The sequence below is a fragment of the Phyllostomus discolor genome, chromosome 4 (genome assembly GCF_004126475.2).
Source record: "Phyllostomus discolor isolate MPI-MPIP mPhyDis1 chromosome 4, mPhyDis1.pri.v3, whole genome shotgun sequence".
Classification (NCBI taxonomy): Eukaryota; Metazoa; Chordata; class Mammalia; order Chiroptera; family Phyllostomidae; genus Phyllostomus; species Phyllostomus discolor.
In genome coordinates this window covers 161,350,847-161,422,935 of record NC_040906.2, presented here as the reverse complement: position 1 = coordinate 161,422,935, position 72,089 = coordinate 161,350,847, and positions in this window count along the sequence as shown.

Below are 72,089 nucleotides of genomic sequence, written 5' to 3'. Positions count from 1 at the left end.
AATGAGTTTAATACAGAGGCACTATGTCAAAATTAATTTTATACAAGCATTGAATATTGAAAATATAGAGAAAAAAGGAGGAATAAAATGGAATATGTGTAAACATCCCAGATTAACCCAGAGTGGATGCTGATTTTGATAATATCTCTAAATAACTTTTGCCTGTACTACTTGCTTTCAGTGTTTGAAATGAAAGGAAATTCATGATTAATGCACAAGATAGTCACATATGTTAGAAAATAAAAGCATGTGAAATTGTGAAGCCAATGTACCTCCTTCTGAACAAAAGACCATTAGTCAGCAACATCAATATTTTAAATGTTATTGTTTAAATAGTTGCTAAAACAGTACAAAGATATACATGTGATGTTGTTTAAGTATATCTAGGAATACTGCCAATAAATTAATTTTGTCCTGACCTCTGTCTCAGGCAAGGTACTTAATAGTCTTTGCTAATAAGGCAAAATTATACACACTAATATATATTGGCAAAGCCATCACTTAAACATAATAGATCACATTTAAAATTATGTGGTACAATAAATCACCTGGATGTTCTTTTTTCACTCTAAACTATACTTTAGGTACACATTTTTAAATATAAATATTTTATCATGTTGCCATCAACTGAAATGACTCTTGATGTTGAAATAACTATTTAATGGCTATGTAGAAATTTTTTGTCTTGGAGGAAACTCCTCTATGCCTTTCAAGCAACTAGGTAAAGTAGATAAAAATGTTTTATATCATAAAGTAAGAATTGATTTTAATATTATTTTGTTTTGTTCCTGCATACATACAAACCATTTTCTTTGTTCTTTTTAAAATCAGACCAACTATCAGGTATATTGTAAATAGTTCATATTTAGATCAAATCTTGATGTTTAAACTTCTTTGATTATACAAACTTTATTTTATAAAACTTCCTTACTTTATGGTTGCCTATTAAAGACTACCTGTACTAAAGTGTAAAGATGGGAATAAAATGCACAAATTATACCATTGATCAGAGAAGAACAGAATTTAAAAGATGAATATGATGTCAATTATCAGAGAAATCCACTTCATGACAGAGCATGTGTGTTACAGCCTGTCAAAGCCAAACAGGTTCACCGGAGACTCAGGCCAATGGAAGAAAATGCCAGGCATGCCTATATTCAAGGATGGACTAGCCACACACACAGCAAGCCATATGTCACACAGACAGGGAATCTCAACTCCTTCATACACTAAATGCACACAAAGCGAGCAGGATGCCAAGGTATTGTATAACAGAGTGTGATTCTGTGCATGCGGGCCCACTCAAGTTTATGGGAATACAGCTTATCAGGCCCATTCTCAAGGCTATGAGGATGTTGTTTATCTTGGTTGTCCAGCCATCTGGGTGGGAGAGCCTGACTGTTTACCCTACAGCAGGACATTTTAATCAGTTGTCACTGTATCCTGTAAACCTACAGGGGAACATATGAGAATTCACAATTGACTCTATTATGTTTGCATGATCCATTGCCCTAGAACACTAAAACTCTACTCTCAAACTCTAGTGAGAGCTCACTTGGAGGGAATATTAAAACATAAATTTTGGTCCACCACCTGGGTTCTGTTTCAGTAGCTTTGTGAGGACTCTTAGAATTTACATTTCTGCAGATGTCTAAGGTGCTGTTGATCAGGTGCTATTCCTGGACCCACAGTTTGAGAACTACTGCCCTAGAAGGTCTAGTTTCTCCAAAGCACAGACCTTGTTAGGGATGAAGGAGGGTATTCTCTGCATGAATGATTCTACTGAGAGGACCTTCAACTGATTTTAGACACACAGGCCTGCTTTTTTGTAGATTAGATATATAAAGCACTGACAATTTTTACATTGTTTTACTTAGTATCTATGATATAATGGACAAGAGGATACTAAAGTTAAGAAACTGTAGGATTCTTCCTAAACTAGTACAACCTAGTTCAAACTAGTGGGGTTATAAGGAGATAAAACTCCCAGCTGGTGTGGCTCAGTGGATTGATTGCAGACCTGTGAACCAAGGGGTCACCAGTTGGATTCCCAGTCATGGCACACGCTGGGTTGTGGGCCAGGTCACCAATGGGGGGCACATAAGTGGCAACCACACATTGATGCTTCTCTCTCTCTTTCTCCTTCCCTTCCCCTCTCTTTAAAAAAATAAATTGAATCCTAAAAAGAAACAAAAATCATATAAAAATAAAGAGATAATGCTTGTTAAAGAAATGTTCAAGATATACAGAACACAGAGGACAGACTACCAATGCAGCATGGGATCTGATGCAGAAAAGTCTTTCATAATGAGGTGACTCAAGGGTTATTTCCTAAAAGATAAATGGAAGTTAGTCAGGTGCCATAGGGAAATATTTATATTTTTATCATCATCCAAGGATGTGTCTATTGATTTTAGAGAGAGGGGAAGGGAAACAGAGAGAGAGAGAGAAAGAGAAACATCAATGTGAGAGAGAAACATTAATCAGTTGCTTCTCCTACATATCCAGTTGGGGACAAAAACCACAACCCAGGCATGTTTCCTGACCAGGAATCAAACACATGACCTTTTGGTTTACAGGACAAAGCTCCAACAGAGTGAGTCACACTTTTTAGGAAAGACTGAAATATTTTGAATAATGGAATGTTGTGATATAATTTATTCATCTTTCTGATATATGTAAGGTAAGTAAGACAAAAAGAAGTATTCTATGACAATCTACTCACAAAATGATTGACCCTAGACTATGCCCTGTTCTTTATGATCTTACCCCATTCTGAAGAGAAAATTTGTTTGTTTTTTTACTTGTACTTCTAGACTGATTTCGATTTCACAGAAATGTTTAAGGTTCAATGACTGACACTGGGAAAAATTGCACCTTAAAAAATTTCAGATAGGTTTCTTCCAGCACTTGGCTATCGTAAATTGTGCTGCTATGAAGCAACCTAAGTGCCCATCAGTAACTGAGTGGATCAAAAAACTAAGGTACATTTACACAATTGAATACTATTCAGCAGAAAGAAAGAAGGAACTCCTACCCTTAGTAACAACATGGATGGAACTGGAGAGAATTATGCTGAGTGAAATAAGCCAGGCGGTGGAAGACAAATATCATATGATCTCACCTATAGTGGAATCTAATCAGCAAAGCAAACAAGTAAGCAAAATATAGCCAGAGATATTGAAATACAGAACAAACTGACAGTGGCCAGAGGGGAGTGGGGAAAGGGATAGCGGGAAAGAAGCAGAAGGCTCCTCAAAGAACATGTATAAAGGATCCATGGACAAAGCCAAATGGGAGTAAGATTGAGGGTGGGAGGTGAGAGTGAGAGGGTTGGAGGAGAGTGGTGGGGGAAAATGGAGACAACTGTACTTGAATAACAATAAAAAATGAATATTAAAAATGTTCAGATAAATTTCTAGATGTTGTTTTAAAAATCTAAAAAGAAATATGTAATTATAAACACAGAAATGGTCACTTATACCTTGTACTACAAGAATGGTGCATCAGAGGGAGGATGCACATGAATCTGGTTTCTTGTTGCAATTTGTTTGTGCACTAAGGGTGTGAGTTTAAGAGCAACGCTGTAGCCTTTGTAGAGAAAAGTCTTACTGCAAGATTATTCTTTGCCCATTTTGTCTCTCCCTGACCTTCTCAGGAGCCTGCTGGAATTGTTTTGTGTGGGGGGAAATGATAGCATAAATATTTACTAACAAGGAATAATTGTTTGTGAGATATTTAGTGGAGCCATACTTATTTCAGCCAAATCAGTTTGTAATTAAACATAACTCCTTTTTATATATTTAATTATATGAAGTCCCAAAAATGACAGAAAAAGAAAATCATTCCAGGCAAAGGAATTAACATTTAAGCATATATCTGAATATGAAAAACTCAAGCAATTATTTTTCCTGGAATATAAAACCAAGATAGAAGTAAAACCGGAGTAAAATAAAAATAACAAATTATATAGAGGCTTTGTTTCATGCATTGACACATTAATGAATTTCTCTATGTGTTCATTCTGTGTTTGCTTGTCTTTGTGTATTATAAATTCATATAGTGCTATAGTACAGTTATTAAAGATATTGTTTTAAATAAGATAAGAAAACTTCTGTTAGAATAAAACCATTTAGTTCGCAAAATTATACATACGATTTATTCATCAAATATTTACTAAGAATTCTATCATGGACCAGGTGGTGTTTCATACCACTAAGGTTATAGCATAATTTCTGGTCCTCATCAAGATTATATTCTATATGAAAAAGACAGAAAATAAATTGGGAAAAAAACATGTGGTGAAAAGTGACATATAGAGAAACGATGTCAAATAATTGCAAAAAAAAAAAAAGTATAAATTTAGATAGGGAGGTCAAGAAGGTAAATGTATTAGGAATGGAGTGCATTAGTTATCTATTACTAAATGATGAACAACTAAAAGTTTAGTGGCTTAAAACACAAACATTTATTTTCTTAGTTTACATTGTTTAGGATTTGGGAATGACTTAGTGAGTTGCCTTTGGCTCCAAGTCTCTTAGGACATGTAGTAAGATCATTCCTAAGTTGAAAGCCACAGTCTTTCTTATGGGTTTGGCATTTATTTCGTTGAGGTATATGTTCTCTCTATTCTCACTTTACTGAGGGTTTTTATCATAAGTGAGTGCAGGATTTTATCAAATTATTTTTCTGCATTTATTAATATGATCATGTGATTTTCATCCTTTGTTTGGTTTTTGTGGTGTATCACATTTAATGATTTGCAAATATTGTACCAAACTTGCAACCCTGGAATAAATCTCACTTGATCATGATGCATGATATTTTTAATGTATCGTTGCATCTGTTTTACTAATATTTGTTGAGGATTTCAGCATCTATGTTTATTAGGATTGTTGGCCTATACTTTTTTCTTGATAGTGTCTTTAACTAGTTTTGGACATAGAATAACGATGGTCTCATAAATTGAGCTTGAGTGGCTTCCCTTCTCTTGGATTTTTTGGAATAATTTGAGAAGGATAGGTGTTGGTTCTTCTTTGAAAGTTTGGTAAAATTCCCTGTGAAGCCCACTGGTTCAGGACTTTTATTTGCTGGGAGTTTTTGTTTATTTGTTTGTTTTGTTTGTTTGGTTTTTGTTTGCTTGTTTTTAAATAACTGCTTCAATTTCACTAGCTGTATTTGGTGTATTCAAATTTTCTAATTCATCCTGATTCAGTTTTGAAAGTTTACATGTTTCTAGGAATGTATCCATTTCATTCAGGTTGTCTAATGTTTAGTATACAGTTGTTCCTAATTTTTTATTACACTCCTTTGTTTTTTCTGTTGTTACTTCTCTTTCAGTTCTAGTTTTATTTACTTGGGCCCTCCTTTTTTTCTGGAAGTGTCTGTTAAAAGCTTTATAAATTTTTTTTATCTTTTCAAACAAAAACTGTGCCTTAGTTTTCATGATCTTTTTTTGATATTTTTCTGTTTATTTCTGATCTAATCTGTATTATTATCTTCCTTCTTTTTACTCTGTAGTTTGTTAGTTGTTGTTTCTTTCCTAGTTCTTTGAAGTCTAGGGTTATGTTCTTTGAGGGTTTTTTTTTTTTTGCTCCTGAGGTAAGCTTATAGTACTTTGAATTTCCCTCTTAGAACTGCTTTTGCTGTGTCCCATAGGTTTTGTGTTGTTATTTTTTTGTTTTTATATGTCAAGGTAATGTTTGATTTCTTCCTTGATCTCTTTGTTGATTCATTCATTGTTTAGTAACATATTATTTAGTTTCTATGTATTTGTATGTCTTTCAGGATTTTTTTGTAACTGATTTCTAGTTTTATAACACTGTGGTCAGAGAAGAAGTTTCATATGATCTCAATCTCCTTGAGTTTATTAAGCCTTTTTTTGCATCTTAACATATTGTCTACTCTAGGAAATATTCCAGGTGCACTTGAGAAGAATGTATATTCTGCTTTGGGATGAAATTTTCTTCTGTAAATATCAATTAAATCTGCCTGATCCAATATTCCATTTAGGCAAGCTGCTTCCTTGTTGATTTTTTTTCCCCTCTGGACAATCTTGTCATTGATGTTAATGGGGTGATAAAATTTCCTGCTATGACTTATTTTGCTCAAAATCTTTCTTTATGTTCACCATATATTTCTTTATATATTAGGTGTTTTTATGTCGGATGCATATATGTTTACAAAGGTACTATTATGTCCTTCTTTGTCATTTGTTTCGGTGTTTGTTCTGAAGTCTATTTTGTCTTACCTAACTATTGTTATCTCTGGTTTTCTTGTTTGTTTGTCTCCATTTGCATGAAATATCTTTTGCCATCCTTTTACTTTTTTTTAAAGATTTTATTTATTTATTTTTAGAGAGGGAAGGCAGGGAGAAAGAGAGAAGAGAGAAACATCAACGTGCAATTGCTGGGGGCCGTGGCCTGCAACCCAGGCATGTGCCCTGACTGGGAATCGAACCTGCGACACTTTGGTTCACAGCCCGTGCTCAATCCACTGTGCTACGCCAGCCAGGGCCTGTTATTTTATTCTTTATACCTCTAATCTTTCTCTTTTCTTTTATTCTTCTTAAAGAATATCATTTTACATTTTCATAATACTGATTTATGGTAACGAATACCTTGAGTTTTTTTTTTTTCACCTTCAATTCTATTTTGTTTTTTCCCATTACCATTTATTTTTCTTATATCCATTTCCCACCCCATGGCCTGGAATCAGCACACTGTTGTCCATATCCATAAGTCCTTTTTCCTTTTTGCTCAATCCCTCCAACCCTTAATCTCTCCCCCACCAGAGATGTCAGCCTACTCTCTATTGTCTGTCTCTATTTGCTTGTTAGTTCAGCCTGTTAATTAGATTCCAAACATGAGTGAAATCACATGGTAGTTGCCTTTCTCTGACTGCCTTATTTCACTTAGCATAATGTTGTCCAGATCCATACATGCTATTGCAAATGGTAAGATTTTTTTTTTACATTCTAGTAGTGTTTCATTGTGTAAATGTTCCATAGTTGTTTTATACATTCATCTACTGATGGATATTTGAGCTACTGCCATATCTTGGTGATTGTAAATAATGCTAAAATAAACATAGAGTGCTTCTGTTCTTTCAAATTAGGGTTTTGGGTTTCCTCAGATAAATTCAAAAGTGGAATCACTGGGTGATGGGGTGGTTCCATTTTTTTAAAGGTATTTCCATACTTCTTTCCATACCTTCTAAAGGTATTTCCACAGTGGCTGTACCTACCTGCATTCCCACCAACAGTGACAAATGGTTCCCCTCTCTTCACATACTTGCTGGCACTTGTTGTTTGATGATTTATGGATGCTAGCCATTATGACAGGTGTAATGTGATATTTCATTGTGGTTTTAATTTGCATTCTCTGATGGTTAGTGATGCTGAGCATCTTTTCATATGTCTGTTGGCTATGTGTATATCTTCTTTGGAGAAGTGCCTATTTGGGTTCTCTGCCCATTTTTTAATTGAATTTTTTGATGTTGAGTTTTTATAAGTTCTTCATAAATTTTGGATATTAACCCCTTATCAGATGTATCAATGAATAAGTTCTCAGATTCAGTAGATTGTCTTTTGATCTTGTTACTGGTTTTCTTTGTTGTGTAAAATCTTTTCAGCTTAGAAATAACTTACATTTTTATATGCCAATAATGAATTATCAGAAAGAGAAATTAAGAAAACAATCCCATCACAATTGCTTCAGAAAGAATAAAATACCTAGGAATAAATCTAATCAAGGTTGTAAAAGACTTGTATTTGAAAGATTATAAGACACTCAGTAAAGAAATTGAAGAAGATACAAATAAGCGGGAGCACATATTGTGTTCATAGATAGGAACAATTAACATAATTAAAAGTGCCCATATTACTCAAAGAAATCCATAGATTTAACAGAATTTCTATCAAGGTATCAATGATTTATTTCACAGAACTAAAACAAATATTCCAAAAATTTATGTGGAACCACAAAAGACCCTGAATAACAACAGTGATCTTGAAAAAGAAGAACAAAGTTGAAAGAATCATGCTACCCAAAATCAAACTATAAGGCCACAGTAATCAAGATGGCATGGACCTGGTATAAAAACAGACACATAGATCAATGGAACAGAAAAGAGAGCCCAGAAATAAATTTACACTTTTATAGTCAATTAATATATGATAGTGGAAGCAAGCATATATAATTGGCTAAGATAGTTTACTCAACAAATGTCTTCTTCATTCACCAGGTTAAGAAAGTTTTCAGCCACTATTTCTGCAAAGAAGTTATCAATCTTTTTTCTTTCTGGTACCCCATGAGGTAGATGCTGTATGTTTGTGTTGTCCCAAAGATCCTGCATACTTTCCTCATTTTTTAAAAAATTCTTTTTATTTTTTGATGCTTTGCTTGGGTGTTTTCTGTTATTTCATTCCTCTAAATTACTGATTCAATCCTTTACTCCATCTAACTTGCTGTTTATTCCTTCTTGTGTATTCATTTCAGATATTGTATTCTTCACTTCTAACTAGTTCTTGTTTTATGTTTCCATGTCCTTTTTCGTGCTTACTATCTTTTTGTTTAAATCCTCACTCAGATCATGCATTCTTCCTCTTAGGTCCTTGAGCATCCTTATAACTACTGTTTTAAATTCTGAATCTGGTATCTTTTTTGCTTCTATTTCATTTAATTATTTTTCTGGAGATTGTTCTTATTCTTTCATTCAGGGCATGGTTCTTTGTCTCTGCATTTTGTCTGCATATCTGTGTTTATCTCTGTATATTAGGTAGTTCTACTATGACTCCCAAACTTTTTATGTTGGTTTTATATTTTAGGTATACTCTGGGGCTCAGTGGTGTGATATTTAAGATATCTTGAGCTTGGTGCTCCTAGAATGTCTCTAGTGTGGGTTATGTGTGTCCTCCTCATGTAGTTGGGCCTAGAGTGCCATTGATCCGTCCATGGGTGGTGTTAACCATCATGTTGGCTGGCTATAAGGATAAACCTTGATTACAGTGTATGAGGGACTGTATGGGGACTGCTCCCTGGGCTACAGTTGTTTGCAGCAGGGTCTGGTGCCTGCTACAATCTCTTTTTGGGTGTGCCAGTTGTGTGGTTAGTTGGGTCAAACTCTGGTGAAGTTTTAAACACACCATTGGTTACACTTTTTCTGGGTCCACTTGGTGGGATTCCAGTGCAGGTCAACGTCAGACACTGCCTGTTACCAGCTTTGATCTACCTGTCTGGAGCTACCACAGAATCCACTATTTGTGGCTGCCTCTAGTGGATCTTGGTGTGCATGGGAGGGGCCACAATGTATACATCAGTTGGCTTCCTCTAACTCTGAGCCAGGGGTAGATCAGTAAAAGGTCCAAGGCATGCTGAGGTCTGCCTCCTCCTGTTGGTTGAGGTCTGGCTCCTCCCTAAGGTTGCCTGGTTTTCCTGGAGAGCCTTCTGTCGAAAGGCAGTAGAGTGCGCCCAGACTGGATGCAACCCATAGGCTCTTCCACAGGGCATGAGCTGAATAGGGCAGAGCAGCTAGGGTCAGGAGGTTGGGCTAGTGGGCCTCCTGCTTGGTGGCAGCATGGTTAGGAATTCAATGGGCAGAAAGTGGCCCTCTACTCCAGAGCCATACCACTCAGTCTCCTGCCCTAGCTCCTCCAGAAAGAGTGTAACACAATTTCAGTTTGAGTATCCAGTCAGTCCCCCTGCAAAAGCAAGCTCATTAGGGCAGGGACTTCAAATTTCAGAAAATTATCAAATGAGTCTTCTGTTGAGGAAGTTGCACAGGCTGAGCTCACAGTAAGGATAATAATATTACCCCTCCATCCCAAGCTGTAGTTGCACAACCAGGACTGGTCTGAATCCCAGATGACAGGCTCCCAAGGAGACACACTTTGAAGGGTCCAGCTCTGCATTACAACCCAATCCCCCTGTAGGACTGAGCTCAGCAGAGCAGGGCCACTGGTAAGACAGAAGTGATTCTTAACATCAGCGTAAATATTTTCATTCGATTATAAAAAATAATTATGTTGACAAGCAATTAATTAGAAAATAAATGGATCTTAAGAAAGATTAATGTCATTAATGAATATGATGGCTCTTAAAAATGTGATAATAAAATGAAATATATAAGTCACTTTGGCATAACTTTTTAAAAGCTTTATATTATTTCTTATAACCAGATACCAATGAAGTCTTTCTTGAAATTTTTTATTTGCCACATTGCAGTTAATTACTTCAAACTAAAGACCAGCCATGAGCTGGGTAAATGGTATTAGAAGAAAATATTGTGAGACCACATAGTCATGGCAAGAATTTTTTTTAGTTATTAAAAAAATTAATGCAGCCTATTCTCAATGAGCTAATGGAGATTCAAAGGATCTCCATTTGAGTGATAAACACTTATATGCTTGGGAATTTTGAAAGATGATGAAGAAAGATGTGGTGTACAATATTATATTCATAGGTCAAAATGTTATTATATGATAACAGAGTGTTTGATAATTAAGCAGCTACAGTTTTCTAGATAACACAAGCACATTTTCTACATGATGAAAGTGTATACAACTATATGCTTTAAATAAGAATTCTAATAAATTAATATACTCTAACTGTTTAAAGGTATATTTATGTAAAGTGGCTTAATGATTTTATACTCTAAAATAAAAACACAAAGCATCAGGTGAACTGGATGGTGCTCTCTGAAAATTATAGCTTTATCTTATGTAATATGAAAAAAACACAACAACAACCAAAAATCGTATGCTTGCTTTTTGTGATAGTTGAAACATACAGGTAAGAAAGAGCTTATTGCCCATACCTAAGTTTAGAGCTGGATAATGGGCAAAGCTGAGATCAGATGTCAGGGGTTTAAAAAATAAAGTAAAAAGACTGGACAGATAATTTATTCTGAGAAAATGTTAAAGCTCTTGGAGGACCTTTATAGCTCAGAATCAGCAACTAAGTTATGTGATATCTTTATCTGAGCTGCTATGTGAGTATAAGAAAAAAACAATGGCCATAGAAGTAAATGGAATGTGAGTTTTATCATAGGTAGCAGAGGGGATGAATACTACAAAAACAAGCAATAAAAAGATGTAAGAGATATGGTTAATACTATAGTCCCTCAATTTCAAATTAGACTTGTGTTTCTTTAAATATTTACTCTAACACCTTTCTTTGTTTTAAAAGGAAACAACCTGGGAGACATTACCTAAAGAAAGAGTACTATTTTTCTGTATTAAAAAGTGCAATTAAATAAGCTAATTATCTAAGTAAATTAAACTGCTAGTTTCTACTTCTACCATGGTGGATATATATCATTTTATTCATTTCAAATATTTGTTTTTAATACCACCATTTGACTGATGGCAAACTACATGAACTATAGGGAGAAACAAAAAGAACCTATTTGTAACTTTTGGCAACACAATATAGTATGTGTTTTGTAAATCTTATTTATCCTATTTCTAAATGCATTGCTAGTTCTGTTATTTACATTGACTCTACCATACAATGATAATAAATCACTGTTTATCACATTTATAGCACAGCTTACTTTTATATAACATCCTCTAGAGCTGGGAAGGAAAAAAAGATAAAGCAATAAGTTTCATGAACTAGTCTTAATAAATCTATAATTTCTTATAAATAGTATGTGACAAAGGGGCACTCAATCAATGCTGAATGCATTATCTGGGCATATATAAAATGCCCCTTATATCTCACTAATTTCTGGTATCTGATTTATCTGTTCCTAAATCAAACAGATCTCCCAATTACTTAAAGGCTTTAGCTCTTTCCCTTTCTTGCACTGTGAATGTTTAGAAATGAGGATGCTATAGAAGAATGTCTCAAAGCAATGGCACTTGCTTCCAGCAGTTCTGTGGATCTCCACTCTGTGATGCTCCTTGCTTTAATTCCACTATGGATTCCCTGGTTTAGTAAAGAAATGGGGTTACCCACTCTTGATCGTTTAGCCCCATAATTTAACCACAATATCAGTTTCCCAGGCTCCATCTATGGACAATTGGAAAAACAAACAAAATCATCTTACTCACCCTTGCAGTGTCCCATAATTTTAGACTGTTGCATCTGCAGAGTACTCAAGAAATAAGCTCTTTCCTTCCTTCTTCCTTCCTCCTTTCCTTCCTTCTTTCCTTCCTTTTTGTAATTTTACTATCACTCTATAAGTTATTAGAACTTCAACATGTTTTCTACACTTATGTATCTGAGGAATGTGGCATATTTTTATACTTATCACTGAATCTCATTTTAATTATTTTAATGCCAAATATATAAGTTTCTGGGTATGTTTTGAGTGCAGAGGTTAAAGTGGGAGGAATTGATTCATAGAAGGAAAACCACCTCTAAAATGTATCCTTATCTGCAAGAGATGCGAACTGTTTGAAAAATTCACCTCACCACCACCTCTACTATGATTTTCATAAAGTTCCTTGGCTCTGAGTGACTAATAACAGGCAACAGCAGAAGCACGAGGAAAGAATTTTGAATTTCTAGGAGGAAGAATTCATGCTCAGCCTCACACTGTGTCCACAGCCACATCCTGAACACTTTCTGAATGACACACATTGCTTTTTGTAATGTGTTCTGTTGTTCTTCACTGAAATTTGACTTCTGTTCCCCATCTCCAGTCTGTCTATTGTATGTAAAATAACTGTTAAATTAGAACATTTAACTAGGGACCCATTTAAGGGTTTCAAGCATACTGACAGTTAAGAGTGCTTTGTCTGCTCAGAATAGATGAAAGTTCTGGGCAGGGAGAGATGGAATATTACTTGATCCACATATTGGCACTCCAAAGTCTAGGCTTTAGCCAAAAAGAGCTAAAAAGCATTGTTACAAGTATACCAGACTATGGAAACCATTTTTTTCTCTTCATATATGCTACGAAATTACTTAATTAAGGCCTGAATTAAAATCTAAAAACATTCTTAAATGGTTAAAAACCTAGTCATAATTGTTGCACATAGACTGGTAAGTTGAAAAGCATCTGTTCACACTAGATGGTGAGCTCCTTAGGGATGAGAGAATTTTATTTGTTTAATAGTTTATGTCAAACATTTAAGGAGTTTTGTATAAGGCACTTTCCTAGGAACTAAACTCTTTCAACTGGATGTTGCAGCCTAATTGCTTAAAGAAGCATGATTAAGCCAATTAGTTTAAAACATTTTCATAACTTCCATAAAATTACACATAGGATTGTATGGGGACACAAGGAGAGACACCCATTCTCTCTTGAAGAGGTGAAGGTCTCCTGGAGCCAAGGCTTGGAAGAGTTTTGAAGGATAATGGAAGATAGATGAATCAAGTATGCAGGGGAGAGAAATGAAGTGTAATTCAGGAAAATGTAGCATCATAAGGACTACTGTGTTTGAGAAAGGCAGAGGCCAATTTGAGCTTGAGAGGGAACACAGAAGTAAGGGTTTTGTTCTTTATTTCAAAGCATAAGGGAGCACAGAAGAATTTTTCACAGGGAGTAATATCATATTTGGGTTTTATAAATAGTCCATTTGCAGCAGCATGGAAAATTCATAAGAATGAAATGCCAGAAAGAAGAGGAACAAGTTGTAGTTTATTAAATATTTCCTACTTAATATGGTTCAGCTATTGTGTCACATCTGGTTTTAAATTGGACCAGGGTATTTATTTTCCTATCAAAGTATTATCAGTATTAATAGTTTCATTAAAGTAAGTCAGGATAGATTTGGTACTTGGCACTTCCAGCACCAACATGGTATTATATAGTAATATGTGAAACCCATGTGCAGTAAAGGGCCTTCACATTCACATGTGGTAAAATCTGAAAGCCAGCCCATCTCTCTTTTCCTCACACTTGTGACTCAATGTAATGAACACCCTTCTTTCAAGAACAGTAAGGAGAGCATTGACTAATAAAACTGAAAGAAAAAGTGACCCAAATTAGTTTAGGCAGTGAGCACTTTCTGTTGATAGTGGGGGAAAAACCATTGGTTGTCACTTGTTGCAGCAGTAAAGTGTCCCAGAGGGGCCAGTGACTTGAACTGTGTGAGTCCCACGACTCAGCAGACATCACTGGATTCACTAAAGCATGTGGAAACGTATTTTAGGAGTACATGAAAAGTGTGTAGGAGATGCAGACTGAAGTTCCCTATTTGAATTTTAGAGTATTTCAATATGCATGATGATTCTTTTGATGAATTCCTATATTAATTGGGTAAATGTATATTTTACAGTGAAATAGGATACATTTAATAAGGCTATGAATTTTCAATCCTTGAATTTGGTGAATTCTTTAAAAGACGTATGCAGGCAACATTTTACTTGGTTTGTCTCATAAAAATATATACAAAATACACTTTAGTTGACCAAATGTAGTAACTGAGCAAATATTTGGCCTGAAATTTTTACACATTGAAGGAAAAATCTTAAATTGAGTCTCCCCCATGACTTTGTGCTTATTATAAACTTCCATTAAAAACCAAAAGTAAGTGTGCTGATGCCTTAGATTGGGTTTCCTAAACAGAGAGACAGTGTTCTTGAAAAAAGGGATTGATTAAGGAAGGAGTGTAGGAAGCAGGCAAGGTCCTGAGAAGAAAGGTAAACAAGGGCCTTGTCTTAGGAGGGGATTCGCTTCAGCCTGGTCTCACAGGGTAGGTGTGGAGCACAAATCACACCAAAGAATATCTCCCACTTAATGCCAGAGAGCCAGATTTTGAGTACCTTTATTATTCTCTGTCTATTGAAAGCTATTCTTTAGGAAGACGGAACAACTCAGAGTGTGCGTGGCACCACTCAGAGCCCAGATGAGGGCATTTCTCTGCTGAAGGGGTGAGGAGGAGGGATGTAGTGATGCTATAACAGCATCACTGCAACGGAAAACAGGATTTGTGCGTGTTTGTATATTGTATTCACTACATATGAATTTTCCATAGAATTTCACTTATACTATACATATACTACTTATCTTCAAAAGTTAACTTTAAGGTCATGAAAATACCTCCTCATCCTTAACAATGTCACAGGTTCAAATTATCCAGGTATTTTCCTAATATAAATGGGAAACATATACAGTTACTTTTTAAACAATGACTGCCAATTTTCAACTTTTCATAGTATGGTTTAGAATCCTTGAAAAATAGGAGTTATAGAAGAAGTGTCTAGGCAATCTTAGTTATAGCACTTGGAAAAGCAATGCTCTGATAGCTAAATAGTAGATTGTATTTCAAGTGAAGAAACAATAAAACTGTAAACCATGAAGTGCAGGTGGGGAGATGAGACATATGTCTCATGCCTTCAGCCTCAACTAAAGTAACAATTTTCAGTCACAGTTGGATTTGTAATAAGATAACTTTATCAGGTACAAAGAGCTGTCATTCTCACTGGCCATTAAAAAATAGTTTTTAAAGGTGTAAAAAGGAGAGTGCACTAGAGTTTGCCAGCAGTACATTTATGCCCACTTTGAAGAGTCCAATTCTCTTTCATTTATTTTTTTCACAGAAGTGACAAAACTTAAAAACAATAGTTTAATTAGACAGTATCCATAGCAATTGAAATAACACACATTTTTGTAATTCGCAATGATTTTTCTTTGAGGCTTAGTCGTAACCTTTTTTTTAAAAGGAGCAATTCATTAATTCAAATAAAGATTAAAGGGCTTCTGGACAATATGAGAAAACCTATTTGTCTAGTGTAGACCACTGTGGTTACAAACTGCGACAAACTAAAACAACAAATTTAAACTATTTTTAATCTTTTATACTCAGTGCCAACTTTCCTCTGAAAATGAAATAAAATGCAAACATGTGAACAAAATATAATTTTGGATATAAAATAAATGATTTTCCCCTTAAAAATAGCACTAACATCTTTTTGTTATATTCCTATAATCTTTTGGGGAAGACTTGAAAAATAATGAAGAATGCAGGATTTGGTGTCTTATTTCTGTGTCCTTGTTCAGTTTGAGATTGTTAATTCAAATTACATAGACACAAGACACAAGATTTGAAGGAAGAAGACTAAGAAATAATGAATAAATGAATATATGAAAAGTATATGTAAATATGTATGTATTAATGTAAATTTAATATTATAAATATTTAATTATATATTCTTGTACATATTACATGTATTCTTATTTATATATGCATATGTTACATATTTGCACACACAAATCTTAGTCTTATCAACAAAAATATAACCTAAGTGTCTCCATTAATCACAAACAAGGCAATCCATTTTTTTTTTTTTGGAAAGAGAGAGGGGGAAAGAGAGAGAGAGAGAGGGAGAGAGAGAAACATCGATGTGAGAGAGAAATATCAAAGGGTTGTCTCCTGTACATACCCCTACCAGAGTTCTAACCCACCATTTAGGTAGTACCCTGATTAGGAATCAAACCTGCAAACTTCTGCTCTATTGGTGGATGCTCTAATCAAGTGAGCCACATTGGTCAAGGCCAAATTTATTTTTATAATCAAGTTTAATTCTCCCAATATTTGCTAAATTACTTTTTATATGATGAGATAATAAGTTATAGTTAATGCATTAATAAAAGTTATGTAATGAGTTTTAAATTTCTGAAATTCCTTCTGAACTATGTTCCCCAACAGTAATCTAGTTTTCCCTCTGGAAGACATAGGAGAGACAGAGTAAACTGATGTTATTTCAGAAATACAGAAGATGGATTACGTGATGTATGAGTGCCTCAGCCAGGAAAGTGGGAAAAGAGAGAGCAATTCTCTTCTGTGCCCATGGAATGGAAAAGCTGACTCCTGCCACCCAACAGGGTTATGAGATGAAGGGTGGGGATTTTCAGGAAGGTGGAGAGGGCATGCTGTGGCCTCCTGTCATTTTTTGCTCTGCTACAACCCCAGGAGCTGTGAGGAGAGAGAAACAGGTTGAAGGCAAAGGAAAGAGTGGTGGTTCTTTTTCCGTTTCAGATGTGATGGGAAGATAGGCATAAAATGTGTCTCCGACATTTTACTCCCCTTGAGAGTTACACAAATAGTGAGTCAAAAGGAAGGCCTGAGAGTCTTTTCAGTACCCATGTCACATGAATGACAGCCAAAAGTTCTTGTGTGCCCTGTGGAGGAATGTGTAAGATATGACCTTTCTGTCTGGTAAGCTTACTAGGGATTTCAGTCAAGTGGGAGAGAAGCTATCCTGTAACTGAAAACTCCAGAGCAGAAAACTTGGGTCAGACCTCAGGGGAATCTGCATTGCTGGCAATAGCCAATGTGAGACTAAGTGAGCTGCCTAACAAACTAGATAACAAATTGCAGCAGCCACCAATTTACCTACACAGTGCCCAAGAACAGGTTCTACCCAGCCTCTTGTCTGGGAATACTGACCAGTATGTATTTCCCAAAACATGATCATGCAAACCCCTATATACAGATGACCATCTTGGAAAGAATTCAGAGGTGAGATTTAAATCTGAAATATATTGAACTACAATAAACAGATTGGATATATCAACTGATGGTAAAAACTTTTTTGGAATTATGAGCTTACCAAATTGGACTGCATTGCACTTACATTGTGTATATTTGTGTGTATGTATTTGCAAGTGTGTGAAGGTGAGTGTTTTTAATACCACACTTTCCTATAATCTGAGGGAAGGGGGCTCATGGAGAAGATTATATCAATTATAGAAGAGACAAGGAAACTAAATATTATTTGCTAACTTGGGTATAACAGGTAACTTTGCAACCTTGTCATAATTAATATTTAGAGGTTTCAATTGGAATGACAATACTCAAACAAAAACATAAAATGAGGCTATGAAATACTTGGCTCCCATGCCTACACACCATAACTTCTCTGCTGATTACCCCCTAAATGAAGTGATATTTGCCCTTACACTTTTGAATTTGGGTCAAAAGTAGGTCATTTAAATGATCTACTGAATGTGAAGAGTTATATGTGTAATTCTTTCAACTAAATGAACACACTTTTAGAATACTTTCATATTTCCATTTGTAGAGTCTATAAGAACAAAACTCACTAAAGGCAAGTAAGAGAATAAAGATGTGGTTCATTCTGTGATTCATTGATTATAAAAAAGTCCTCTTGGGAAATATTCCACAGTACTAGGCACACATACCTACTTAGAACTATTCACATCACATGGTAGTTAATTCTTTATAAGTTTTGCTGGTGTTTTATTTATTTATTTATATATTTATGTATTTATTTATTTATTGTATATAGGAATCTGAGTTAAAATGGGGAAGAATATTTGCTACAAGGAAATACCCAAATTCTTAGACCAGAGTAGTATATTGAGAAGAACAAATACATATATGTGTGTATGTGTATGAAACAAAATTGTATGAAAATATATTGGTCAATATATAAGTAAAAATGAAAACATATAAAAATTGTGGAAAGACTACTGTTTTAAATTTAAAAAACCAGATTATACAAGAAGTCTTTTATCTGTCTGAATTAGAAAAGTTTAATTCAGCATGACATATTATTTGTTCCCTAGTAGAGAGAATTGGTATTTTATCAGTTACCTTTAAATGTATACCTCTCAATCCATTTCCCTCAATCCTAACTTCACACAATCAATATTGAAATATGTATTTTAATATACTATTTCTTGGCATTACATTTTCATCAGTTACTGTCAAATTAAAAGCATGAAGACAAGCAAATAAAAATTTTCTACTAAAATATATAAATAGGGCAGGGTTTTCTTACAATATCTTTATGATGAATTATCTGGTTCAGTAATCTATTTTTTTAATTTTATTTTTCTTTCAAAATGTAATATTTGCCATTTGACTTCATTTTTACTTATTGCATGATCATTGTAACTGAGAAAAATCATACTAATATCTTTAGGAAATGTATTCATTTTCCCAAACTGACACTCGGTTATAATATGATCAACTAGTGAATTATTATAAACTAATGAATTATTATAAATTGATTCCAAAGAATATATCAGTTGTCGTGAATTTGAAGCCATGCTTCTTTATATGGTAGTACCATAAAAATAATGGAGTACTAAAGCTAAAAGGATACTTCATCAATTCAAGTAAAATACTCAGAATGCTAATTCAGTATTATAATATGATCAGTTTGCAGTTTTGAACTTAACACATTTTCAATTAACTCACTTTAAAAGAATTTCCTTGGGTTATTAAGCCATGGCTCATTTCCAGGAAGTCACTAATATTTCCCTATACAGTTTTTGAAACACAAGTTTTTATTTATTTGAGTGGCAAAAAATTTATTCTTCCAAGGACAAATAATTATGCCGATATAGCAATACCAGAACATTCTAATTCATATATGAAGAGTAGGATAATATAATCAAACATGCTTTGATAGATTAGAAAATCAAACAGAAATTTACAATTAAGTCAATTCAGGGATATCCATTGACAGGAGGAAATATAGTAATATTTCAATGACTGTATTTTATAAATGCAGCCCTAAATTCTATGACCTTTTCTATCTAAAAGCCAGCCACTCTCTTATTTCAGATTTAGACTGTATAATACCATTTAACCTTCAGTCGTCATAGGAATATTTTTAATTATTTAGAAGATATTTCTCTACTCCTAACTACTTTCACTTTAGCTATATCAATTCAGGTTAATTCATTTTGAAATGTTTGTGTTCAAGTTTAATGAAGAACCAAGTAGCTTGAAGGAGAAAGTATAATACCAATATTCTCAATTTACTTTTTAATATATATTATTATAATATGTATAAGGCATCCAAAAATATGCAATACAATCTTTATCCATGGTTTTTGTTCTATCAAGAAAAAAGAAGCAGAAACAATCACTTCTCTGCACACACACAAAAAAACATAGTCGGAATTGGTAAATAAAATACTCTCTTGGAATAATGGGGGAAGTGTTAAAGTCATATTTAATATCTTTGCTCTAATAATCACCTGGAAATACTTACAGATAAACCGAATTTTTAGAAGCTAAAGGTTTCAAAAATTAGGCAGGAGCCTGTGAATAGATTTCATAAAGTCTCAGGATTTGAAAATTCTTTTAAAGGCTTCTGGTAAGAGCACCCATATGAGTTTGAATTTCTTCTATTAGATCCCCACTAAGTGGTTGCAGAGTCAGTCTGAAAATCTTCAGTGACAGAAAATCCACCATTTGTTGAGGCAGCCATTCCATCAGCACTGTAACGAGGTTCATCTTTATAACCCAAAGTTTATCGTCTTGTAATTTTTATTAACTGTACCTTATTGGGCCACATAAACCAATAGTTTACTTTGGTTTCCATTGCACATTTATAAACATTATATGGCAGTGTATCTTTTTACTTTATTGCAGCACCATCTTATCAACTACTTGAAGATTTAGTCCTAGTTGAATAATTTTTGTATTCGCAGCACTTAATATGGAGCTATGCAAATAGTGAACATTCAAAAAAAATGATTGTTAAATAAATGAGTTGCATTGAAATATTCAGTCTCTCAAAAAGCAAACACATCATTTTGTCATAAAACTTATAGTGCACATTATGAGAAATGTGAAACAAATTAGTGAGCAGTAATTAAGTAAAAGCATATGAGAGACGGGGTCAATATTTTTAAATACCTTCCTGATATATGAATCCAAGAAAAGATCTGAGAAGTGACAAATTATTTGATTTGAACACAAGTGGCTCTGATGATATCCAACCAGAGAAGACTGTTTTTAACTTGGCGTGTGTTTAAAGAGAAGTAATAATTAGTAATATCATGTTTTAATAGTGTTTACTTAAAGAATTACTAGTAAATATGGTCCTTTCAAAATATAATGAGATGACTTATCTCTCTTTGGGAATGCAAGGTAAAAATGAAAATGTGTCAAAATTTTTAGAGAGCACATCCAGAAAGACATCAAAAAATAAAGGTTTATAAAGAACATAAGAGAAATGGAAAGATAATTTTTATTTATGGAATGAGAGAACTAATTTTGTTAAAACTTCCATACTACCTAAAGTGATCTACAGATTCAGTGCAGTCCCTATTAAATTTCCAAAGGCATTTTTTTCATAGAAATAAAAAATCAATCCTAAAGTTCACATGGAACGACAAAAGCACAGCAGATCCAACACTATGAAAAAGAAGGACAACATTGGAGACAACAGATTTCCTAATTTTAAACTGTAATATAAAACTATAGTAACAAGAACAGCATGGTATGACATAATAACAGACATAGAGGAAAGGAGTACAATGAGAACTCAGAAATAAGCTGCCATGTACTTAGGCAACTAATTTTTGACAAGGGTACCTAGAACAGACATGGGGAAATCAAATTCTTTTCAGTAAGTGATGTTGGGAAAACTGGATATCCACATACAAATAAGTGAATCTAAACCCCTACTTTACACCATGCACATCAATTACTTAATATGAATTAAAGACTTAAGCATCAGAGCTCAAACAACACAACTCCTAGAAAAAAAAAAAAAACATAGGGAAGAAGTTCTTCATATTGGTGCTGGCAGTGAATTTTTGTATATTATACCAAAAAGCAAAAATACACAAGTGAACCTACCTCAAACTAAAAAGCTTCTGCACAATAAAATATTCAACAAAATGAAAATGCACCTATGGACTGGGAGAAAATATTTGCCAATCATATATCTGATAAGGGGTTAATTTTTAAATGTATAAAGAATACATACATCTGAAGAACACCCACCTCCCCAAATAATCTGACCAAAAAAAGAGCAAAAGACTTGAATAGACATTTTCCCAAAGAACACATACATATGCCCAACAGGTATATGAAAGGTACTCAAATCATCAGGAAAATGTGAATGAAAACCAGAATGAGACATGGATTCACACTTGTTAGGATTATTATTATAAAAATTATAATAACAAGGCTGCGGGGAAAAGAGAACCATCAAACACAGTTGGTGTGAGTGAGACTTGGAATAGTCATTAAGGAAAATGGCATGAAGCATCCTTAAAAACTAAAAAATAGAACTACCATATGATCTAGTAATCCTATTTTTGGGTATATGCCTGAAGGAAACAAAATCAGTATTACAAATGTGTATTTGCACTCCTTTGTTTATGGTAGCATTAGTAACAGTAGCTAAGACACATGCCTATAAAGAATATTATTCAGCCATTTAAAAAGGAGAAAATCTTGTCACTTGTGACAACATGGATGAACCCTGAGGATAATATTGTAAGTGAAATAAGTGAAACAGAGAAAGACACATACTATATGACTTCACTCATGTGTGGAATCTACAAAATAAATAAATAAAAAGTTAACTTGGGGGATTGGTTATGGGAGTGGGGGGTTGGGCTGGGTGGAGGAGGGCAGAGTGGGGAAAACTGGGACAACTTTAATATAATAACAATAAAAACTTTTTAAAAAGTTAACCCAGAAATAGAGATTAGAATGAAAGTTGTCAGGAGCTGAGGGATGGGGTAATGGGGCAATTCTGGTTAAACAGTACAATCTTTAAGTTATAGAATGAATAAATTCTGGGGATATAACATGAAGCCTGATGATTTAGCTAATAGTATTGTATTGTATGCTTGAAATTCTCTAAGACACTAGTCATAAAAGCAATTTCACCACATGGGCAAAACAATATATATGCTAACTACCCGAGGCAGTAACTAAATTAATTATCTCAATTGTGGTAAACATTTCACAATCTATATATACATTAATATATACATTATAGGCACATACATATGCATACATATACATGCATTAACATTATGTGTAAGTATATATACATATGTATATATAATTATATCATATACTTTATATATAATTTTGTCTATTATACGTCAATGAAGCTGGAGAAAATAAAATTAAAATATTTAAAATAAAAAAGAAACCATAAAATAAATTTACTGTGTGACATATAATTAGGATTTTAAAGACTATCTTTAGACATCATTCCTGAAAAGTGACCCAAAATGGTTCATCACACATCTTCCTCTTGATACTGCCACCTTCTTTATATACCTCTTATTATACCCACTGGCTAAAAGGGACTTGCCTCCGTGATATCGTGTTCTAAACCAGTGGACGTCAACAGCTGAATCACCGTACACTGGCTTACAGTGGAGTACTGTGAGGGAGGAGCAGAGTTAGAGCTGGCACAGCATTGCATGTGCCCTCCATGTCCCCACCCTTTGGCATGCATGTTATCACAGCAGTGCATGAGTGAGCCTGCACAAACCAACTGTACTCTGAATCCTGTATTTATGTGAGTCACAGCCACAATATCCACAGGATCCATTCAGACAGCTTTTTCCCTTTACCTCCCCCAAAATGGATTGCAATTTAACAATTTTAGCAAAGGTGCTAATGGTTGTATTACCGCAGCTTTCATGCTCTCAGGTACCTCTGCCATTAAGAATATTATGAAATTTCCTAAGGAGCAGTTGCTTCAAAAGGATTGAAGGAATTTATATGAAATAAATGGAGGCATCTGGTTCAAGACAAAAGAGTGAGGAAACATGTTTACATATGTTTACCTTTCTGTGTCTCCATATAGATATTTATAAAACTATATGTATTTATATATATGCTCAAATCCTTCAACACAATTGATAACTGGAAAAAATGTTATCTATAGATTTGTCATGATAGATGATACACCGGATCACCTTATTGTTTGGTAAACAGATATTTGAAGTTAGGAGGGAAAAAAGCATTTTTTTTCTACAAGGGAAATGCAGTAAGTGCTATGTTTATAATATGCAGTCATTCTAAAATTAGTGCTTGCAATGAGTAGGTTCCTTAACCTGCTTGCCTGCTCCCCCACTAGTATGCTACATTCTGAAATGAAGACTGCAAGACTACTCCTTCCTGTTTACAGGGTGCATCCTACTTGTTGAAAGGCAGACTGGGAGAGACACACAATGTTACAATGAAAATGTACACTAGTTCTCCACATTAATTGCATATTCAAATAAGGAGCAGAGTAAATGAAAAAAATAAGTATATCTAGGAAGGTTTTGGTGAAGTTTTAGATAATCTAAATAAAAATTTTAGTCTAATAAGTTCCAGAGAGGAAAATATAGAACCTTCATTAGCAGCACTGGGGGGTGGAAAGAGGGAGAGAGAGAATGTTTTTTTAAAATTTCTGAGAAAAAAATGTATTTTCAAGCTAGAATTCTATAGCATGCAAAAATAAGTGAGTGGGCATTCTTAGAGATATAATATTTCATAATTTTACAGAAATGTGTTTAGAATTGTACTCCAGGATTCAAACAAAATATGACATAGATATTCTGAAATATTTGATAAAGGAAATATTCAAGTAACAATATAAAATACACATGAGGTGTCTTGAAAATCCTAAAAAAACTCTAGTACTTATAACCATTTTTATTTTGAAATACTTATAATTCTTTAAAAAGGAAAATCTTTAAAAATTTTGGAATATTGAGGGTTTGACTCAGAGCTGGTGGCTAACAATACAGCTGATTAAATATATTCATATCACTATTTTGTGCTCTATAACTTTAATGTGTATTTACTTGTGTATTGTATTACACAAATAATTTGTGTAATACACAATGCACATTTATTTGTGTATTGTATTACACAATACACAAATAAATGTGTAATAAATTATGTGTATTTAATGTGTATTTAATGTGTATTGTACTTATTACACCAGCCTCTTGTAGTGCAGGCTTCCCTACTAGGTGAGTGTTCTAGGAACCTGTCTGTATTAGTGCACAAACTGGCATTGTTGTGAGAGGCTGTGTTCAGCTTTAGGGAATTTTTGTTTTTGAAGACTCTTTCAACATATTTGCCCATTTCATGATGGGTGATATACAGTGTCCCTGCTTATACTGCGCTGATTGTTCTGCAGTTTTTGACCAAAAATGGCATGACCGTGCTCCACCCTCCCTACTCACCCAATCTTGCTTTGCATGACTGTTTTTGCTTGTTTCCCTGGATGAAAAAAATTTTCCAAGGAAAACATTTTGCAAATGTGGAGGAGATAAGGCAACAAACAGCAGAAGCACTAAAAGTCATCAAAATTGACAAGTTCAAAAACTGTTTTGAGTAGTGGAAAAAAATGTCTGAATAGATGTATTGCATTAAATGGAGAGCACTTTGAAGGTGACTGAAGTATAAACATGTAAGAATAAATACACAATTTTCTGTAAATGAATTCCATTTTTGGAAGCCCCCCTCATATATAGTGATACATGTGGATAATATGTCTGTTACCTATTTAAAGTTTGTGCATTCAATTTTTCAAAATCCAAAACTCAAAATGTCAGTTTGGAGTGAGAAAAGTTTTATTGATGAAAAAGACACCAGCTCAAGAAGAGAGGGGCCCTTTAATTTTCTTCAAATCGATCTTAAGAGAGTCCAGAATTTAGGCTTCTTTTATTTCAAAGGAAAGAAGAGTGGGCTCCAATGGTGACGTAAGAAAAAGTGTGAAATCTCGAAGTCTCTGCTCTTTGGTCCATTGGCCCCTGCTGATGTGAGTCCAGGCTTGAGGCTCCTGCAAACCTTTGCGAAAAGCCCAAGCCTCAAGAGTTTTGTTAATAATTAGCATATCTGTACCAGGAGCTGTTCATCTGAAGGCCATGGGGGAATTGCAGGCTAGACAGAGTCAGACAGAGTGATCATTTCACTATGTTACATATGAGCTGATTCTAATAACATCATCAAGGTTAGAAATAAAGGCCTGGGAAAGACAGCAGGGTGGGTTTCCTCTACTGTTGGAAGAACAGCTCTATCTCTAAATTGGCCTTTCTCTCCAGTATAAAGTCTGAGTGATATACAAGAGCAGGTTTTGTGTAACTGCAGTGTTCAGGTCACAGGAAGTGTTCCCGAACATGTTGTCAGGTCTAAACATGCCAGAAAAGCTAAACTTTATTCTGAAGCATTTATCTCTATAGAGATAACACTAGAGTTATCTCTATAGAAAATGATCTGTTTTAATTTTTTTACACCGAGGAGGTACAGATTTTGTCAGATGATAAGTCTTATATTAGCTCTTCTGGGGAGGAAATTTCAGATGGCCAAGGAGTGCAGATATACCATAAATAGAACATCAAGTAAATTTCCAGTGCTGGTCCCATTTCTCACCCTCACTCTCAGGTGTTTTTTTGATGTTGGGAAAGTGAATGGGATTATGACAACCAGGATGACTGTTTTTTTTGTTTGTTTTTGAAAGATAACTTACCACTAATTTGACTTAATAACGTAGAATCTTATCATGATAATACAAACACATATTCTCTTGTATAGACCTTATAACTCTCTTCAAATTTTAGATGACTTTCCAGTTAGCTACTTATATAGCTATGCAAAAAGAATCTTTTAATTTTTACTGAGGATCACACTGTGAGAACTAAAGATCACACTTTAATACATTTCTTTGGTCAGTTTAGTAAAAAAATATACTATAATATAACAGATTTTGGGGTGTAACAATATATTAAGCTTATAATTCAGTTACTTTTAGGATAAGTAAATTTAGAAAGGTGCTTCAAAATATTTGTGCAATTATTTGAGTAATGGAGTAATGTTTTATCTATATCAAAGCTTAACTACATTTTGGGGTTTGTAATAAGTTCTGAATATCCTGGTTATTTTATAATCACTTCAGATCAGCATGGTCTTTAAAAACCACTTTAAAATTAATTTGAAATAAGAACTATCTTAGCCAAATAATCTCAAAGTCAGAAACAATCAAATTTAATACTGACCACTGAAATGATCTCAAAAATGTTCTGGATTTCTATTTTCCAATGATTTAAAGCCATGGTGATGCTGTATTTCTTAAAACTATATACTTATTACTAAATTTATTTGATTTGAATGATTTTTTTATTTCACAGAATAGAATTTTTCCCTTTTTTTTTTCTCCTGGTATCCTCAGTATTTACTTTGTTAAAGCAAAAATACTTCTGTTGCCAAGTTACTTTCTTGTATTGGTTTGTGCTGGTGCCCAAGTGAAAGAAAGGAGTTAACAGGTATTTTCTGGAGTTTCCTCTAGTTCCAGAGATGTCTGAAGAGCATTTATTAATCTTTCCTGAGAGAGTAATTCAAGAACTTTCTAAGAGCATATACAAACACACATAAATGAGAATGTGTCAGGAGTTTTAATATGTAGGAACAAGCACCTATTTCTCATTATCAAGAATGCTTATCAAGTTCAGAGAGATAAATATTGATGAAATACTGTTCTAGACAATGCAAGCCAGATGGGTCACCCTGAGGAGAGCACTTGACTGACAAGGTAGAAGTTGAAGAGCAGATGGCTTTTCTCACTTGAGATGGTCTGTGTGAGCTCAATATGACCAAAGTCAGAATTGTAACAGCCTCTCTGCCTGGGAGTTACATGATTTCCATGCTACCGTGAAATGCTGTGCTGTTTCTTTTTTACATTCTAAATATGCTTGGTGCTCAGTAAAGGCAATTGTCTTTAATAGTTTACTTTACAATCTGATAAAACACTCATACACACACACACAATAGTTTCCAATCAAGCAGGGGGGTCATTTGTACAAGGAAGGTTGTTTTTTGTTTTGTTTTGTTTTGTTTTGTTTTGTTTTAAATCACAGTTTAAGTCTTGGTTTTAAACCTAGAATAATGCAGACATGCATTTGTACACAAATGACACCAAATCAAACCAAATCAAACAAAACAAAATAAAATGCAGGCATATGCTCCTGTAACTCCTTCCCTTTAAAGTATTAAACTGTTCTTTCATGTTCCTTGTAGGTGTTTAACAACTAGAGTTCAATAAATCATTTTTTGAAAATGGCAAAATGTTAGTTAAATCTACATCTAGGTAAGACCCCAGTTCATAGTAAGAAATATAAAATCTCTGAGCAACTTTCCTTATGAAAGTTAGCATACTTGGTAAACTTAGGCAAAGATTAAATTTATCTAAATTTAATTTACAAAGTACATATTCTGCTGTGCATCTACAAAGTCATAAAAGGTCTAATATGTACTAGCTTAGCTCTCATGGTGCCAAACAATGTGATAATTAACAAGGAGAAAAACTTATAGCTATAATTAACAAAAGTGTAAAAAATATCTCATATGCTTTCATTAAATTGCATATTAAACTGAACATCTATACTTTAACCTATGTAATTGAGTACATTATAGATTTTTTGAGTTCTTATTCAGTAATCTACTTATGAATCAAATAATTTTTAAGAATACACACTTAGGTAAAGAGATTAAAATATGAATTTAATATCTAAATAATTTATTGGCAAAGAAAAGACATTTAAAAATAAGTCTAATTACCTGTTACATTCATCTACATTAAAAATTGAATAATTCAGCTAAGGGGAGTTTTAGCTCAGTGCATTTGGCAAAGTGACATAATTTAAAAGAAAAAGAAACAGAATAAACAATGATAAAAGTTCAAATTTTAAAATATAAAATTTAAAATATTTAATTAGCAAAAGTTTGGAATTAGAATTCTCAGAATTAGGTGGTTAATTTTACAAAATTCAATTTTCTAACTTCCTGGAATTACTTGCAAAGTTTAATCTTATGTATTTAGAAACAGATGTTATATTGTGTTTTATGCTCTTATAATAATACTATTATAAAATAGTACTTTCATTTTCTAGTACTAGATGATTGGAGCAGCCATGGCCACAAGACACACTACTTTAGATTGTTAAAGTAATTCATACTCAGAAAAATCAGTTTCAAAAAATTAAAATGGAAGTATTTAATTTGCAAGGAAGATTAGCTTATTGGGGGTATTATAAGCTTAAAAGAAACAGCTTTTATAATGAGAAAGCAGTTGCTTTCCAAAGTTAAGGGACTCCAGAAAATACACAATCGAATGTCAATAAAGAAAATTTGTAAGTTTAATATCTGAAAGTCATCCTCACATTATAAAACCATTAACTTTATTTTTTAAAGATTTTATTTATTTATTTTTAGAGAGAGGGAAGGGAGGGAGAAAGAAAGGAAGAGAAATATCAATGTATGATAAAAACATCTACCAGTTGCCACTTATGCCCCCAAAGGAGGACCTGGCCCACAACCCAGGCCTGTGCCCTGACCAGGAATGGAACCTGTTATCTTGTGGTTTATGGGAGGACACCTAAACCCACTGAGCTGCACCAGCTGGGGCCATTAACTTTATTTTTTAATGTTTATTTTAAATCAGGAATGTTTGAGGATATTTAGATAATCTGTTTCTTGGTAGCTTTACTAATGTAAAAAATTTGGATGTATATAATTTTTAGAAATTTTATCTAATTTTGGAAAATCTCTATCAAGTTTGTTTGCCATTCACAAGCTATTACAAATGCATCTTTTATTGTAGAGTTGCCACCACTTTATGCCCCACAAAGACAGGGATCCTTTGAAAGTTCTGTACTCACCCATCAAGAAAAAATGTATAGGGAAATGTAGCATATATGTAATTTTATGCTACATTATGGAGTATATTTCTGAGAGAAAAAGTGATAAATTTTAATTAGTCATCAATAGAAATGAATTCCCCATTTATAATTTTATACATCTGATGATTGATAGAAATTTTAACAGATTAGCCTCTTACTCAGTACATCTCAAACCCTGTTTCTCCTCCATGACTAGGTATTGCTGATTCCAAACAACAGAGAATATGTTAATAAAAGACTATCTCTTCCCCTCTAACTTTGTGTCACATTGTGGGTAGGTTGGTACACAACGGGAAGTCAAAGAAAGTCTCAAAGTCATTTCTACAAAAGGATGGTTCAAAGTAAATTGATCTGAATATAGAAGTTTATCTCAATATAAAAGTATCATAAACCCCATTAAATAAAAACTATATCCCCACCTCACAGGCCCATTAGCCAAATTCCCGTAATTCGTTCACTTCTTTAATACGTGCTAACACAAAAAGAAGTATGGCAGAAAATCTGAGTGGGAAGATATTTCAATCATAACTAATTTGGATTAAACTAATTTAAGCCAATTTTACAAAATAAAAACAAATTAAAACACAATCTTGTGAATACATTGCTGCCAAGACAACCACCAATTGTCTTAGAAAAGATCTGGAAAGCATGTGGCCGGCCCTGAAGTTTTCACATCATTAACTTCATGTTACATTCTTCTTTTGTCTCCAACAAATCTATAATTTACTTATACTTTTTCATTGCCTATTTCAGTTAATAAAATAACCTCAAGTTTAAGGTAGAACCCTCAAACACACCCTTGACTTTACCTGTTGCTTGTTCTTTCATCCGCACTTTCATAGAATTATCTCGATTCTATCTCAAATGTTTTATCCAACCTTTTTGTACAAAGACATTCCAGGCTCTCCTCTTGCCTGAACTGTTGCAAAATTGCCATGCTGTCACAGATCTGTCATGTCAATGCTTGTCACTTAGCATAAAGGTAGAGCTGTGGATACCACTCCCACACAGAAACAGAAAAGTTTTAAAGTTTAAATTATTCTGCAAGGAGTAGAAAAGCCATCTCAATTCCACTCTACCTATCTTTCCAGCTACTTTGCCAAATGTGCCTAGTAGCCTTTCAAATATCTTGGACTTACATTCTTTCATCCTTCTATCCAGAATATTCTTTGACCTCTTTCTTCATTCCACAAATGTCCAGACATCTATCAGCAACTAGGACCTTTGTGCTTTATGAAGACGAATCAGTTTACCTCTCCCAAGAAACAGGTTATTTCGTACTGCTATAATTCACAAGGCTTATCCTTTTATGGGACTTTATTTCCTGTATATGAGCATTCTACATTTAGAGATGGTGCCTTGGTTCAGTTTTTGTTCGAAATAGGTAGTGAATACTTCTATAAATATTCATTAATTTATCTGAATGCCACTTAATTTTTCTACCCCTAGGATCATCTTGCCGGTCTCAGTCTAAATTGTGTGCATCCGTGTCCATGTGCATGTGCGTGTATAAAAAAGCTCTGACAAAGCAAGTCTTTGTATCCCTGTAGTTTTGGACTAGTGGCAATTTCTGCTTTCTTATTTTGCAAATACAGAAATGAACAAATCCACACACCACTATTACTATAAAAAAGAATTAATAAGAGTTGGACACTCAAAAAGATGAATAATGTGCACTAAATGGCCTTTGATATTAACTACCCCGCAGGCAATACTTTCCAAGATCTTCTTTCTCTGTATCTTTTCATCAGCTCTCCTCCTCCCACCCCCCTGTTGCTAACCCTCCATGTGGTCTACATTTCTGTGGTTCTGTTCCTGTTCTGGTTGTTTGCTTAGTTTCTTTTTGTTTTTGTTTTAGATGTGGTTGTTAATAATTGTGAGTTTGCTGTCATTTTACTATACATGTCTTTTCTTTATCTTCTTTTCTTAGATAAGTCCCTTTAAGATTTCCTATAATAAGGGCTTGGTGATGATGAACTCCTTTAACTTGACCTTATCTGAGAAGCACTTTATCTGTCCTTCCATTCTAAATGAAAGCTTTGCTGGATAGAGCAACTTGGATGTAGGTCCTTGCCTTTCATGACTTGGAATACTTCTTGCCAGCTCCTTTTTGTAAGTAGCATAGATGGTAGGTAGAAAATAGACAGGGGGAAGGCAAGAATAGTGTGGGAAATGTAGAAGCTAAAGAACTTATGACACATGGACATGAACTAAAGGGGGGGAATGTGGGTGGGAGAGGATGTACAGGATGGAGGGGAATGAAGGGAGGGACATGGGACAACTGTAATAGCATAATCAATAAAATATATTTAAAAAAACAAAAAAAAGATATTCTTTCTCAGTCACAGTTTTAAGCACATATAAATTTTGATCTCTTTAGTTAAACATCTGTACTCCTTTTGGTTAAATGGTGGCATGAAATGTACATATGTGTATGTGTGTGTATAAATACATATATATTCACACACATGCATATTGCTTTTTGATCTGTACTACTTCCACTGTCAGTATTCAGCCAAAGATTTTTAGGATGAATATAAATTAGTTTAAGTATAGATTTCTCATATTTTAAATTTTGTCAAATAAGACCATTAAAATCCAATATGAACTTCAAGGATATTCATTCCCCCAGAAGCTTTTTAGTCTACTTTAAGAGGTGAATACAAATGCAGTAGTAATGTGATAATAATTGCAATAGAGGAAGTATGCACACTTCTACAGCTGGTAGAAGAGTAAAATGCTTTTCACTGAGGCAACTACAGTAATTGGTTTGTTCTGCTCTGAGTTCAATTTAAAATGGCAATTATTTTCTGAATATGTGATTTAAATCTTTCAAGATATTTTACAGTAAAAAAGAGAAAAGTCTTAGCACTTAAATGTAGACTCACACAACTAGTTTTGAAGGAGAAAATTAGTGTCCATGAGATAACATTTAAACCTTATGTTGTGACTTCAATCAAGAATGAATTTGAATTTTTAGAATGTGTTATAAGAGCATATGAATATATAAGACTAACCATCTAAAATGACTTTAAAACTTACAGTTAAACCCTAATTAAAAATACTAAATAAGGTCTCATTTAGAATGGCCAGCTGTGTCACCCTGTGAATATAAAAATATCTATCTAAGGCTTTACCATATGTTATTACATTCATGTTTTCACAATTATGTAATATTATATTGCAAGTAAGACTAAGTTAAATGATGTTAGCTCATCAATTCTAAAATATAGAACTGGTCCAGTCATGAAATAATGGTTTATTCCTTTTTATTACAAATGTTCACCTTCAAATAAATGCTATAGAGAGGAAAATTTAAGAATATAACTTTTGTGATTTTAAAAAATGATGGAGCCTGCCTACAAGTCAATGCATAATAATTAAGCACTAAATATCTGTTAGTGTTGTAGATTCCAGGGGCATTGATACACAAGACAGAGACCTTGTCATTTAACTCTAAATTTAAGATAAGATGTAACTGGTTTGTTGATGATCATACATTATGAAGAAATTGTCCATTTTGAATGATCATATGTTACCACTAAACTCCGCATTCTTTCTGTTCTCACTATTAGCTTCACACAGGCTCCTGACAGTTCCAGAGGAAAGGAGGATTGTGCTGTGAGCTCCCTAGTTGTCCTCGAGCAAGCGTTCTGGAATAACCTCAGAAATGTTCGGGTTTGTTATTTATAAAGTGGGGAAAGATATGGGGCAGGCCTGTAAAGTGATCCCAATAAATAATATTCATCTATGGGAGGTTCATATCAAACTTGTACCCCTTCAGGGTTGTCCAAAACATGACCTGCAGGCCGCACACAGCCCAAGATGGTTATGAATGTAGCCCAACACAAAATTGTAAATTTATGTAAAATCTTTTGTTTTGCTCATCAGTTTTTGCTAGTGTTTGTATATTTAATGTGTGGCCCACAGCAACCTTTTTTCTTCCAGTGGCCACCCTGGACACCTTGGAAAGTTGGACACCCCTGAGGGTAGGAATTGTCAGCAAAATAAAACTGAGGACTGCTAATCCTAACTCACTAGGGGTCAAAAATTGTAAAGTAAGAATTTCATGTTTGTTGGTAAATACAAAAGTTAGGAGACACTTAAAGAAAAAATAAAATGAGAAGGGGAGAGGGGAGGAGAGTAGAGGGGATAGGATAGGAGAAAAGAGAAAGGAAGGGGAGGGGAGGGGAGCGGGGGAGGAGAGGAGAGGAGAGGAGAGGAGAGGAGAGGAGAGGAGGGAAAAAGAGTAGAGGAGGTAGAAAAAGGACTTGCAATAAAACAAAGAAAATAAGCATTCACCTTGAATCCTGGCTTATAAACTCAAAGTCTAGTAATCTTTGAGAAAATATTCATACAGTCTTATGCTGATTGTAGTGTTTGAGTTTTGTTTAATGTTAACTAGATTTAAGATAGATTCAAATTTCTTAGAAAAGAAAAGCCTAAATATAATAAATGTTTCTACAGATATGCCAGTTAACATCTTGCTGGCTTTCACCCTCCTTTGCCCTGATTTGTAATGCTGAAGATGGATCCTGACACTCCAACAGCTCCCAGTGAATTCTGACAAGACTCCAGTGGGAAGATTCCCAACAAGTCTTGTAAGCACCCCAGTGGGCAGTTTTCTGCTGGCCACTTTTAGGATGTTGGGAGGGGGTGGGTGACTCTCCTATGTTTTTCTTCCTTGGACAATTTACCTCAGCCCAAGAAGTAACACTATCCCTCTACATCTGCTATCTTGCTTTTTTATAGACTTACTTTTTAAATAATTTTTAGTAGGTAAGTCTTTTTTTTTATTTCAATCATTTATATTGGATTTTCTGTGTTCAAACCACTGGTGTAATTTTGCCTCCTGGCTGGGCTCTGACTGACTCAACAAGGGTGCAAATATTTATTAGTAAAAGATTGTGCTGTTAGTTGTTTGAGACCAACAATTGTTTAGTGATTGCTGATTTGTCCAATTATTTTCCCTACACTGTATAGTCACATAAATCACTGGGTTCCTTACCTTGGGAAAGAGATGGCCAGGACAAAAACTTTAAAATAAAAATACTGAATTTGCAATTCAAAAATGCTTAATCCATTGGAGACTACGGAGGATTTGTAATAGAGATTAAAATACTATGGGAATAGCACAAGGGCCTAAAGATTACCCACTTCTCTACCTATGCCAGCTCTCCAGAGAAGAAAAGAAAATTACCTTTTGTTTGCAATAAAAGGTACAGAGAGAAAAGAATGAGAGGAGAAATGTGAACAAAGAGCTGTGTCCTGAAACTTGATCTATTTTAAAAAGTCTGTGTTGCATTTCCAGCTGAAAAAAAATTCTTGGCTGATTACAAATATTGGGGTTTATTCAATATTATCTCATTCTAATCTATGCAACTTTTTATTCTGTGCATTGAATTTGTATGTATAAAATATACAGCCAGTCAAAACAATCTTTTTAATATGTATGATTTTTCTTCCACAGCACTTTTTAAAAATGTTCAATAGACTAAATTTAGGTAGAGTTGATTAAATTGGATAAAATCTTCCTATAGCAAGATATACAATATTAATCTATAGATTCTGTTATTTCTTTGATTTGGAAATTTTTTCTATGACTCAATTAAGATTTCTAATGTACATTTACTCTGTCCTCTATTTATAAAACAGAAACAGTCTCTATGATCAGTATCTGTTGTTTATCTTCAACAACTATAACCTTCACCAATTGTCTGTTTGCTCTGCATTTCTTGTTGTTGCCGAGAGCCTTTTTCCAATTAACTGGTTCTGTGTTCTGCCATTCCATTTTCTGCTTTTATCTATTAATTTTATGATAGTGGTTTTTTGAAGTCAAATTGACTTTTTAGTTATAAAGTTTTGTTTCTTCATCCCAAGCAACTTTACTTTTGAGTTTGTGTTTCTTATTTCATCACATTTTCCATTGTCTTGAAAGTTAGAAGTATTTATGAGGAGGATATATTTCCTTTATTGAATAAATATCTCTAGAAATGAGTCTTTCTTTCTCTAGCATGCCATGTCATTTACCACTTCATTCCTTTTTCCCATGCAGTAAATGTGAATATTTTGACAATTTTCCTATTCCCTATGATTTCTTCTGATTCATCTTTAACATGAATAATTCAGTTTAGATTTTTTTTCTTAACCTAAATTTATTGTTCAGGAATAGTCTCTCACTCAAATTTCTCCTTTATCTTAATATTCTTTGTGACTTTTTCACAGAAACTATTTGTATTTATAATTAAATATTATTAATTGTAGACATGATTTCTTCAAATATGCTGTCATATATTTCTATCACTCGAAGACAGGTATATTTTGAGTTTCTCGTATGTGCCAGACACTGTACAGTGAAAAGGCACATGTGAACAGGACAGAAAGGCCATGTCTGTTAGAGACTTTGCAAGTCTTGAAAAGAGACAATTATGTCTTGTTTTACACAGAGAATACTAAGTTTACTTCAACTCAGAGGTTGAGTTTAAGCTGGGATATAACTTTTGGTCCTGCATGGGTTCAATCTTTTGTGAAAGTGGTTGAATCTGTGGTGTAAATTTCTCTGTAGAGAATTTTCTCTCATCACTGCTTCTTGTGATATCTGACATTTGAATCAATAAAACTACTGTTTTAACAAAAGGCTGAGGCTTTGGATTCAGGCAGCTTCTGAAGAAAACTCTTCATAACGGGCAAAATCCCTGGAATAGGTAACACATTAAGTCATATATTCCCATGAAAATGTTAATGTGGATTTAGGTATCACAATGTAGTATTGTATGTTTTTGTTAGATTTATTAGTGGGATATTTGTGGACTGAATCTCTTAACCATACTATAAGTTAAATTGTCAAATTGCTAGATAAATAAAGGCTTTTTTTGTTGTGTCTGAATTAATTAATTTATTTTTACTAAATCTGAATGTTGAGAAAATATTTGTAAGTCATTTTTTATTGTAAATATTTTTCTTCTGTTTTGTTGTTTTTCCACTTGAGCCTATATCAGTTTCTCTACTGATTGATATTATATTACATATCAAGAATATTGATTCACTTTTATAGTTGTAGAAAATGTTTTTCACCAAAATTAGTTTAGCTTTTTTATTTAATAATAAACCTTTGGTTCTGTTGTTTTTATTTTTATAGAAACTTTTATGGTTTTACACAAACAAATCTGTCAATATCTTATTCTGAGGTTGATTCTTCTTTTAAACAAAAAAAACATTTCTAAATTTGCATATATAAAATATATATATTCTAATTTTAAATCTATGCTACCTGGTATTTTATGTGTATTTGTATATGTCTGTATGTATTGGGCTAATGACCTTTACATGTATTTTATTCTCAAATTATTGACTTGATTTTTAAATAATATTATCATTCCATATTAAAATATGCATAAATTAAGATTTATTTCAAAGGTATTAATTCAAAATATATTATCTATTAATATTCCATGACTTCATCACGCAATCAGCACATTTCTAAGGAGAATCTGTTTCCAGTACTTTCTGTTACATAACATTGTACAGTACCATTAGAAAGTAAGGAGAAAATTTCTCTTCCACTCAAGGATCTCTATCAATTTTCCTTCTAATAGACTACGGTCATTTCTCTTTACTTCCACTCATGCTAAACCCAAATCAGAGCAAAATGACCCCTGAAAAATCATTCTGGAATGGATCGATTAGATTTCCCTACCTCAAGTCCATCAATCCATAAACATCTATGTAGTCACAAGGACACTGAATATTTTGTGTTTTTTCCTCTGCTATCCTAAGCTGAGTTAGGTGAAAATAATGAAAAAGATATCAAGAGAAATAGTTAAGTAACAAAGACAATATACACAAAGTCTGTTCAGAAAAAGTTCAGCCACCTTTAACATGAAAATGGTTTGCCCGATATCAGTGTAACCTGACAGCCAAGGAGAGTGGACTGGAATGTGCATCTGTGAACAATGACAACTTCACAGAACTAGTCAGCGGGGGCAGTAGATGACCTTGAGTAAGCATGTGCACTGTGTGGCAGCCACATTTAAAATGACTGAGTAAGTAGAGCAATGAATCTGCATCAATTTTGCATTAAGTTTGAACATTCCTCTGTGGAAACTATTTGGATGATTTAGCAGGCCACAGCTATGGGCAACTGGTGATAAGCAGCTTCATCACAACAACACACCAACTCATGTATCACTGCTAGTGCAGAGTTTTTGGTGAAACATCAAATCACCCAAGTGACAGCCTCCCCTACAACTCAGATTTGGCCTCTTGTGACTTCTGGCTTTTCCGAAAACTAAAATCACCTTTGAAAGGGAGGAGATTTCAAATGACCAATGAGGTTCAGAAATATATGGTGGAACAGCTGATGTCATTTGGGTGAACTGTGTGAGGTCCCAAGGTGCCTACTCTGAAGGGGACTGAGGCATCACTGTCCTATGTACAATATTTCTTGTCTCTTGTATCTTCTTCAATAAATGTCTCTATTTTTCATATTACATGGTGTCCAAGCTTTTGGATGGACCTTGCATTTTTTTATATTATGTATGTATACGATATATTTATACATTTAAAATTTATGCCATTATCTGATTATTTAGTATGTAATGTATTTATGTTATAAATAAAGGTTGTATTGTATTATGTATTTTTTCATCTGTATATGAGTGTATTTCATCCCTGTCACTCTTTTTTCCTCTCTGCTCTTATTTTTACTCAATCAGTATATTTTGTAACTATACTTAGGGGAGGAATTTATTAAAAAATAAATATATTTCACACACACTACATGAATGCTTCAAAGAGAAAACAGAAAATATGTGAAAGAAAATATTTATTCTTTTTCAATTTCCATCAAATATAATGACTGTGATAAAGTACAAATGCAGAAAGAAAAAGCTCCAGTGAATGACATGTGTTTTCTTTCTGCAACTGCAAATTTGTGGAAAAATGTATCTTTTAAAGTATTACATAACAGTGGATACTTTCTCAGAATTGTTAGATTTTGATATATTATGTTTTAAATCAGTTTCTTGTCATCCTACCTTGCTGTAGTATTCTGGCCATCTGATCACCTCTTCTCTTTTGACATTTCCCTGGTTGTAAGAGCCTGGCATCTTTCAGGTTCTTTGGCACCATATGTAATGTTTTAACTGTGGTCTCACTTGTGCAATAGATAGAAAGGTCAACACCAACTTCATAGTGTAACATCTTTGTGTACCATAGGATGTATTTCTTTACTTGAATATTGTTTTTTTATTGTTTTTACAGAGTTGATATGTTTTCCTAGGGTTCATCTATCACAAAACAATTTACAGTGCCTTGCAAAACCCCTACTACCTTGGGAAGAATGTATTTATGTTTTCTTTGGCTCAGAGTGAATGACTCAGTTAGTATCATATCCTTGAGGCCTTGTTCTTTAGGTTCTTTTTGTTTAAAGCAAATATATTTAGGTCAGACACTGAAAAGGGAACTATGTTTAGATAGCTGTGAGAAGTGGTGAAAATTGCTTGGCAAGCAAATTTCCTTAGCAAAAGTTTGTTGAACTAAAAAAACTTTAAAGCTTAAAGAACTTTACATTACATGTAAGAGCCTCATGTTATTTAAAATTACTGAAAAAATTAAAATTAATGTTAAATAAAATAGTTAAAACCTTTGATTAATAAAATAAGATATTGTTATGTTTTTCTACCAGAGTTAATGATATTTTTTTCCATGACTCTAAAGCAAAGTGAATAATACTGTTTTCACTCCTGTGACAATTTTAATGGGCTTAAAATTAAAGCCCATCAGGTTATCTATACCTGATAAGCACTACTGAGTCCATAGCATAAGAACGCACTAATACACACAATCTCAGAGAACATTTATTTTTGTTGCCAATATAATTTTGTAAGCACATAACTAGAGTAGATATATAGTATTGTGGGGTTTTAAACAGCACTGTAAATTATTTTATATAATGTTAAAGCTAATTTAGAAACATGTTGCCTGGATTTTCCATTCCCCATATGTTTCTGTGTTAGAGTTAGCCACAGAAAAATCTGTGCTAGATTTTGGAAGGTGTAGGTAAAGCAGTAGCCAGTTCCCCCAATGATCAGCACAGAGCTACAAGCACTACTGCAATTATTGCAATGCACATGTATGTTGGTGAGACCCTGGTTCATGGGCAGAAGTGAGAAAGGACAATAGCACTTTTTTCCCCTCAGGTTATGCATCAGGGTTAAACGTGGTAAGATGTAAAAGTGGATTCCAGTTCATCCTCATCCTCTCAGGTTCTACTTTTCCTATGTGGATTCTAGTGGTTCTTGTGGGTTCCCATCTATTCCACTTTCCCCCTGTTTTGGTTTGTTTTTACTCTTATTTACCTGTTGTGCTGACCTACAGTTTGAAGCCAACCACCAGATGCAGATGTAACAGCCTTCTGCATACTTCTATCCCAGCTGCTCTTTGTAGTCCTTGATTTGTGTTTCTTCCCATATTCACCAAATATTTCTTTCAATGGTATTATTTGCCCAGCTACTCCAAGAACTGTGTATGATTTAAATCCTATAATATATTCTTAATTGTTTTCCTTCTTTTTTTCAATGCTTAGTGGTTCTGCTCTTCTGATCTAACCACACTGATACCTTTGGGGATGAAAGGTGAACCCCGACAGAAGAAACCCTAACTAGAGTGGCTAAACCCCTTTTTCTCATGTGTGTCTGTGTGTGTGCTCAAAATCAAGTTACATTCCCCAGATTTCTTTGCAGTTTGGTGGGGACATACTTATCTGACTCTTTAAATATTTTTTATTATTTCAAATAATCTTGCCTCACTCTTCTGCCTATGAATACAAATGTCTAATGAAGTGTTCTAAAGACCACAAGCATGCCTGAACTACAAGAAAGGAGGTTTGATGCCTGAAAAATGACATGGAATAGAATATTGCCCTTTTCAGTACATACTGGCCCTCTACATGAGTGAGAAGCCTTATTTAAAGGTCTGTGATTTTGTGTTGTTTGTAATAGCAATTATCCTACCCTAGCTAAACAGTTTGGAATAAAAGAGTAAGATCCTGAAGGTATTTCTGTAGTTAAGGGAGTAGATAAGCTTCCTTAAGAGAGCAGAAAAAACCAAAAAATTTTATATTAAAACTGAGGTTTCCAATTAGTTGGCCAAAATGGTTGACAAGTGTTTAAACATATATGCCATCAGCCCTCACTGTAGCCAAGAGGAGCCTGAGTTGGTAGGAGCTCCTAGAGGCTCAGGGCAGACTCATTCGCATATTTTCTAGTTCACAATAAATATTACCACCAATTTTATGTGTGCCATGGTGTGAATAAAAATAAGAAGCATCAACTAAGGAGTGTATTTACATTTAGTAAACAAAAGGAGAAGAAATAACATTTTAGAATATTATAACAAGGAAGTCATAGTGAAGGAAAGGCATCTGAATAAAGGAACAAAAGCAAGCTAAGGATTTCTTCATATGTGGGGTGGGTAGGTTTTCAGTACTGAGTTATAAATACTGAGTAAATCTTTATTTTATTGGAAGAAAAGTATTTGCATTTGTTAAAACATATATTAACCAAGAACACAATCAAGCAAGAACCAAGAAATTATTAAGAATAATGTGTGTGTGCTCAAAATTAAGTTACATTCCCCAGATTTCTAATGAAAGAGTATAAGTCACCAGAAATAAAAATATAAAAAATAGAATTCCACACAAGAAATAACCAACCAGGATATATATTAGAAAATAAAATAAAACTCTTAAAAACAACAAAAAAAAACGTTTTCCTTGAGGAAGGGAAATTGTGGTTAAAGAAAATGCCAGTGTGATAGAATGGCCCAGGAAATGTAGGGTTATATAGACCATTTTCAGGAATTTTGTCTTCACCTTAAAGCAAGTATAATTTTTATAAAGCTTCAAATTGGTCAGGCAGAAATAAGGGTGGAGCAAATGAATGCACGCAGATTCCTATTTCATGAAATTTACTGTGGCTATGTCTGGAGAATATTGTAGGGAAGACTATGAGAGGCTGTCGCAGCAAAACAGGCAGAAATGGTGGTGGTTTTGACCAGGGTTGTTACTGATAGATAATGGGTGGAGTGAGCTGATTTCATAGAAGGGTAAGTCTATCAGAAATTCAAGAGGTCAGTGTCTATGATGACTCTATATTTTCTAATTTACGTAACTAAACAGCTGGTGAAACCTGTAATATATGCAGATTAGGATAGAAGGAAGGTGAATTCAGTCTTGCTTCTTTAGTCAGAAGTATTTTTCAGAGATTCAAAGTTGATCATTGTGGAGTTTAAATCTGTATAGTCCAATCAGTTGCCATTAGTCTTATGTAGCTATTTAAATAAAATAAAAAATGTAGTCTTACTAGCCACCATCGAAGTGCTAAATAACAGCATGTAGTGAGTAACTATTGTTTGGGTTATTGCTGATACAGAACATTTTCATGATAGTGGAACGTTCTGTGGAGTTGAACTGGTATAGATAAAAATCCTGTTTGTGACTTGTCTGTAGTAGGTGTAAATATTAGACAAAAAGTAATAGGCTAAGCTGTAACTTGCAGAGTGTCATCCTTTAAAAGGAGGACAATAATGAGCAGACATATGATCATAAAGGCAGTAACAGTTTGCATCATTAAATCCAAAGGAAGAGAAAACTTCAAAATACAGTAAGTTGTGAAAGGTTTGAGTATTGTTGAGAAGCTAAATAAAATGACAGTCAAAATATTCACTGGGTTTAATGATGGAAGCCTTTGAAAAAATTAAGGAGACATCCGACTTTCAGAAGAGTATTAGGGTAAACACCAGAAAGCAGTGTCTGAAGAATGAATGAACACAGGACAATAATAAGCCCAATATTATGGATAATTAATGCTTGGTAGTGAAAGGAAAGAGAGAATGCAGTATCTCCAAGACTATGAGAGTTCCAGTGGGAGATCGATCTATTTATCATCTATCTATCTATCTATCTATCTATCAATTTATCATCTATCTCTCTTGCTTTTACACTTCTGTTTAAAGATTTTATTTATTTATTTTTAGAGAGGGAAGGGAGGGAGATAGAGAGAGAGAGAGAGAGAGAGAGAGAGAAACATCAATGTGCGGTTGCTGGGGGTTATGGCCTGCAACCCAGGCATGTACCCTGGCTGGGAATCGAACCTGGGACACTTTGGTTCCCAGCCTGAGCTCAATCCACTGAGCTATGCCAGCCAGGGCTATTTTTATACACTTTTATAAATAATAAAATAAATTAAACTTGAAGGAGAATTATTCTGTTGAGCAGGAAAGGAGATAAATATTCAAGAGAGAAGGAATGGTGTATAAAGGGAACAGGAAGAGACATAAGACAAAGAAAAATATGGAAAGATTATCCTGAGATAGATTCATGTGATTTACCAGAGGTCTTGTGATTTAAACACCATTTGAGTCATCTTTGAATTCATTTATTGTGTCTGGGATGTTTTTCTATTATGAAACAATTTGAACATCTGGTTTCTAAACACACAGAATATATTTTACTTACAGGTGTGTCTGCATCCATGCTTGCCTGTTGATTATGTTTGTTCTTCCATAACGATTGCAGCTAATGAGGCAATGAAGTTCAGTGAATCCATGCAAGACTTCTCTGTGTCTCTCCCACTTGGTGGTTATTTACCAAATGTTAACTCCTTTCCCTCTCCTAGGTAATGGGACTTTGTTAATAACTTTGATTTAATAACTACATGGTCAGATTTGTGTTTTAGGTCATTGCTTTCTCAGTTTAACAGGGAACATACTATGCCTTGGAAAGACAGGAATTAGGGAGGATAGTAATAGGCAACTGCAATAAACTGAAAGCAAATGACAAATGCAGTGTTATCAGGTATAGGAATGAGGTGTGTCAAAGCAATGAGCAAGGATAACAAAAACAGACTGGGATATAAAATTACCTAGAACAGAAGGAATTCCACTGGCCTCCAGATGTGTTATTTTTTAAAAATAATATAGTCTAATATTAATAATAAGAGTAAAATATGAAAAATAATAAGAGTAAAATAATAAGAGTAAATCTGTGTAGTTTCTGAATATATTTATTTAGATACATAGTATATATCTAATATGGATTATTTATCCATATATTTATTACTCTACTAATGTGTGTATTAAAGTTCAGTTTGTATCATACTACACCAAATTTTCATGTCATGAGTGTTTAGTTGTTTTATTTTTCATTGAATTTACTGGGGTTACATTGGTTAATACAATTATATAGGTTTCAAGTATAAAATTGTATAGTACACTATCTGTATATTGTATTGCATGTTCATCATCCAAAGTCTAATCCCCTTCCATCACCATTTATCCCTTCTGTGCCATCTTCTACTTGCTCCTACTTCTCTTTCCCTCTCTTAGTCACCATACTATTGTCTGTGTAGATATCTATGAAGGTCTTTTTTCTAAATCCCTTTACCTATTTCAACTAGCTCTCCAGCCCCCCACTCTCTGACAGCTGCCAGTCTGTTCTCTGTACATATGAGTATGTTTCTATTTTGTTTGTTTATTTTGTTTATTAGATTCCAGACATAAGTGAAGTCAAATGTGTTTGTCTTTCTTTGACTGGTGTATTTCACTTAGCATAATACTCTCCATGCTATCACAAAAGATAAGGTTTCCTTCATTTTTACAGCCGAGTAGTACTGTATTGTGTAAATGTACCTCAGCTTTTTTATCCACTCACTTATTGGTGAATGGCCGCTTGGGCTGCCCCCTGATTTTGGCTATTGTAAATACTGCTGCAATGGACATAAGGGTGTGTATATCCTTTCAAACCAGTGTTTTGGTTTTATTTGGATATATTCCCAGAAGTAGAATTGCTGGGTCATAAGGCAATTCTACTTTTATTTTTTTCAGAGCACTCTATATTGTTTTCTACAGTGGCTGTACCAATCTGCCTTCCCATCAACAGTCCATGAGTGCCCCCTTTTCTCCACGTCCTTGCCAGCACTTATGGATTTGTTGATGACAGCCATTCTGACAGGTGTGAGGTGCTATCTAATTGTGGTTTAATTTGCATTTTTCTGATAATTAGTGATGTTAAGCATCTTTTCATGTGCTAGTATTTTAAAATTAATTTTGCTTTTATATAGTTTCAATTATATATGTGTATGTGCATATATATATATATATTAAAAATTGATACATGGATCAACTAGACAGATTTTAACTAATAAGTACAATATATTTCAGAACTTTGTGAAATTACTCCAGCTAATTAGCATGGCTTAGGTAGTTTCCCTCTTGAGGGAACTACCTGCTAAACACATCTGGCAAGGAGACACACCCAGGATATTTGCACACATGGCCAGAAAGCCATGTAAGACCACATGAGTGAGTGAGACCACCCATAGATAGGCTCCTGGGAAAATTCTCCACTCTCCATCAGGGATTTCAACACACTTATCAAAAGACCCGGAATGGTAGATTGCACCACTTTCAAGGTATAACTGAAGCAGCCTCCAGACTGCTGTTCAGACAGCTGAGCTCCACACACCAGAGTGCTGCTCCACGCCTCACTGATCTCCCTTGGCATTAACTGCCAAAGGCTCTGCTCTGCTGGACTGAGGACTTTGTCTGCTCTGCTGCCCACTTGGCTCTGGAGATCCTTCTTTGCATGATGCTAACAACTCCCTTGCCCACTCTGCTGTCTCCTGGACCTTATAGACTGAGACTCTGGGAATTGAGTTCACTATCTCCCATTGATTGCTCTGTGTGGGGGTGTTATATTTCTCTTAGATTGTTAGACTGTAAGATATTAATGTATGTTGATGTTCTACTTTGAGTGAACCTGCATTCAATACAAGCTGAGTAATAGCATAATTACCTTGTGTGAATCTTGTCTATTCCTTGGTGCTGGGTTGTTCAGCAGGCAGCTAGCCAAGCAGTTGCCCAGCCGACTTATCAGAAAGATTATATCATTAACCTATGCTTGTGACAAATGTTAACAGTTGTTATTCTCATCTTTTATAATAATTTTCTCCATGTATATGCACAACCCAGAATTAGAGCCATCCTCCATGGGTTTACACCGACTTTAACTTCTCTTCAATGTTCCACTTCCTTTTGCTCCGTAAACAACCATTCCTTAGAACCCAAAGCAGGCCTCACTTTGCCTTTATGCTCTATCTTTATGACAGAAATAGATGAAGACAGTTACTGTACTTTGTGACAATTTTGTAGTTCCTATGTATTTCCATAGATATAAACATGATATTTTAAATTGTTTGTTTACAAGCTTTGCCTCCCCATGCAAAATGTGTTTCTCAAGGGCAGGCAACATTTGTCTTTTTATCCCTATCTCTTAGCAGCAAGACTGAACAAGAATAGATATTTGATAAATTCATGAAAATTGAAATCTGTATGAAAATGCCACTCAGAATCCACTGTGACAGAAATAACCTACATATGTTGATAATAAAGTTCAAAGCTACATTTTGAATGAAAATGATGCCACCATCTGGCTCATCTCAAAGAAAAAAGATTTACAAAAGTAATCTCAGACTATTGATTACAAAGTCATAATATATTTGGTGACTGAGATAAATAAAAAACTTTACCAGTAACATCTCCTTAAAATGTCACTCATAATGTCAAAGTGGAATTTAAAAACCTGAACAACTAGCTAGTAAATTTCCATGACATCTTTCGTAGATGGCACATATCAGCATACTGAGCAAATGGCCTCACTTGATCACAATTTCTGACCCATTGGTCCAAAAGAGTACCTGTTATTCCTGTCTCTTGTATTACTTATCTGGTTATGTAGTTATTTCTTATTCAAAAGTAGGTAGCTTAATAATAGTGATTGGCTTAAAAATATGATTTCTATCTTGTCATTTATCCAACAAACATCTCACTGAAATTTGTCAGTTGCAATTACTTCTTAAGTTAGAGCCTATTATATACTATATACCTCATATTTTATTTTATGAAGATTTACCTTTCTTCTACATTACACTGCACACTTCAGCTCATTAATACTAACTTGAAAATATTAAACCTTTGGATTTCTCATTTTGGAATGTAGGTATGAGATCCAATAATAGAATAAATGGAACTTGTCTTTTCTCACATGGGGATAATTACTGAAATGGATATTCAGGGAAAGTTCACCATGTGGGAGGAAAGCCCAGAGCAGGTGTAAAACCAATGAAGGGGAAGAAAGCTGCCTAGTATTCCTGAGGGACACAAATCCAGGGAATACATTTACGAAGACTGATAATTATTCACATCTTCAACAGCAGAGATACTGTAAGGAGATACTCTAAGGAGACTGAAGTTATATTAAGCACAAGAAAACAAACAAGAGCAAATCTTTCTAAAGAAAATTCATCTCTGTTTGACTGATTTTATATTAAGTATATAAGTTCACAAATCAATTTTAAACCAAATGTCACATGCCACATAAAGAACACATGGAAAAAACCAAGGTGGAGAGGTAAGGATGGCTGGGGTGGTGGGAGGGACTTATGGGGATAAATGTAGACAACTGTACTTGAAAAACAATAAAATATTTTTTAAAAAGAAGTGGTGGACTTTATTACCTAAACCATACACATCTCTATGTTTGTAAAATAAACTAAACTGGAAATTTTCTAAAGGAATATAAAGAGAAACAAAACTGTAGAAAAATTTGAAATGTTTTATAGATTTTATCCAAAAAATCTTCTTTAGTCAAAAGAAGTGACCAAGGAAGTCTCTTTTGTGTAGACTTTACCCTATTAGAAAATAAATTTCATGCTAATCCCACAAAGCACTTGTTAAGCATGACTTAACACAAAGGGTTGCATTGCCATATCAGACTAACACAAGTCAGAGATCTTATTTTCAAGCTTATTAATCATTTCCAGTAAACAAGGTTTTAATAGGTATAGGTGATGCAGAAAGAGGTCCTGGATTTTCAGTGTACTTTTACACCTGTGCCAGACATACCATTGTGCCTAAGATAAAGTTGAGGTCTCAAGTTAGGGAAGTATGTAGTCTCCTTACACAGGTAGGATCCAATTGAGTCATAAAATGTGTCAACTTTATATTCAGGTGGGTATACAGCTTATGCAACATTATCCTGGGAGCCATGTTTTAGCTACCCACAGATTCTAGGTTTGTTTAACATAAGCATGTCTTAGATTATGGACATCTGGCATTCAATATATTTATAGAGTCATATATTTTATGCATATAGAAAGGCTCTTTTGCTGACATATACCATTAATTGTTTCCCAAAGATCATTTATTACTATGTTCATGTGGAAATTGTACCAGAAGCACCTGCAGTCTTTCTACATCGAATGGGCCCCCATCCTCAGGAATGAGAGCAAAATGGATTACAAGTTGCTCCTTAACATCTTTTTTCTATGTGTACATTCAACAACTGTATTGTGGAGCAATAGCAAGTCATTAACATTTTCTGGTCACCATTGGAATTGGACATTAGATGGGCCCAATGTAAGAGACTCCGGTAGGAATTTCAAGTACCAAGGAGCAGGAGTAAACCACTAGTTACTGATGGTAAACTGCTTACATTAAGGAACCAACTCCACTAGGGTAAGGTACAGAATACCTTTCCTTCACAGTGAGCTCCTCAAGGATATAGTACATTATAAGAAGAGCATGGTAAATGTTTGTCAAATTGAATTTTAAAAAATATTTTCAAATTAGTTTTAGAGCAAGGGGAAGGGGAGGAGAGACACACAGAGAAACAAAGATTGTTGCTCCACTTATTTGTGCATGCACTGGTTGATTCTTGTATGTGCCGTGTTTGGGGATCAAACCCATAACCTTGGTGTATAGAGACAGCACTCCAACCAACTAAGTTATTGGATAGGACCCAAACTGGATTTTTTTCATGCAGAGACATCCCTGAATTTAAAACAGAAAACTTCCACTTAAAGATTCAATTGAGTTTTCTTATATTGTAATCTAAATCTCTAAAAAGATTTTAATCACATGACTTCAGAATATGTAAGCAAGTTTCAACATTATCAGCCTTTGTTTTTTAGCTCTAATAAAAAATATGTAAGTACTTTTTGGTAGCATGTAAAAATAAATAAAGCTGGCAGAATAAGTAATGCTGTTTTCAAAAGCATATTAAAATATGAATAGTGATAGATGTACATTCTGTAATAAAATATAAATATAACTAAAAGAAGTGTTTAATTGACTTTTCTTTTATTAAATAGCATAAATACTACTAATATAGCCACAATCAGTCATACCTTACACTCTTGTATACTTTATTAAAGATATATGTTACCATCACCATATTTGTTAATATTTTAAACAAATTTGTATAAATTTCTTCATATTATGCTTTGTTTCTTTAAAAAATTGACTGTTTTGTGGTAGAAGCAAAAATGGCAAAAACATTAATCAACCCAATTCTTTTTATACATGAACTTTTTAAAAAGAAGTGTTTATACATATTTTAAGAAATTCTTTTTTAAAAGATTTTATTTATTCATTTTTAGATAGAGAGGAAGGGAAAGAGAAAGAGAGGGAGAGAACATCAACGTGTGGGTGCTTCTCACGCACCCTCCACTGGGGACCTGGCCCACAGCCCAGGCATGTGCCCTGACTGGGAATCAAACTGGCAACCCCGTGGATTGTAGGGAGGCATTCAATCCACTGAGCCACAACAGCCACATCTATATGTGAACTTTTAAAAGTTACTTCTCTTCTTAAACCCTTGGAATGTGAAGCCACAAATAAAACAGGTAATGTGACTTTCCAGAATTAGGTATGTTAAATTAAATTTCATATAGTTTAACAAAAAATATTTTTTCTAGCTTATGCCCCTCATAAATATAAATAATTAAAGATATGAGCAATGATGATTAATATCAATTTTCACTTTATTTTTGTACCCTCTGTACAACAGAATTCCACAGGTTATATGATAATTGAAGAATTAATAAATATTTGTGGAAGAATTTACCATGTGAGTTTTGGGAGAAAAATGTCTTAAATATGTACATTTTTTAAAATGAAATCGTGCATTTTTTAAAGATTTTATTTATTTATTTTTAGAGAGGGAAGGGAGGGAGAAAGAGAGAGAAACATCAGTGTGCAGTTGCTGGGGGTCATGGCCTGCAACCCAGGCATGTACCCTGACTGGGAATCGAACCTGTGATGTTTTGGTTCACAGCCCACAATCAATCCACTGAGCTATGCCAGCCAGGGCTAATATGTACATTTTAACCTTTATTTCATATTTGTTCGCCTTCTGCTTTGAGGTGACTTCCAGGCAAACACAGGTGAGACTATGAAACAATGAACCGTGAGCTGCTTATTATGGTCACTAATTTTGGTGCCAATTTGAGAATTTCTATTTTTCTTATTTGAGCTAATGTATTACTGTGGACTTTATAAACATTTGGAGTTGATTTGTTTTCACTGATTTAGGAGCAACTGGCTATGTCAGGAGTGGTGGAGTTCACCTACAAGAAATTGTAGTTATACGAATTCTCTTCAGCTGGTCTTTAGGTGCTTCCCAATGGATGGTTGTTCTATAATTTAGTTGTAATTATGATTTGAAGAATAGCTCTAAATATATTGAAGGATAAATGGGTTAAGAACAACGGTTCCTTTATTTTTGAAGAAGTATTCATCTGGAAACCCAAATTTTTGAAGTTCTAATAAATCATTCAAGAATAAAATGATGAAGCATATATAAATTAAACATGGCCATAATCACCACTTAAAATATCTATAAAAATATTTAAAGAAACCCTTTTTGTTTACATACAACTGTTTGGAAACTATTTATAGAGGGATATCAACAGGGTGAACATACAGGCATGTGGAATAGATGACTACCTACATAATCTATTTTCAGATACCCTCATGTTTTAAAAAGTAATAATAATTCTAGAAATTTAGTAGCTAGAGATATTATTTTCTTAATTCTAAGGTTTTTATAGCAGACTAAAAAGAAATATACCTTAGTAAATCACACTGAACAGTTTTTGTTCATTTCATTTCATTGTAGAAGTATGAGTTAGGTTTTGTGGAAGAAACTAGGAAGATATAAAATTAAGATTGCTGGGTGGGGTGCATGCATTACTCTGCTGCTTTTGCCTTTAGACACTGAAGATTCACACATCTGTATTTGCAATGTTGTGGTTATACTCCTTAGAATATATCACATAACCTGTGCATGCTTTTTCCTACTCTTGCATCTGGAGAACACTTTATTTTGTTGTTTGCTGTAAACTCTAACTTGACGCTCTGGGAAGGCTCTTCACGGTATGGTTCTAACTCATAATTCTTTGTTCGTCTTCATTCTTTCCCAATATATATCACTCTGGTAAGGATGCCCTAATGTGTCCAAAATTTCTGGCAGCAGTGCTTTTATTTATATGGTTATTTTCCAACTGAGAATCATGTCATGTTCTAGCTTTTGTATTTTCCACAATTTGTGCCCTGGAACAAAGATGCTGAACATCTTGACTTGAGCTAGTTGTAACATTTTCTAACTGAAAAATAAAACACAAACTCAGGAAATAGTATCAATAAAAAGAGACCAGAAGCTATTTTCCTATTTTGTTTCCTTTTTTTAAAGAAAAACAAACAAACAAACAAAGTAAACTGAAAGATAATAATGAGATATATAAAGTATGGAAAGATACTGAGAAATCTTGGTTTACAAAAAATATATAAAGTAAAATATATCAAAGCAATCATCTTGAAAACAACCTACGAAGCAGAAAATAAACAAAATGAGAAGGTTGCCTGTCTGTGCAGTCTTGCCCAAAGCCAAGAAAAAAATAAACCATTTTTGAGACTTTATTTTAAAGATGAAAACTATAAAATATAAGCTATTATACACTAGAAAAATACCTATTTTTTAAGATTTTATTTATTTTTATTTTTAGAGAGGGAAGGGAGGGAGAAAGAGAGAGAGAAACATCAATGTACGGTTGCTGGGGGCCGTGGTCTACAACTCAGGAGGCATGTACCAGAGGCATGTGCCCTGACTGGGAATCGAACCTGCAACACTTTGGTTCGAAGCTCACGCTCAATCCACTGAGCTACGCTAGCCAGGTAGAAAGATACCTCTTTTAACTGGTTTAATGTATGTCATTGTCATTTAGTTACTTTTACTTACACTAATGGACATTATTCAGAACAATAGTTTTAATATCTATTAAAGACTTAGTAAAAAAAAATTAGCTAAGTAAAAGCTATTAGTTGAAAGTAATACATTTCATAAATCTTGCAGATTTGTTGTGGTTTTGGCAATAATAGTATACTAATATATTTTTACTAATGAAAATTATATATTTGTTATATTATTTTTATGAAATTTTTGAATGCATATGCATTAGTGATTTTTTTCTGGTATTGGAAAATAGATATATTTGTCTAGTTGTATAATCTAAATAATACTAATTTTATAACTGTTGCTTATATTACAACAGACTCCCTTTAAATTTTCACTTCTTAACTGATATATAGTAAATTGTAATTTTATAAATTCAATATGCATCAAGAAATCATAGCATCTTCCTCAATAAAAAGCATTTTAATTTTGTTAGACTGCAATGAAGTGAACTATTTTGTGAAATCTAATATTTTTACTTCTAGTAAACTAAAGAACCATAATATGTTGTGCAAGAGGGCATAAAGTTTATATAATGAGATTTTATTAAAGTTAGCTCAAGGAATGGTAAAGACTGACCTTAAGAAAATTTGACAGGATTATATAGAGGGATACATATCTGTCTGATATTTTACATATAAAATCTTCAATATAACAAAAAATATCGATGTTGTAAAATACATCCTTAAAAATTTCCATATATTTCAGAATTGGAGAAAAATTGCTTGGTATTGTTTAATATTCAAAACTGATGTGATTGATAAAATGATCACATTTCTAATTTAGTTAACTTAGAAATATATAATTAACAAAAAATCAGTCTAATTATATTTATCTTATATATGATATAAATTAAAATTGTCAAAATTTTGAGCACTTGCTAAAACCTAGGAGCTATGATAAGAATACTGTAAGATAATATTACTTAATCATTTTAATGATCCTATTTAAATATACTATAATTATTTTCCAAAGGAAACTGAAGATCAGGTCATCATTTACCTAAAGTTTCAAAGTGATAGACTTGGAATTTAAACCCACATCTATTGAGGTCTAAATTTATAGTTATTACTTTACCATTTATCCATTTACACTCTATTACTTGGTCATTCTACTAAGATAAATTTAAAGAAATGTTTACTGAGCCCTGGCTTGTGTGGCTCAGTGGATTGAGTGCCTACCTGCAAATCTGAGGGTTGCTGGTTCGATTCCCAGTCAGGGCACATGCCTGGATTGCAGGCCAGGTCCCCAGTGCGGGGCACACGAGAGGCAGCCACACATTGATGTTTCTCTCCCTCACTTTCTTCCTCCCTTCTCCTCTGTCTAAAAAAATTAATAAATAAAATCTTTAAAAAAATAGAAATGTTTACTGAGCTACTTCTATGTTTTAGAAACAGTTCTAGGTGATAGAACAATGAACAAAGCAGATAAAAACCAAACTTGCCTTCCTAGTGAAATGTATCAGAAAAAAAAAGCTAAGAAAATAAAGTGGAGAAAAAGAGGAATTATGGAATTGGAATACTTATAGTTTTAGGAGATTCACTAGTGAAGGCCTAATTAAACAATACGTAGCTGAGTAAAGCCTGAATCTGATCTGAGAAGAAGCCATGTGAAAATTTTGGTGGAAAAATTTCAAGCAGAAGACAAAATAGCATAAAATCTTTGAGACGGGAACTTATCTGATGTGTTCATAAAATAGCAGAGAAGTTAGTTAGAGCAGAGGAAACAAGAGAGGAGCAATAGGAGACTTGTTTGAATAGGTAACAAGGGGCCAACGATGTGCATCCTGTGGTTGGTGGCAAATGTGGTGTTTCACCCAATGATTTGCAGAGCACTGGAGAGTTTGGAGCAGAGTAATGTGAACTGCCTTACATTTACTAGGATCAGTGCCATTGAAATGCTGAGGATAAACTGAAAGGGAGTGAGTTCAAACACAAAAAGACTAAAATGAGTATTAATTTTTAGTGAAATGTTCACTAAAAATGAAAGTAATGCATACTTTGGGTTAAGAATAGAATAAAAACTGTAAAGTTCAGGATCTACAATGATATATTTTTTTTCCAAAAAGGACATACAAATGGATAATAGGCACAGAAAAAGATGTTCAACATCATTAATCTTCAGAGAAATAAATATCACAATCACAATAAGATATCACCTCATACCTGTTAGAATGGCTCTCAACAAAAAGACAAGAAATATCAAGTGTTAGTACAAATGTAGAGAAAAAGAACACTAGAGCACTGCTAAGTGGAATATAGTTCGGTGCATCCATTATGGAAAACATGGAAATTCATTCAAAAAGTATAACCAGCCCTGGTCTGGTAACTTAGCTAGTCAAAGTATCGTCCTAATATGTTAGGGTTGCCATTTCAATCTCTGGTCAGGGAATATATAAGAATCAATGAATGAATGCATAAATAAGTGAAACAACAGATCTCTCTCTCTCTCTCTCTCAAATCAATAAAAAAAAAGATTAAAACCAGAACAACCATATGAAGCAATTCTACTTCTTGGTATTTATCTGAAGAAAACAAAAAACTAATTATACATATATAATGTATATTTATTAATAATAATTATATATCTAAAATACATGAAACCCATGTTCATTACAGCATTCTTTATAGTACCCAAAATATCAAGATATGAAAACAATCTATGTATCCATTAATGATTAATAGATAAATATGATGTTATACACACACATATACATGTAATATATGCATAAAAAATGGAATACTATTCAGCCATACAATGAATGATATCTCACCATTCTTGATAGCATGGTTGGATGAATCTTAAGCATATTATGTTAAGTGAAATAAGATCAATAAATGCTGTATGATTTTACTTATATGTAGAATTTTTTTAAAAAAAGCAAAAAAAATGACTACTAACCCCAAGGTCAGAGATACAGAGAACAGATTGGTGGTTTCCTGAGGCAAGGAGTGGAGAATGAGCATAATGTATAGAGGGAACTAAAAAGTATAAATTTCCAGTTGCAAAATAAATTTTGAGAATATAATACACTATGCAATGACTATAGTTAATAAGACTTATTGCATATTTTAAAGTTGCTAAAAGGATAAATCTTAAAAGTTCTGATTACAAGAAAAAAGGGTTTTGTAACTATGTATGGTGACAGATGTTAACTAGACTTATGATGATCCTTTCTCAATACATACACATATGTCATTAAAAATCTGTAGAATTCATTAAGCTATAGTCCTAAGAAAATATATCATATACTTTGTTAAATAGTATAAGCACTCAAGCCAATTTATTAATAGCTGCTTCTAAATCTTATTGGAATGATTTAAAGAGTATAAGATCTAGGACAAATTAACATAAAGTGTAATAGCTAAGAAAATATTAAAATAGCAAAGGCAATAGAGATTAACAATTTACATTAAGATGACAAACATGAAGAAAACTGAAAAGATGTATTTAAAATACTTGAACATGGAGATCAATAGAATATTGTGATGAGTTACATATAAAACATCAGTGAGGACAGGCATGAGTCAAGGATCAACTTGACATCTGGATATGTCTGTGAAATAAAGGTAAAATTCAAAAGGAGAAAGCTGGTGTCTTGCACTACCTATTTCCTGTTACATGAACATAAAAAAGAAATGTAGATAGGAGAATAGACAACACATATAATTCTAAGCAATCAGTCAGTGACAGTTTTAAAACACATAGAAAATGCCAAGTTATCAGTTCTTCACTCATAAGAAGCATATTGAATGTAAATAATAAGTTATGATTGATTTGACCGTATGTGATGTGATAAAGTAATGGGTGCAATTGAGATTACCCGTTGAGAAAATATAAAACAAAGGAATCTAATCAGGGAAGTATTCCAATTTATGGGCATTGGGCAGATAGGCCTAGACTGGAGTCATATATATAAAATCAACTTGTCTCTGAAAGCAGTATGTCATCAGGGAAGCATTGGGTATCCTGGAAGGACCACGCTAACACGTCCAAATTTAGATGTGCCGACACATCTATCTGCAGACATGGGTAAACCACAGGCCAGATAAAGAATACAATAATTGTAATTATTCTACTGGCAGAGAATCAAAAGCATTGAAAAGTCACTGAATAGGGAAGAACCAGGATTACACAGCTGTCAGGGTTTTCCCTCATACATCAGAAAGAAAGTTGGGTGTAGCTATGAAGCTAAAGCTTCAGGAGTTGTTGGCAAGAAGGCCAGGTCATTTATACAGCTAAGTGCAGAAACCTTGCTCCTGGGGCAACCACCTCATTAACACAGAGAATAAACTCTGCAGAAATGAAGTTCCTCTGCTGGAACTGCCCAGAGCTGTGGTTCCCTTGCTATTAGAGTCATTGCATTAAATTGCTGTGCAGGAAATGTAAATTCATATAAACAAGCCCTCCATTTTAAAACCTGAGGAGAGTACTAAAACAAGTTGGTAAACAGTGAGGAGATTTCAGCAAGAATACACTGTCAGATTTTATTAATATACACAAGATAGGGCCTATACATAAAATCAAGAGAGAAATTTAAAAATTAAAGAAGGAAAAAATGGAGGAATTGATGAACACATTTTAATCTATACAAGTTTTATAAAATAAAAGGAATTAAACATGTTTTGTAAGCTATTGTGCAGAATAATTTTAAAAATGCCAGCAATTATTCCTATCCCTGTACCACTGCTTTGGCTATAAAACATAGAGAAAGCCCTAACTTTCCAATGGGATGTCATTAATGCATTTGAGAAGTGATTATGCTTTGGAGCTTACTCTTTCTTGGAACGCTGCTGTTCTGAAAATATGGGCTAGCTTGTTGGATATGTCACCCATGCGGACACAGCCTACGGCCAGGAGACTGCTACTCATGTGAATCAGGCCGTCTAATACTGGTCATGTGAGCAGGACCAGCCAGATTAACTGAGCATGGCTCAGAACGACAACAGCAAAAATGCCTAACAGAATAATGAGCTAAATTAATTTTTGTTTTAAAGCACTAATATTTGAAGTGATTAATATGAAATAAAAACTAGTTATACAGATATTTATGTTTCAAACAACTCTCCAGTAAAGATTAAAAAAGAATGTAACTTATTGTAACTCTGTGTGTTTATGTATGATTATAATCTAGTTGATACAGATCAGAGACAAAAAATGATAAAATTTGGGAGTTGTGGTTTATGTGGAAGGTTGAAGACACCCTTTAAAAAAACAACTGACACAAAACTATACTTTTAAAATAAATTGAAAATTAAATAGATAACTCTGGCAAACAAAGGAATGCAACAATGAGAAAAATCAGAACAAAAGATGTAGGTCTACAAGACCTAGAGGCAAAAATGTTCTAATGGCATGAAAGACATAGTGCATTTATTATAAGGAGGTCCTAATGGCATGAAGGATGTAATACATTTCTTGTATTTAATACATAATAAAAGGCATTTGTTAAATACTACTATTATCCAAGTGCTTTTTACACTATTTCCTTTAACCATAGCAGCAGCTAATAAAGTGCAATTATCCAAACTTTTTATGTAAATAAATTGATGTTGAAAAAAGGTAATTAACAGAGGCCACACAGCTAAAGAAGTACATTTCAGAAAGAAATGTAGTTATATTTTGCTCCTTCAGCACAGCATCACCCTGCATCTGAACCAGATTGTGTGTGGGGGGAAACACTTCCGAGCCAAGTTTAATTGCCTCCGTAATGCACAGAGGTAAAGAGAGGCAACATTAAATTCTACTTTATTATTGGCTCTCATTATCAATCTTCTTGTCTCTCATGTGTGAACATGAAAGTTGGGTTGTTATAAAATATTATTCAGGACATTTTTAAAAAGTCCATGTAGCTCCCACACTCCATAACAGTCTTTTTGTAAAAAATCTACTTATTAGTGATAATTGCTTTATTCTTTTAAAATAATATATAAACATATACAGTGCTATCACAGATGGGCACCAGTAACCAGATTCTTGGTGATCACAAACAAAGAATTGAACTAAATACCCAGAGTGTTTAGAAGACTGAGAGCAGATTTATTAAGTGATAATATGCACCACAGAATATGGATGTGAATCAACTCCCAGTAGAGACTGGCCCTTGGCATTAGGAGAGATTCTATTCTTATAGGGCAGATATTTCCTGGTTGGCTTTGGTAGGCTTTTATTGTGCACGTACAAGTAGCTGTATTACTTTTAAGCTACTGTGTATGTGATCTCCCATGATTTTCTTTGATTGCCCACCTGTGGGAGGGAACCTGCAATGCTAATCTATTATAATGCTGTTTTAATTAGGTAGGGATCATGCAGTGGTCACAGAAATATCTTCTATGCAGGCACAGGCATGATTCATAGTGATCCAGTGCTTTTCCAGGAAGCATGACCACAGATCTTAGAACAGGGTAAACATTCTGTATCTTGTCTTCTGTCCTAGTCCTGTGGCACCTCTGGAGGGTCCTCATTCCTGATGAACTCCTGCCTCAGTACTCTGTAAAACACAAAAATCGCAAATACTAAAAAAATTCATACAATGAAAAAATGGTGTTCTGATCTATGGCTTTTACCCTCATCATGGAGGTAATCATGTTTGGTAATTATTTATATGTCTTCTAGAAATTATAAATATATATAATATATATGTGTGTTCCTATAGACATACATATTTATTTCTATATATAATAATAGAGGTGTATATATGCCATGTGTTTATGTTATATATGAAAATGTAAATTTAGCGTTTACTAAAATAATTAACAATCAACACAAATTCTCATTAAGTTTAAGCTTATTATTATTAAGCTTTGCTTTAAATATATTTAATTGTGACTTCAGATATATCTAAGTAAAACATAAAATTAAAAATACAGCTACAAGAAAGTTAGCAACAGTTTTAATTAAAAAATAAAATTGAAAACTCTGCTTTACTACAAATAACACAATTGGGAATTTTCTAAAATATCCTTGATATTTTACACATAGAGAACAAAATATTTCTGTATACCAATGCCATAGTTTCCAATAAAAAATAAAAATCAAGGAATGATTTTTCAGTTTGAATACAACTGTATTTGAACATCAATAAAAAAGTAAAAAAAAAATCAAGGAATGAAATACAAGTTAATATTCAATATGTGCTTGTCATATATTTATCCTTAATGTAATTTAATTTGTTTGGCATACTCAGTTTGGATTTGTTGCATCTCTGTGATTTTATGCTGACTTTAGAGAGCTTCCATGAACTAACGATGATGTTGTGCCATGGAGTATAGGAAGAGATCTTTCTAAGATGTAGACAATTAATACATGAAAAACAAAAAAAAGTTTCTATTGGTACTAAAATATGAGCATTATAATTATACTAAAAGTTTTCCCCTACAGCTTCACTTTTAAATATTGACTATTGAAAATATTTTGTTCATTCATTTAAAAATAAATTTGAGACAAGTGGTTTATTTGAAAAGAAAAACAAATTGTTCCACTTTTAAGTTTTTTTTTAATTGAAATTACTAAAATTTCAAATTGAAGCTTCTAAACATAAAAACAAAGTAAAAAGTCAGCTCTGGGCACTAACCTATAAGCTGTTTTCAACTTGGTCATTAGAAATTGTCATGCTGTTTTAGCTGTTAGAAATTTGGAATTAGTCATGTTTTTGTGTATGTAACTACTTCTCTGAAAAAAATCTCAGTTTTATTTTGAGTGATATGTTTTATGTTAAATAATAAGGCTTAGGTTTTAAAAAATTCAGCTACTTTTCTTTTTTGAAGCTTAATTAGGAGCTTGTCTTCACACATTCACTAGGAAATTAAAGCTGGATTGCTAACTCCCATGATCAACAGGAAAAATACACCAAAATATTTTTATATAATATCTTATTTCATAGCTAACCCCATTAAACAGAAATGGGGATGCATCATGTGTATATTACATTGTGTGCCCACCACCCAAAGTCACACTTTCTTCTATAACAGCGTATTTTATCCCCTTTACCCTTCACTACCCACAACCCCCTTCCCTCTGGGAACCCACCATACTGTTTTGTCTATGAGGTTTTGTTTGTTTTTCTTGTTCATTCATTTGTTGCTTTCAGTTTTATATCCCACATGAGTGAAATCATAAGATTCTTGGCTTTTGGGGGCTGACATTTCACTTAGCATGATATTCTTAGATCCATCCACATTGTCATGATGGCAGCATTTCATCTTTCCTTATGGCTGCATAGTATTCCATAGTATATATGTACTACATCTTTTTTATCCAGTCATCTTTCAAAGGGCACTTAGGTTGTTTCCGTGTTTTGGTCACCATGAATAATGCTTCAATGAACAAAGGGGTGCACAGAGCACACATCTTTGCTAATTTATGTTTTCAAATTTCAGGGGTAGATACCCAGAAGTTGAGTCACTAGGCATACTTGAAACTTATATCATTTGATTAATCAATGTCAAATCCAATAAATTTAATTAAAGAAAAAAAAATAAAAGGAGGGTTCACTAGTTGTGATTGTTCCCTTAAAAGGAAAGATTTGGTATTTCCATGCATGCTTTTCCTTCTGCCTGAATGCTCTTACTCCCTCTTTTGCCTAGATTATGCTTATCTTTAAACTTCACTTCCATGGGGAAGCCAGATTATATCAGCACTCTATCCCATCTGGCCAAATCCTTCCCATCTCACTAGCACTGAAGTACAGCTTCTACCAGTTAGACTCATGTGTCCTCACTACCTTTCTGTCATCACATGCCTCATTATGTCCTCTCTCACTCCACACTAGTCACACGGACCTCCTTACTATTTCACAAACATGCTGACATTCTGTTTCCTTAAGTTATCCCATTACTATTCTGTCACCTGGTACATTCTGCTTCATTTGCCATAAATTTAGCTCCCTGCCTCATTCAAGTCATTTTTTGCTTTATTTTCTTAGTTTTGTCATCCCTGGTTATTTATTCAAAATTAAATTCTCTAATCATGCATTGAATTTTTTTCCTTATTTTTTCCTCAGTAGCACCCATTATCATCTGATATACCATACTGTAGACTCTTCCCTAGACTAGAAACTCAAGAAAGCAGGGAATTTTGTCCATCACATTGAATGGCACCTCTCTCTCATATTGAAATGATGCCAGGCTCGTGGTAGGTGCTAAATAAGTATTCTCCAGTAAATGAATGGACTGATTTAAAAAATAGCAGGTTTCAACCCATTTTGACATATGACAGATTTGTGAGTTTCTCTAAAAAATTAATACTCTAAAGGGGAGTGGCTAATGATGGATCAAGGAAAAAGGGGGGTCAAAAGCAATCCTTTTGTCTTGATTGCTGAAAAAACAGAAAACTGTGGATAATGTTAAGACTGACCAGACAGGAGCATCTTGATATCACTTTTGCCTAAGATGTACAACAAAAATAAGGACAAACTCGTCCATTGGTACTAACCTCCACAGAAGTCTCTGCAAGAATATACACTCATTTTCTAGGAATAGGTTAATGTAAGTTCAATAATTGCTAAGAAGCAACTAACATTTAAACAAATAGAATAGTATTATATTTTCTCCTAATTCAAGTACCTAGGTGTAGTTTAAGTGTTTTTTCTTTTAGATATTTAAGTGCATAATTTATGAAATTTTTCTTAGAAATATCTCGTATAACTAGCCACAAATAATAGGTTATTTTGGGCAGTTATATTTTCTTTCTGGTCCATCTGCTTATAATAGAGGAATTCAACAATAAGTTTGATTTAAAATAGTACCACCATCTCTGAAGTCTCTCATTCACCCTTAAACTCAAATGTCCAAAATTAAATACACCATCTTCCCACAGCTCCTCCTCCTTCACCTTCAGGCCTCTTCAGTCTGCCTTCCGAGAGTTCTCCCTTCATCTTCCACCTCTATCTCCAATTTCTGCATTTCTGTCTCCATCATGTCACTTTCTTTGCTGCACCTGCTCTTGCAGTTTATTTCTTAGGCCCTGGCATCTAAAAAAATTGGTCTCCATTAACTTCAGTTATGATCTCAATCCCACGCTCACAATGCTGTCAAAATAATCTGCTAATTACAAACCAAATATGTTCATGACACTCTAGAGTTTAAAATGACTTGTTTTCAGTTCTAGTATGAAAGGCATTTAGCATTGCTATAAATTTCTTCCGATTCTGATCTGTCACCTTAGCTAGACCTGCTGTTCTCCATCTCATGGTGCTAGTGACAGATGGCCATGAAATTTTTAATGGAATATTCAGAAGTGATACTGTATAACCAGCATCACTAGCTCACATGTATTAACCCTAACATCATCTCTATGAAGTAAGTTTACTAGTCCCATTCTATAGATAAGGAAATCAAGGCTTAAAGACTTTACAAAGATGGCTAAGATTCAAACCTAAAAGCCTGTCTTAAAAATATTTGTTTCTGCTTTCACTTTTGTTGGCAACACTAATCCTTGGAATTCAGTTGTGAGGGAAATCAAACAGCCAACTGAAGAGGACCCCATGGAGAGAAACCACAATCCCTAGCTAACAGCTCCAGCTGAACTCCCAGCTAGTGATGATCTTTGACTGTCAGTTGTGAGTGATGCTTGTGAAGCATGAATCATCTCTGGAAAAATCTGTCTGAAAAATCTGTCTGGAAAAATCTGTCTGAAAAATCATAAAAAAGTAAATGATTATTATTTAGTTTATTTGCTATATATTGATAGAAAATTAAAATGTACATGCTTAACAAGATTTTACATATAATGTATCTAAATATATACAGATGTACACACACAGTAAGTCCTCACTTAACATCCATGATATGTTTTTGGAAATTGCAACAAGTAAAATGATATATAAAGAAACCATTTTTACCATAGGCTTACTGATATAAACAAGAGTTGAGTGCCTATGACATATTCATGGTCACAAAAACATCTGTAAACTTCTAAATCCAAAACACTTTTAATATTAAACATTGAAATAAAAATGAGTTATACACATATTAAAGAAAGAGTAATAAAAACAAGTAAGAGGATTCTTTTCTAACTCTCTTATTTCAGTTCAGGGTCATAGATGGCCTGAATCTATTCTGGAAGCTCAGGGCACAAAGTGGGACCCTAGACAGGAAGCCCTTCTATCGCAGGGCCACTCACACCCCCCCTCCACACACACACTCACTCACACTGTGACAATGCAGACATGCCAGTTCACCTACTGTGCACTGCTTCAGGATGTGGGAAAAAACCAAGTACCTAGAAAAAAATTCACATATACATGAGAGGAACACACAAACTCCACACAAGCTCTGGCTTCAGCTGGGACAGATTTTTTCCTTCTCATCAATATTGTAATGAAAGGATGTTGAACAAAAGGATGTTATATTGAGGGCCTGATGTATATGTGTGTGTATACATATAAATGTATAAATGTATAAGTGTGTATATGCATATATATATTGGAATTGCAAAGACATAGTTTATGCCTTTATTATTTTACTTCTTATCACTTTCTGAAAGGCCTTCCTTAGCTGGCTATTCAAATGCATTTTAAAGATAAGCAAAAGGAGAATCTTCTCTAAGATGAATTTTTTGATCATGCCATCTTACCCTTTCCCCCAAATGCAAGGCTAGGCCTTGTATTCTTCCTTATTGCTTCTATGATACCTTTTAGAATGAAGCTTTCTGGGAACACATTATATATATTATTCACTGTTATCATATTTTTTTATCACCTAGTCCCCTTAACATTTGTATGTGCCTGGGCAGATAGACATCTGTTAAAATGTTGAAATAGCTAAACATGCTTATTGTATTAGCTATCTGAACTGTGGACAAATGATCTTCATGGTACAATAAGAAGAGACAGTTGGAAGGAAGGTGGTAAAGGAGGAATTGAAATCTACATGTAATGCACATATTTACATGCATTTAACACATAATATCTTCACGAAACATGTGTTCACTCGCTCATTTTAGAAATGAACTTGAGGTTCAAAGAGTTTTGTAGAGAAGAATGAGACTCAGCCTCAAATGTGAGTGTCAAAGCCCTCACTGTTACTACTATACTGTTGCATCTTACATGCCTAGCACGTACAATCTTATGAAAATACCAAAGTCATAGAATCAGGAAATGTTACTTAGCTAGTATAACATGCAAAGTTAAGCATAGCATAATGCTGATGCCCAGTGTTTCATTGAGTAGTGCTACCAAAACTGTAGTCTAGGAAACCATCATTACTACCTGGAAATTTATTAGAAATATAAAGTTATGGTCCTCACTTTTGACCTATTAAATGAAACCTATGTTTTCAGAAGCCCTAGAGGGGAGTCCAGTCCAAACCACACCTTTGAAAGACAGGAGATGCTTTAGCACCCATTTAGTATGGTTTCCTTTTTTACAGATGAAGAAAATGAGCAGCAGTATGATTGACCTTTAGAAGTTTTAAAAATTAACATCTGGCAAGGCAACAACTAAAGTCAAGATATCATGAGTATCAGTTGAAGGCTTTCATTGCATCCCGGTGACATTTTTACTTGTAATATATGTCAAATTTTTTACTGTCAGTGCATAAAAGTTTTGTTTCAAACAAAAGAATCAATACTTATCTAAATATATTAAAATGACAATTGGTCTTGGAGAATTCGAGGGAAGAATTGAATCTCAGCAGGCTACCGAATTTAGCTGGAGTAGGGCAATGACAAGTGAGATTCACAAAAGAAATGCTCTAAGGATACACTGAACCAGCATGAATTGATGAGGCGTGATTATAGAGCTCTGAGACATAATCATAGCATCAAAAACAGTCTGGAGTAGCCAAGTGGGAAATGTGAGCAAAGGGTCTGCAAACATCTTCTTTAACCCAATTCAAGGTTACTATTCACATTTGCCCATCATAAAACAATCTGCTAGTCACACTTTATCAAACTTAGATTACAATTCTTAAACAAAAAAGCAAAGAAGATGCATGAATATATGTGTGCTCAAATGTACAGAAAGACCCAGAAAATAAAACTTCATAAGCATGTGTAATATATATATAAATGCAGATATATTTAGATACATGACATTTTAGTATTCCCATTGCCATGAAGCATTTTATAATGCTTTGGAAGGTTTAAGGAAAAAATTTTGAATAAAAGAGTCTTCCTTTGGAGATTACATGTACTTTTTTTTCCCTTTGGTCTCACTGATTTATTTTAATTTTGTAAAATCATAGTCAGCATCCAATATTATATGAGTTTTAGGTATACAACATAGTAATTTGGCATTTATATATTATCATATGATTTCTGTGGTAAGTGTGGTAACCATCTGTAGCCATACAAAGTTATTATGACATTATTGATTATGTTCCTTATGCTGCCCATTACACTTCATGACTTATTTATTTTATAACTGAAAGTTTATACTTCTTAAACCCCTTCGTCTTTTTGCCTGTTCCCTTCACCCCTATCCTCAAACAGTCAGTGGGTTCTCTGTCCACCAACACTGGGCCAGCTTGGTGGAAGAAGAAAAAGAAAAAGAAATGCCACCACCAATGCTTCTGTCCAGGAAAGTTCCAAGTTCCTCCTGCATAACTGTTACAGATACTATGCTTTTCAAATGCTGCCTTTGTACCGGGACTTGAAGGTTGTGAGCATGGGTGAGGACCCTTTATGGTGGGGGGGCCTTGATTTTCTAAAGCTTTTTGGCTTTCCTGGATGTAAGCCCCAGTTTTTAAAGTCAAATATATGGGGGTTCCTCTTCCTCGTGCAGTCCCCCATCATTGCGGAGGCCAATGTTTGTCTCAGAACCCTTGCTCCTCAGTGGGGACCTCCAGGGTAGTGTTACCCCTCCTGCTGGTGGGCTACCACACAGTGGGAATAGATATCCAGGCTGGGCCCTCCTACCCATCTCGACGTGGCTTTCTTTTTTATATCCTTAGTGGCAGAAAATCTGTTCTTCCAGTCTTCAGTTCAATTTCAGCTCTAGTTGTTCTAAATGACATTGTAAATTTTATGTCCATGGAGGAGATGAGCTCAGGATCTTCCTACTCCACTATCTTGTACTTTACATATACTTTAGTGTATAAATTATCTTTAAGGTGTCTTATAACAAATAAAACCTGCCTTAAGGCTTAATTACTCATTCTTATTTGAACAAAGATTTTTTTTTTTTAATCCTGACAAGTGCACAGCCTACCACTAGGGACAGACACTCATCCTCTCACTCTTACTACTTCAGCATCCCTGCTGCCTCTCCTGCTGCTGGAAGAGAAGCAATGCCTATGTATGCCAAACAGCACTAACAGTCTTGTGGGAAAGAAATAATAGGCTAGAGAAATTTTATAGAAAAATCTTGGGGTTTGCTTTCTCTTGGGAAAAGTCAAATAAGACAAATCTGAAAAGACCAAGCTTACCTTCCTGCAAGGCTGCCATGGTGCACAGGCAGGGACTCCTCTGTTTGCCATGGTGCCCACCACTGCTAAATCCACTTAATTATTTTCTCTGATTCCCCCTGTAAGTTCCAGAATTTGTTAGCCCTGCTGTGAGAATGCAGTGGAGATGAGTAATTCACTTCAGATGTCAAGAAATTGCCAGTGACTGAGGTGGAGATTTGTCATTAATTACAACTTAGTGAATTTTATTTTTGCTTAAACTACTTGATGATCATAGCCATGGGACGGAATGCAAATGCTCACATTATTCTTCCCCTGAATATTCATCCCCATTCTGTATGATTTTAGATGAAAATAATGAAGTAAAGGAACTATTAATAATTTTGTAGTCTGAAATATACATGTATATCAAAAAACTTTCTGCCTATATTCTAATAAAATGATTTAAAAGTCATATTGGCATTGTTCTTTGGAAAATCTAACTTTCATTAATATTACAGGTAATGTTCTTTGCATCATCTTCATGTACATGAGGGAATTCAATTGCTATTTGCTTTTTTTCTGTTTAAACACTTATCAGAAACAAGAGTAAAATGATAAATATGCTAAACTTCTGTTTGAATTGCTATTTAATACAATGCCTAGATTTTCTTGTTCAAAGAATATTCCTCTGGTAATAAAATAATTATTCTTTAAAAGAAATAAAGTGTGAGAATAATACATTGTATTCAGATTTTCTCTCCTCTGATTTCTAAGAGCTTTCTTTCTTCTTCCTTCCGGGCATGAAAAGGAGATAAGCCACTCTGCCTTCATACTTCTGCTAATTTTTTTCTTCTGCTTATGTCTGTTCCTGAAGGGAATAGAGAGTGTCAGGAAGCTTAGGAAACAGCATATGTGTTACCTGAGTTAGTTTTTTCATTCTCTGTTTACTCAATAAGGAACCAGGAATAATTGTCACTTCCTCAGTATTGGTAGGGCTGTTTTGGACAAAGGAAAACAGAGTAATAGGGAACACTTAAGAATATATGTAGATAATCTTAAATTTACAAAAGAGTTGCAAAAATAGCATAGAGATTCTCTTTACATTTCAGCTAGCTTTCCCTTATGCTAATGACTTATATAATGACCATAGGATAACTATCAAAACTAGTAAATAACATTGATATATGCTATTAACTAAAGTATAGAATTTATGTAAATGTCTTTGTTTTTTCTCTTTTTGTGATTTTTCTCTTCCAGGATCCAATCCAGGATCCCACATTGCATTTTGTTGGCATGACTCTTTAGTGTAATGCAGAATAGTGCCTCAGACTTCCCATTTCTTTCAAAAACTGCCCACTTTTGGAAAGCTTTGTCAGTTTGTAGAATTCTTTTCAATATTGGTTTGCCTGACATTTTCTTTTGATTATATTGAGGTTATACATTTATTGTCAAAATATCTCAGTGATCACATGCATTATATTAAGGATACATCATACTCATATGTCTTATTATTGGTAATGTTTTTCTTGACCACATGGCAAAGTGGTACATGCTAGGGTATTGTAAATTTGCTTTGTAAAGTTGCTTTTGCCCCTTTTAAATTCCTACATACTCTGTAGGTGATACCTTGAGACTATACAAATACCCTTTTTCTGATTTAACTTTATTTTCACTAATTTCTGAATCCGTGAGTGGATTGGTGATTTTCCACTTACTATTTTCCTTCCCCCAGAACAAAAAATTTATTGTAGGGGATATTTGTCTATTCTTCTTTATTTATTAATTTGTTTGTATTCATTATATCATATGAATTCATAGCTTTTATTTTGGTGTCTAGAAGTCAACACCATTGTTATTTATTTTGTCACACAAGGTATCCTATCTTTGGCTATTAGGAGCTTTTTCAAGATGGTTTCTGAACCCTTTCAATATTTCTTGACCTTAAAAAATAATATATGTGTAATTTTTAGCACTTTCCTGTGCTCAGGCATTATAACATGCTCCAAGGTCATCTTATATTTTCCCTTTCACTTCTAAAATCACCTATTTTCCCAAGGAGCTTTGATTCATTTTCACGCAGAATTTTATTTAGAAACAAAAAAATTGGGTCATAGTTGTGCTCACTGCTACTATGGCATCATTGCTTCTAGCCCCGCTTTAGTGCACAGAGCAAGGGATAGATAGCTAGATTGATAAATAGCTATACATATAAAATATCTACACAAGCAGTATATTAACTTATACATATACACATCTATTTTTTCTCTCAGTCAGTTTATGCATCTATCTATCTATTGATCCATTGATCTGCCTCTCTAAAATGAGTTTGCGTTGATAAATCCCATTTTAATACATTGTCACAGAGTTCATTTTGACATTCCCTCTTTCCTTATTTGTAACTGCTTTCTTGGAGAGTGAAACATGTTTCTTATTATCTACAATATATTTACTTGTTGAGCTATAGTATACAAATAAAGTAACTTTATAATCCCTAACCTATAGTCCTGACAAAAATTTACCAACTAGAGTACAGTGATTGTTTATAGTTATTATCTTAAGCAATATAATATCTATTCAAAATTTAATTTTCTAAAGTTAATTATATCACTTTTTCCTTTCCCATCAGAAGCAACATTATGAACACAGACCCTGCAAATTGTTACAAAACCTAAAGCCAGGAATATAGTTGGACATTCATGCCAACTAGACCCCTAAACTGAACATTTACAAGTGTTTCCTTATTTTGCTATTTTCTATTTCTGAGTAAATACTTATTCATTTTTTCCCTATCTCTCTTTCTTTATACCCTTTATACCATTGATTTTCATTTGTCTGTCCTATGCACTCAGAAACAAGCCCACCATATGCCATGAAATTTTACATGTTAGACCCTTATCCAGCACTCTGCTGATGTCATGGAGAAAACTAATGGTGAAACTGGTGCTGGATTGGTGAAGTCCTGTGTTCTTATTGGTGGTCATCATAGTACATATTATCTGCACAAAAATTGATAGTTTTACATACAAAATTTTCAAAATGTCCCAGCTTACCATAAAATCAGTTTGTCAAAAACTAAACCACATTTACTCATCTCTCCCAGATGAGGTAACCAGCAAATATCTTATTTAGGTCATGACACCAGAAATAGAGTCACAGGGCCAATTTCTCCAAATCTACATTCTTTGTGTGTTATAACTATTGCCTCTTGTCATTGTCAAATTTGCTGGATTTCTCTTTTTTGTATCTTAAAACATATGGTCCAAGGTAGAAGTCAGAAACTTAATGCAACAACATCAGTTAGTAAATATTTTAGGCTTGCAGGCAGTACGGTCCCTGTTCAAACTACACAGATCTGCCATTACAACTCAAGAGGAGTCATAGACACCACATAAATCAATGAGCATGATTGTATTCTAATAAACCTTTGTCTATGGGTATTGAACTGAATTTTATAATATTATGCTACAAAATATTATTTTATATTATTTTCAACTATTAAAGTATAAAAACCATTCTTAACTCACAGATGTACAAAGGTAGGCAGTGGGCAACATTTGGCCCACAGACTACAGTTTAACCATTTCTGGTCATAATGATAATTTTAACCATTTTCAAAATACCTGATGCACAATTGCAGAATAAACCAGAATAACAATAGTAAAGAATTCCATCCAAAGAAAGTGATGTATTGTGTCTTGATCCCTGAAAAGATACAATATTTAACAGCCTCTGAAACAGGAATAATGAGTCTTTTGAGTGGCCATTTGTCAGCTTGATTTCCTCAGTGCAGTGTTAATCATAGGAAGACTTTTCCTTTATAGGGAGTCCTCAAAGACCATCTGACAGTGGGGCTGAAGTTTTGTTGTTCATTTTTTTTCATTGTGATTTGTTCATTTTTAAACAAATCTACAACATAAATATGAAGGGAGAAGGGAAGAATGAAAAGACAGAAGAAACTGTTAAAATGAAACAAAGTGGAGACCAGACTTGAAAATTCCTCCAGCAGGAAAACCACTTAAGTCATGTAATCAAAACTAAATGTAGCTTAAGTCGTAAACAAGTAAAACATAACTTAGGTTATTTCTTAGAAATGCCTCTAGTAATCATAAATAGAATTTATCTTATTTTCCTAAAGTGGTATAATATAATCACTTCTAAGCCATCTTCTAATGTCTGGAATATCCATTGTAATAACTAATTATTGTAAAAGTTAAACAACTTCTTCATTCCCACTTTATAAACCATTCTAAACATCTATAGCTCTAAGCTTCATATCAGCTTTGTATTGAAGATTCCCAATTTATGCACTGTTCTTATATGCACTTTAAACTCTTAGTAAATGTTATTTTACTGATCTGGTTTTAATATTTACTGTATCTGGATTTTGACACAGGAAAGAAAACAACAAAGAAAGGAAGGAGGGGAGATAAAGAGGAAGCAAAAAAAGAAACAAGGAAATAATTAAAGAGTGAAGAAAAGAAAGGAGGAAAAATATATTACTTAAAAGACATTTAATACAAATTAATATTAAAAATCTTCAAGTAACACCTCACAAACTCAAAGAGATTGCATTTTTACAACAGTTCATCTTATTTAAAATAAGTAAACTTTATGTGAATTTATTCCATGCCAAGAATGACATTAAACATTTTTTGCACATGTTGTCATTTAATCCTCACCATGTAAACACAGCATTTTCATGGCACTGTTTAAAAGTGTCCATAATGTGGAAAGAAAGAAAAGATAATTGCATGACTATTTAATGTCACATTAGAGAATTGTTGAGCAGAACTAGCCAAAAGTTCTGTAATTTTTTAGTTTTATGTAAACTAAAACTAAACTAAACTAAACTAAACTAAAACTAAAACTAAATTTTTTAGTTTTACATTTTATTTGGTTTTATTTATGTTGATTGAAAATTTAATAAGTCTGTAAAGTAGCTTGATTAGTACAAAATTGATGGTGTTATAAATGCTTCATATCAAATAAGAATGCAAATAAATTTTGAGATGGAAATAGAGGTGCAAGCATGATAAAGATTTCACCCAAAAGTTTTAGTTATTGTTTTATTGCCCAGTAGGTCATCAACTAGTTTTGCATGTGATTTAGAAATATTTTAGCATTCTATCTTTCTGAATAGAAGAAATACATTGTTTTTTCTTAAAATTTTAAAAGTAATCTTATTATTATGCTAGCATTCCATTAAAAAGTTTAATACATTTTGATGTGATTACTCAATACTTCTATGAGAATTATACTTGTAAGTTTTTGAAAAGTGTACTTTGAGAATTTAAATAAAATTCTCCTGATAAGCATGGGCAAATGGGAGACATTTTCAAATGGCTAAAGACATAACGCAAAGATTCTGGAACTGTTCTTGACCGTGAACACTTCTGTTGATGGACCAAAATCTGGAAGGAGTAGGGATTAGAAAGAGATAAAATGGAAGATGCACAGGGAAGACAGAGAACAAGAAGTGGAAAAGATTTTGATATCATTCAATTACTTAATTTCATTTTATTCTTAACTGTAACTCAGGCCCTATTATTGACTTCCATTAAACAGTTTAGACTCATTATTATAAATGCATTGTTTCATAATTGAATTCAATTTGGTTATTTGTGGTGCAACCCCACGTATAAGATATTAGAATATTTTAACTATAATGTCTCAAAATATGTAACTGGCTGTGCTGTGGATCCAACTCAAGGTTCCTTCACAGTGGGTTGACAAATACAAGTCTTTTTGCTGTTGCCTGTTTTATCTAAGACACCTATGTTTTGGTACAAAGTTGTTCTCAATGAAATCTTGTCTTCCTTGGCATGGACTAACCTAAGAGCAGTTAAAGACTCACAATATAAGCTGACTTTTTAAAAGGAAACTCCTTTTGCTTATCCAGATATATGTGAGGGAGTGTAAGAGTACCATGATCAGGAAAGGCACTCCAAGGAATTGGGTTTGCGGGGGGTAGGAAAAGGGTTTGTAGCCCACAATAATTGCTGTGAATTTTTGCTTTAGGCAAATGACAATATATCTAAAGATAGAAAGACTAAGTCTCCAGGCTTGTTGCTAAGGAACAGAGCCAAAAAATGGGGGTCCAAATTAAATAGCAAGCTTTCTGGGTTTTGGGTACCAGCAAATAGAACTCTTACAAATGAAATTGCTAATCAGAAAAGTTTCAAGTATTAAAAAGTTTAAAGTTAATTGATACAGTCTATATTATTTTTGAATAATTGCTATTCTATAGAAACATCTTGAATTTA